A 60,948-nucleotide genomic window follows, 5' to 3' on the forward strand; every position below is an offset into this window, starting at 1 on the left:
GTCGCTAATTTATTAATTTTCTTGTCCAATATGATATCGACAAATTTCATTTACGTTTAGAAGTATCATTTCACAGATTCATTCATTTTATCATATTTTACACTGTAATAAGAGAAACATGTCCCCTATTTAACAGCGTGCAACGGTTTGCTTTTTATTTATCTCACAATTTCATTGTGCACTCTTTCATAGTATTTCCAATGTCTTATTTACTGGAAGACTCCGAATATAAACCGAAATTCATATCTGGAGTTATCTCGACTATTTATAATGACGAAGACATTTTACTATTTCTAAATGTATTTACAAAATTGACAAAAATCTTGCTATAACTGAATTTTAAATATCTAGTACCCGCATATGCTTGGAAAGTCCTCAGAAATGTACATCTATTATCTCTCCTGTGGGTATTTCCAGACATGTGTTGGAATCTCACTCTGTCCAAGGTCTTTGATGAGGATGTTCCAAACTATGTATTTCAATAATAATGATTGACTTACAGTCTCCAAATTTTGCATGTCATTCGGTTTTCAGAATAAAAATAATAAAATTAAAGTCTTGCACCTGTTTGTCTTTTCGCCTCATATTGTTAACATTACATATTAAATAATAATTTAGGGATATATCATTAAATCTGCATTTTTACATGTTATTTTCATAGTGCACATTAATATTATCGATAAAATTCAATAGAAATGTATTCCCAGTGCAAGGGGTTAAAATTGATGGTTTTGATATATTGTGCCGTAAAAAGTGATATAAACTGATATTGAAACTAGACACTTATTAGTATGTGGGTACATATACTGCTGCAAGATAAATATTTTTAATCGGGGGAGGGGGTTTGGGTTATCGGGACACGAAAATTGTGTATCTGAAAAAAAAGTACTTTTGTGTTCGGTAATATGGAAATTCCAATAAATTAAAAATCTTAACATAAACAAGTTTCAAGCAATGCGATGAATTTATTTTGTTAAGTATTTCTACATTTTATTATGTTACACGAATCCAGGATGTTAATTCTTGACTCGATTGATTATCGTAATGCACATTTGTATTGATTTTATATGTATAAACCACCCATCCTGAAACCCTGATCTTCAGCGAGCAAATTTGTGATTTAGGATTATGAAGTCATGAGCTGCAGCTATCATGATTATTATACTCATATTAAATATTAAGAGAGAATTGACTTCGATCTAGTCATATGACTAAACAAAGTGTTCACAATTTTTTTTTATGTATCTGTTTCGCAATGCAATGCCCTAAAACTGATTCATTTAACTTCAAATGCAAGTTATTGTTTTATTTTCTGACCATGTACATACTATATTAATTCGGCGCATATAAATTTAATCAGCCTTCTATTCAGAAAACTGTCGTACTACCTATTTTAATAGACAGGTGTGTCATGAGCGATGTCTTTATTCGTACTACACTTACAATGTAAATATTTTAATTAGTGGTCAACTAAATATATCTTATTAGTTAGGGTGCCAAAGAAACCCCTTTGCTTAAATTATCCGAATGTAACGTATAACACGCACTTCAAAATGTTTAATTTTTTTCTTTTTGTCCGCAAATAATATATCGTGGGTATTCTGCGAATAAGCATTAAGTCAAAAATACTAGTTTTGAGATAATCGAGTTTGAAAGTTTGGACGGTCTTAACTTTTTTTATATATATAAAAGGCAAATTCCTTTCTGTGATATTGCTTTGGGTATGACTTAGTGCAGTTCACGCAGAATTTTGTGAATATAGCCTGAGAATGAGAGAAGCAAATGCACTAAGTCCATTTAGTGCTTTTTCTCTGAATAGATGTATGTCTTTTTGACTTATAACATAAATTATCTTCGCCAGTTTTATAGATATGACTGTGTGTGTTTTTGTAGACTATAGAGCGTACTCTTAATAAGACTACCTCATCATTAAGTCAAAACAGCAAAATTTTGACTTAGTGCTTTTTCGCAGAATACCCACGAATTGTAATCTTACAATTCTTGGGAATTGAATGTATGACTGTACAGATAATTTCCGGTAAGATATTGTGGTTTTAGAACAACGGTATGCCTTTGTGTATCGACTGAGGCATAATATTATATTTGTGATTTATCGGTCTGTCCAGTTGTAAGGTGTTTCACGCTATGATGATTGACATAACCTATTTTCCATCTCGAGAATGACTATTTTTAATCGGTGGCGTTACATACTTTACAACTGAGCGTCCGGATCGTGCAAATTGATAAATAAAATTATAGACAGGGGTATACAGGGTCAAAAGGAACTGATAAAAGCGTCGAAACTCTTATAGATATATAATTTCAATAGATGCAGAGAAGACTACAAAACGCCCTAAATGTAACATAATTAAACCTCATGCTTTTTGCATTCCAACATAGGCATGACGATATTTAGAGTAGAAAATTGAAATCACACTTTACGCATAAGCATGATGAAATAGTATAAAATTACCTAAAATTTGATATTGTATCAATATTTTATTGTTTAACTAGAACTAATTACAGATTGTTGAATTCTATGTACACATTCAGACAATCAAGAATTTCCAACAATCTAAAAAAAATGATAAATTTTCAATAATAATTCACATTGAAAATTTAAAATAAATATTGAAAATGCAAAACCATGCTGTATTACTTTTGTCATAAAACAGTTTTTAAGTATTTGTATTGTTTATGAGAATATAATGCTTTCTTATTACAAAATTACAAGGGAAACTTGTCAATGATAACATCTCATGAAGCTCAAATTTCAGTAATTAGATTATTCAAATATTTTTCTATAAAAATGCTTATGAGGCATGTGAAGTAAATAGTAAAATTACTCGGTAGGCGACGTGACAAAATTCGATTCGTGACTCTGATGAAATAACATATTTTGCTGTTTCGTACTGCTTGCAATAAGTGAATAGACACAATTTGATGAATAGACTAACTACAAATATTTGATTGCCAATAATTCTAATAAGCCTGTTATAATATTATGTAACATAAAACTATTTTAGCAACTGCCGAATACTATTCATTTCAATAAAAATATCCAAAATAATATTAATTGCATTAAAATTCAACTATGACATTCCCATTTCTGGAATGGAATGTACTATTAAATTTTTTTACAACACAATCTATGTAATAAAAGTATATTCCGTAAAATAGTATTAATCTTGCGTTTTTATATGTAAAATAGTAATAACCCCAACGTTTAAAACAGCCTCTTCTGTTTTGTTTTATATTGAATAATGCAGTATTTTTCCAAAATAATATCATGTACGTAATATGTTTGCAGAAATCGCTATTTTGTACCATGTCTTCCATTCTACTTTGTTTTATTTACCTTTGCAGGATATTAAGTCCTATTACAAAAAAAACTAAAATACAATTTCGTCCAAATATTGAAAGTGTTTTTTTTTTTATTTAATAAATTCAATATTTCTTCATCCTATGAAGACTGGCATATGAGGGTGGTTTTATCTGACTTGTTTTTCAAGCGGAAACAAATGAAGCACAAAGGGTCACCTCCATTGGGAAGGTGGAGGGTACCTTTATGCACAAAATATATGATTTTTTTGCTTGCAGTAGAATGTCAGTCGCCGGCTGTCAGCCTGTGGGTGAGGGCGTATTCTCAGCGCTGGTTGGATTGTAAAGGTTTGGCCAGGGTGTTGAAATTTATGCCGAAGCAAGATTCAGACAAGCTTAGCCAAACACAACACTACCGTGGTTTATCAAATTCTCTATTCTCTCAACATGGCTGGTAGCGATTTTTGGCTGACTCGAGACTCAATTTGAGTCACGAGAACGTCAGGAATTCGACAACCCAGGTGTAATCCATTCTAATGAGTCATTCCAGAAAAGTCTGCAATTCCAAGGAGACTATTTCGAAGAGGATTAGGGTGCGGGACCTCGTTGTGACTAGGAGCCTCAACACACACAGCCACCAAACACGGCCACAGCTCGGCCACTAGTGGACGCGTTCAGCTGTGGTCTAATTTTTCTGAGTTTCAATGAACGCTTCACAAACTAGGCGCTTGAGTGGACGCGTTCGGTCCACTAGCTGTGGCAGCCATCGGTGCTCGCTGTTAGTGGTTGAGCATCTGCACACACTAGGCAGAAACTCCAGCGATTCTCAGTCTATCTCCGAGAGTTGAAAGGCAAGTGCATGTGTTGTGAGTGTATATTTAATAAAAAAAAACACAACAGCCACTACATGAGTAGTAGGTCGTAGCTGAATAATAAATAAGAACGATAATATAAGAGAAACATACTTTTAATGACATAAATACATCAGAAATAAATATGAGTTCGAAGGAACGCTGATTTACTATATAAATATTACCCACGCAATGTTAGTTTATTTTATTTTTATAAGTTCACTTAAATCAATAATATGAGATTTAAAAAACTAAACATACTGCTGTGCACTATTAACAAAGTGACCCAGCGTACGTCATCCGTTTTACGACGTTCATATTTGGCTGACGCATCCATTGTTCGAGCGTAAAGCTATAAACCGTGACATTTATTTTTCTTTATTGATATTAAATCATTCTAATTGTTTAAAAACTTTTTTAAGAAATAGAATAAATAATAAACAGACATTTAATTTACCTTCTGAGAAGTCCAACATGCGTCCATTTAATGTTCTGTTTATTGTTCTATTAGTAACAATAATAATATATTCATTGACACGTTTTCTTTTTCAAGTAAATGGGTAACGTTTTTAGTCATCTTTACACGATTTAAGAATTGATACCCCCGTCGCCATCACAAAACAAATTGACTTATTCACACCTCGACGTTCGCTCTCCGAATGCCAGCGAGTCCAAAATTTCGTCGCGCCTATAGTTGAAAATTATTTGCCGTTTCACTGATGTATCGTTTTAAAAATATATATCTGTACCTCAGAGGCAGACGGATGCAAATGCCAAATACCCAATTGTTCAGGAGAGCCAAAAAACAATTTTTATTTTAAACGAATATTCATAACTTCCAAGAAAATATACATATAATGATCATTATTTTTTTTATTCTAATTCAATTAAAGTACATCTGGAATATGTAAGAAAGGAATAAATATAATACAATTTTATATCTAAAAAAAATAAAATAAAAAACGTAGTGTGGATTTGCATCCTTCTGCCTCAAAGATATTTTGTTAAATATGGATTTGTATCTTATTTACCTAGCCAAAATAAAACAAATTATAAGTTTAAAAAATTTATAGGTATAAATATAACAAAGCAAAACACATTTTTTTTTTAAATTTTAATATGTATTCATCATCATCACCAGCCTGAATCTATTCACTGCTGGATGAAGGCCTCGCTAATCTCCAAGTTGATTCCACTTCTCTCGTCCATGTGTGTTGCGTTTTTTTTCAAGTTTTTCTGCAGAACTTTATCATTTCATCGATCCAGCGGCCTTTAGATCCACCTTGCGGATGTTTTGTACCTCTTGGATACCACTGGATGAATAAATTTCTCCAACGATTGCTCTTTCTTCAACCTATATGTCCAGCCCATTTCCATTTGAGGTTTTTAGCAAACTCTATCACATCATTAATCCTTGTATGTTCCCTTATCCACTCATTCTTCTTTTTGTCCGTTTGCGTTATGCCCAGCATGCACCTTTCCATGCCACGTTGTGCTACTCTAAGTTTCTGGAACTCTCTTTTACTTAGGGTCCATGTTTCACACGCATGTGATTATGGAAAGTACACACTGGTTGAACACTTTGCACTTTAGGCACAGTGGGAGGTCATTTTTGAAGAAATTATTCAGGCGGCCAAAAGCACTCCAGCCTGGCTTTACTCTGCGAACAATTTCATCAAATATATATCCATCTATAGACACTTGTTGTGCCAGATAGATGTAGTTTTTCACCTGTTCGAGCTGAATGCCATTGATGAGGATCTCTTTTTGGCCCGCAAAGCAGTTGAACATGACTTTCTTCTTTGACACATTTATTTTCAAGCCTACTTTGTTGCTTACTCCAGCGAGTTCCTGCATTCTGCTTTGGAAGTCTTCTGAGTCTTGCAAACTACTATTTATTGTCATCGGGAAAGCGCAGATGACTCACGTATTCTCCATTTATGGGGGCCCGCGTCATTCCAGTCAAGTTCTCTAAATAAGTCTTCAAGTGTAGCTGTAAATAGTTTAGGTGAGATTGTATCACCTTGTCGGACTCCTTTGCTGATAGGAAATGCGCGATGGTTTATGGAGATGTTGTTGCGCTACTATATATATTATTGAAAATATTTATATAGCGCCCGGGGATTCCTTGATTTCTGAGTGCATCGAGTATTGAAAATTTCTTTATGGAATCGAACACTTTCTCATAGTCTATAAAACCCATGGATAGCGGCAGCTTGTATTCCTGTTACCGCTCTGATTTCTCTGATGACTTGGATATAGTCCATAGTGCTGTATCCTCCTCTAAAGCTCGTTCTCCTGGCTGGTTCTCGTCTAGTACATATTGCAGATGGTTTGAGAGAATTTTATCTTAGTGGATTATTGGATTTGCATCCTTCTGCCTCTAAGGTAGGTATGGCACTCTTTATTCTATGCATATCTTGGACTAGGACTTTTATCTCTCTCCCTCTAATAAATAAAGCCTTTGGCATGACGATTCTTAAAAAAAAATCATTTTCCCCAAAAATGGAGTTGCATCCGTCTGCCTCTGAGGTACAGATATTAACATGGCAAGAAAAAAAAAAATCAGATTTTTAGGAACAGAGTGGATGATTTGACGAAAACCAATCAGTCTGTGCATAATAAGCATAAAAATGAAGATATACCTATAGCATCAGACTAAAAATTATCTACGTCTTAATGTATTGGTTTGAATTGTTTCCTTATCTCTCTTGATCTTGTTGATATCTTTTATTGCCTGATGTGCTACTTTCATATTCTCCCCTTCGGCTTCTGCCACCCACCCTATTGCACGCATCGATTACCGGAAGCTTCGGTCCACCATTATTTTTCTGCTTTTGGAAGAAATCACATAGTTTTATCTGGTAGGTAACATAATATTAAAAATTAACAAACAACCAAGTTACTAAACTACTAAATTGTAATATATTTTAATTATTTCTCAACCTTGTCACTCCTACAAAACTAGGTAATCGTGCGATAAGTCCAACATAATACTCGAACTATCAACACGATTTTGTAACAAGAAAGTAACAAATTATAATTTTAATTATAAAATATAATATAAAGTAGAGAATTACAATTGACATTAAAAATTTAATTTAGCTATCAATAAATTACACCTATGTTTATGTAAGTGGTACATTGACTCCTTAATATTTTTTATTAAATAAATGATAACGTACTTATCAATTAATGATTTTTTGTAAACACCCTTGTTCTACATTGTTAACTAAAATATTTTGATTTATAATTGATATAACTTTCAGAATTTAAAATCTGAAGAAATTTTCAAAATGTTCTATAAAGAATTGTAGGAATCCACTCGGCGGTGGATAGGTGTTGCAAATGAAAGACGGTAGTTGTCCGTGATGATGGAGGAGCGAGTCTATTTACATGGGTACAATCGGTATGCATAATATAATAAATACATTGACAATGCGGTGCGATCTGTTTTTACCTGGAGGTTATGATCGAGTGGCATTTCCAATCCACTATTTATTGACGTACTCACAATGAAAATAATATGTTGAATTAAATATTTAGGAAATAACTATTATATTTAAGTCAGCGATTTTATATTGAGTTTGCGACAATTGGATATGGCTGACTATATGGAAAAACGGATATTACGGAATTTATAATTACAGACAGCTTATTTACTGAGTTTGCAATAATTGGACACTACGGGAATTGGATATTAAGGTGAAGCCTTTACTCAGCCTTTCTAAAAGAGGCACCTGGCTAATGTTCCCTATAAGGTGTGCGTGTCCGCACACATGTTTTCATCCGCCGCTCAGTCCTCACGCAAAAATATTGAACGAAAGAATAGGATGAAGATCGCTGAGCACAAAAAATTTACTTGCGATCTAGTCAAAGTGTTAATTGATAATTTACTACACATTGGCTATAAAAATAAATGCTTCTATGCTTTCATAATCATGTATATACATATACACAGATATTCCCGAAAGCTGATAAAGTAAAAATTATGCAATCGAATTTGTCGAATGCATTAATGCAGTCATTAAAAAATATTTTTTTGACGAATTACGGTATTCTCGGTTTCATACATTAATTTTGTGGTTTCCAAACTTTGTTACTACGCCTCCCTTTAAAAAAAAATCTAATCTTGGCGCCTCCCCCCCCCCTTTATTTCATTAAATAATACTGACACCTTTTTATAATGTACTAGGCAATGAGATTATTAATGGACAACGCACTCAATACAGTAACTAGCAAGTAAATTCGCACATGTATAGGTAGACGTCACGCAATTTCCATTATGCGATATCACGCATCGGGAATTTATAGCAATATGACCTTTATTATAATGGCGTTAGAACTGTGTTTCTAGTGTCAATGTTCATTTGAGCGAACCCGTTCGGCAGACCCGACAAGAAGTATCGAAAATTTATAGCAATATCAGCTTTATTGTAATGGCGTTAGAACAGATTGTGCCATTCGGCAGACCCGACAAAAAAGTGAGTGCCATTTTTTTTTCCAGATGCTTCGTCCATATTAATGTCATTGGTACTAGGTACTGTCATATCCCTCCATTTTCGAAAGTGAGAAGCACGCTGTCACTTTTATTGTTGTATGGTTTTTCGTCTGGATTCGGGATGTGGAGGTGGACAATTAACACACCGGAATTGTGATGGAAGCGGCGAGGTTTATTTAAGTTAATATTATATAATAGTTACATTTTTAATAATTTATTTTACGGAGGACGAAATGTGCGTGTTTACTGTTTGGCCGTTGGCAGCGTATTACCCGCCATCTTGTGTTTCGCTTTCAACGAGAGCGTTGTCGAAAAACGGCGACGTTGCAAATATTTTTCAACGGTCGTAATCTACGGCATTGCCAGCTCTATTATTATTTATTTTCGTAATCAGCCCTTACTATTTGTTGGATTTAATTTAACATTGTGTCCATTTTGACGCCTAGATAGGTGACGATCTTCGACACTTTCACTCTCTTGTCGCCTAGTCGTACTGTGGGTGGTCTCGAACAACTAAGTCGTCTCGGTCCTTTGAGGAAAATGGCTTCTGTCTTGGAAGGTGCGAATGATAGTCTAGTTAATCTATCCCAAGCCTCAATTGATGCTAAGGCTTCGCCAATGGTGCTCTCAATCTTCGCCCTGGACCAGCAGCAGCGCATCGTCTGCGTAGGCGATGACAGTACAGTCGGTTGGAAGCGGAATTCTAAGGAGATCGTCGAAGAGTACGTTCCAGAGAAGGGGCCCGAGGACTGAGCCCTGGGGACATCCCATGCTGGTGTTCCTCTCTATTATGGTTGATCCAACTCGAAACTCGATCGATCTATTGGTGAAATAACTTTGAATTGACGCGAACAAATTTCCTGGTAGTCTCTTCAGCCAGAGCTTTTGAAGTATAAGAGGCCAGGATGCACTATCAAACGCACCTGTAATGTCCAGGAAAACTTCTAGGACGTATTTACGGCGGGAATTTTCAGCAATGGCAATCACATTCCTTATGGCGTCGACTGTTGACTTGCCTCTTCTGAATCCAAATTGCTTATCGGAAAGCGCCGAGTGTGTCTCCCGGTGGGCTTCAATACTGCGGCACAGTAGCTTCTCCAGCACTTTGCCCAGAGCGGGCAGAAGTGTTAGAGGGCGGTAGGCTTTGGGGCTTGACGGTTCCCGGCTGCCAGCTTTGGGGATTACCTTAAGTAAGCCCCTCTTCCAGCAGTCGGGGAACGTGCCGCTCCTGATGCAGTCACTGAAGAGGACTGTAATCTCTGGTGCGGCTATGGCCCATGTGCGTTTGACAAGTAAATTGTCAATGCAGTCCGGGCCTGGAGCTTTGCCAGCAATCAACGTGCGTACGATGTGGTTGATCTCCTGCTCAGAAGGCAACGATGAGTGCTCCGTGTCTATGGGAAGAGAAGCCTCGAAGCGGGCCATCCTCATGGCGTCATCATCCAGGGGGATGAGAGCCTCGAGTAAGACCGCAGCTATTTCAGACTCAGTACTGGTGATAATGATAATGTGTATTCTCTGTTGTAACCTACAATGTAACCTGTAATGTAACGCTACCAATGGTTGTATAATTTAGTGTAAATAAATCCAGCCTGCGCAGGGCGGTTAAATCAAAATAATATGTGTTATCTATAATTATACCCCATGATGTCCGCACCTCCCAATCGAAGTGACGCTGACGAAGAATCCTGCCAGTCCACATGTGAGTCCCCATCCATTCTTCCTGGTATCAGTAGGTACATGTGTAAATAATGACAAGTAGAAGATATATTAATAAAGGGAATTTCAGAATAACTATCATTGTTGGAAAAGTAGCATCGTCAGATCATCTGATCTATTTCTGCTTCTGAGAGCTTAACTACGAGTCCTTCGACCCAAACTTTATCAAAAGCTTCGGCAATATCTTATAATAAGCCAACAGTGTAAGTGTGGTGATTAAAACCGTATGTTATGTATTCTGTGACACGGAGCAACTGGTGATTAGTGGCGTGACCGGCCCTAAATCCATGTTGCTCGTCCGGAATGAGTTTTTTCTCAAAGATAGTGATTTGAAGTCTGGAGTTTATGATTCTTTCTCTTTCTATGAGTCTATGATTCTTTCTTTCAAGAATTTTGCTCATCGTAGGGAGGAGACTTATCGGTCTGTGGTTCTCGGGTAAGGTATGGTCTTTTCCTGGTTTTGGAAAGAGTATGATGTCCGCTAATTTCCAGTCATCTGGAAAGTATTGTGACTCTAAACAGGCATTGATAATCCTTGTGAAGGCTAATATGCCTTTCTCTGGTAGTTTCTTTAGGGTGAGGTTACTCACCCATCATTGCCGGGCGCTTTGCGATTTTTAAGTCGCTTAATTAGATATTCAACCTCTTGAGTAGTGGTTGGTAAAATCGGTGTGGGTGGAGGATCTATCCATAATTGATTTTACGTGACGAGTGATTGGTCTGTTTGTGTAATCTATATCGTTAGGTGTGAATTGACCTTGGAGGCTGTCCGCAAATACCTCGAGTTTCTCCTCTGTGGTGTATACTGTCTTAGTATGTCCTTTCAGGGGGTTGATAGGCCATTTTGGCCTTCTCAGGGCCTTAGAGACCTTCCAGTAGGGGTCGCTACCCTTAGTTAATTCTTATTTTTTTTTCTGATTTTTACTCTAGTGGCTTTAGGTAAATCTAGTCTATGTAAATCAGCCGGGCTGATTGGTGTTGAGGCGGCTTTGACGGCCTCTTGTATTGAGGTCGTCAAGTCCCTCACTGCGGTATCTATTTTAGTAGTGGATGTAAGATCTGATGCTAGGGTGTGGTGTACCTCCAAATGAATTCCGAAGTCTTCTCAAGATACTTTATATCTTGAGTTGTTCTGTTCGGTGGCATAACTAGCGGGTCTAATGGGTCCCCGAGGAACATTAGTACCGGTTTATGATCTGAATTTAATTCGTCTACCGTACGAATAATGGGGAAGAAGTTGGTATTACGGAGAATGGCGAAGTCTATGATGCTTGGCCTCCCTTTAACGGGGAACATAGTTGGTGTGAGAGGTGCTGCTATGACTGATTGAATTGAGTGTCCTGAGTGAACTGTAATAATAACTCTCCACGGGGTGTCGATTTGTAGTTATTCCAAGCAGGGTGCTTGGCGTTGAAATCGCCCGCTATTATTGTGGGAGTATCGTTAATGGTGTCCAGAAGATTATCGTACTCTGACCTGGTGGGAGCCTGCCTAGGTGAGATGTAAATAGCTGTGAATTTAACTAAGCCGTAATTCTTAGTGGTTACTTATATCGAGGTTGATTCTATAGCCTGACGAGTGACGCGCGCGGGTGGCTGCAAGTGTATTGAACAGTGCTCGATATTTGATTTTACGAGGATGGCTGTTCCGCCACCTTTGGTTGGTCTATCGTTCCTGTGGATAGTGTAGTTAGGTATGTTAAATCGAAGGGATGGTTTGAGCCACGTTTCATTGATAAGCAGTATATCAATGTCGTGCTCCTCGAGGGAGTGTCGGATTTCGTGTTTATCTGTGAGGAGTGAAGCTCGTGCGTTCCAGAAGAGTCAAAATTCAATCTCGTATTTTCTTTTATAGTCCGTACCTTTCGCATCATTTTTACTCCGTCAAGGAGTAGGTACGACTCAGATTTATACAAATACACATATGGGGCACTATAAGCTCAAGATAAAGTTTTAGATCTAAATAATATTCCCACGACAAGTATGGGTTTGCAAGGTTCGAAATTTACCTGTTTAGAGTAACTTTTTACAATTTGAAAATGATCTGTAGGGCTTAGTTGACGGATCTAAGAAATAATTTTTATTTGTAAATTAACAGAATAATAATGCCCTCAGGCTTACATTATTAGATTTTCAATTCTTGTAATTTTCTTATCTACTTTTTACATAAGCAGGTAGTAAATTCGTGCGTACTTTATTACAATATTAATTTATTATTTAAATTTGGTGTGCGCAGCCGATACTTACCTACAATATCCAATCATTAGATTTTAATTACGACGTTATTTGATATCATATTTTATTTATTCAAGGTATTTTACAATGCTCTGCGTCAAATACATCGCGAGTGGAATTTCAAATTCTTTCATGAAAACAAAATTTGATTTTATATAATACAAAAATTGATTAGTTATGAATTAACATTTGTTTACAACATTTAGCTAACGATATCAAGTAAATCGTTTACATCTAGACCATTTAATTACTTACATTTTTCTTATAAGACCATTTGGTCTGCCTGAAAGAAATCATCCATAGTTCACTCAGAGTGGCTGTAAGTCGCTCAGACTGTACTACGGGACTTATCACATGTTTCTTTTAGCTTCGTGTCGAGGTAGGCAGCACAAAATCGACATTCACGATCGGACTGATATAGTTCTGACGTCACAAAATCGTCGCAAGAAATGCCGGCTGAAGGCATGCATTTCGTGGTCATGTCACCAGCTTAACTTTGCGAACAATTTCATCAAATATACATCCACCTACAGACACTTGTTGTCCCAGAAAATATCAATTGAGTTACTGCATATGGCTCTTGCAGACGAATCATAAAATAAATTGCATCTCTCATAATTATTACGAAAAAGTGTTTCAGCAGTGGCTTAATAGAAAATTAACCATGTGCATGTAGTCAGGTTGATGATGATTCGTGAAAAGCATGACCACTTCTACGACTGGAAACATGACTTTCCTGGTCTCATATTGCTTCGGGTAGATATATAGCTAATGAAACAACTGCGTCTCATGTTAGAAGAGTCACGTGAGCTTTGTTAGTAGAAGCCCATATTGAATTCGTAGTTAATTCGAACACGAAGTTGGGTATACAGAGGGGTGGAGCCCATACGAGTCACGACCTTCGGCCATGAGGTTCCTACTATGAAGAAGAAGAATGATGTAATGAACACCAAAGTAACCAATACACTACCTCGCACCATGCCTATTCTTAAAGACAATGGCCAGCGTTAAATAGTATACAGTCATACTGCGTCCAAGTTAAATAGTGAGGAGTTGCATTCACGACTACTTCCGGTGCTGCTACCGTGACTTTTCGTGTATTACTTGCTATCGTCTTAGGTAGACGAATTACAAAATAGACCGTGTAGGTATATCATATTGTGCAGGTGAATCAGAGGCGCGCTTGCGGTGCCCATCGAGGATGTGAGGAGTGAGAGCCACGTCGACTCCTTGGCATGGTGCTATATCTTTTCGTGTATACTATCGTCTCAGGTAGACGAATTACTAAACAAACTTTTAAATAAAAGGACTGTATTAAAAGCAATATTTATAATTGCTAATCAGGCTCTGTCAATCTCTCAGATCATATTGTTTGAGAGACTATAGACCAGTGATACTCAACCTGCAGCCCTTTAAGCTTTTATGTGCGGCCCGAACAATGACATATTAAATGGACGACTCACTTCATACCCGGCGCGCACGAGAAATTGTGCATGAAAGTCATTCACAGATGTATAGGTAGATGTCACGTGACCATTGACGTATCCGTTTCCATTATGCGATACAAGCTTCGAGAATTTATAGTAATATAACCTTTATTGTAATGGCGTATTAGTGTCATGACTCATTGCGTTAGAAACAGATTCTCGGTTACTTACGACTTCTCGGAGATTAGACGCAAGTGAGCCCAGCGAATCACAGGCGACTGACTGTCTAATGGTTCCTGTCATTCAATTGCATTGAATAAACATTTATCAATATCTTAAAATGGCATTTTATAAATAATACTAACACATGCAAAGTGATATCCCATCTTTCTTGGAGTGTTTAGTAGATTTTTTTACAATTTTTAACTAGGCACATTGGCATTTTGTAACATAATAATAACGGTGGAGTCAAAACCTGAGTCATAAATTTTGTATGGGCAGACCCAGCGGTGTCGCCAGACCGCTTGCAAGCAGAATGTTCATTTGAGCGTAGGATACCGATATTAAAATATGAATTTCGCCATCCGGCAGACCCGACACAAAGTGAGTGTCATTTTATTTTCTAGATGCTTCGTCCATATTAATGTCATTAACACATTTATTATCAGGAATTTCGTATATCATTCGTTTCGACTTTGACGCACAGATAGTGACACCTGAAGAGGATCGTCATTATGGTCCACATCAGATCTGGTATAAGAGTGTTGCTATTGCACACGATTAATTTAAAAAACACGCATAATTTTTAAAATCTCAAAAATGATTTGTAAAAAAAGGGGGTTTCATGATTTTTTTCGTCACACCAGTAGTGATGCGGCCCGTGTTACTTTACAAATATATGTATTTGGCCCGAAGAAAAAGAAGGTTGAGTATCATTGCTATAGACACTAAGTCGCTAGCCAGTATAAGGTGAAAAGCAAAAATGGTTCTGGCAGAAAACACTAACTCAATTAGTTATTTCCAGGCAACATTTCGTAATTTTTCATTTAGTGCGTTTGAACAAAACAGTTTTTAAGCAAATATATATTTTATAAAAATTAGTGTGTTTTTCCAGACGATAAAGTTTGAAATAAAGAACGTTTTTGTATAACTCAATGTCATTTTTTCGAATTAGTGTCTTCTGCCAGAACAGTGATGATGTATAAAATAAAGAATTACCTTCTGCCTGTCACTTTGCCCCTGCCGCATCCCCAATGAAATTCCTATTTTAATAATAAGCTGTTACTTTTTGCTTTATAGGACAGATTCTAAATACCTAATCATAATATAAAAGTGAAGCTAAAAAAAGACTACCTTATCGTTCGATAAACTACAATGTCATAACCAGGGAAGTCAGAAATAATGGGAACTGAAATACACAACGGGTAAGGCGATAGCAGGTAATGACTCGAGTAAGGAAGAATCCGGGTTAAACTTACACACGTGTTAAGAATACGTTTTACATCGAATACTAAAAACTGCTCTCGGTTTATGCATTTACGCTCATTTAATGTTGGTGTATTACACAGACTATTGCACGTGCATAATGCGTGCTTCATTTTCGTAGGACACTCACACATTCAAAAGCCTGCTTCACCATGCGGCGTATTGAATATTGCCTATCGGTATTCTATTTATTATCTGTTCTGTGGTCATTACCCATAAATTTTACAGGAGGCACAAACAATTATTGTATGCAATGCATGAAGCTGTGAATAGTTTATTCTGTACACTTTTGTGGCATTCGTAAAAATAATTGCAATAATGTCACCATATAGCAACTTTTTTATTTTATTTAAAAGAATACCATTCATCAAAATTGATATTTTACAGATGTGTATTCTATAACTCCTTGCTGGATCAAATAAACAAAAATGTCAATTTATCCAAATTGGTGGGTTACAACATATTGTTGTTCGTCGAACATTATGATTAAATTAGTTGCATGTCATTTTACATTGCAGATTCATTCTTAGCAAACATTACACTGAGACTGTGTGCATCAAACACTGCAGAGACATTCATTTTAGGGCTGTTGCACAAGGATAAAAATGCCTCACATTAATCAACTATTTTCTTATATTGACACACCAGACATATTTTAAATTTACCAACTGAAAGCCTCCAGTAATTCCTGTTATCCCTTATCCTTGGTGTTTAGCTACCACATGTTTTCCATGATCATAATCAGTTTGATGTTAGTTAGGGTTCCCAACTTTATTTTTATCATTTAATATGAAACTATTTTTTTTATTCAATGAATAATTCACAAGATTTGAGAATGTAACATTCTTTATTGAACATACATAATTTGACAAGACATCAGATATATATGTACGCGATAAAAAAAAATGACACCTGGCGGGACTCAAACCCACATGCACTGCATTCACAGAAATATCCTTGAGCCACGTGCATCTTACCCAATCACGCTGAAATTAGTTGGTATTCATACATCTGAAGCGCTTACCAAAATGACAAAAAAGTTTGTGATAAAAAGTTGCATGTTTATACCACATTGCCGCGGCTTTTAGGTGATGCCCTTTTCTTAATCCAATAAAACATGATCTAATAAAACTTCTCCCGTGCCTCCTGCAAAGATCCTATTAGGACAAAATAACAATGGGTACCTGAGAGTCAGGAAATATATTCTGATATTTATGTAATAAAAGGCAGGAATTGTGTACAATATATTTATTTTTTTCGAATTCGTCAACACAAGACATAATTGGACATGCACATAGGCACTTATGCAGGCACTTCAGAATTTCTTTTTGAATTGCAAAAAAACATATCAACGAATGATTTGTTTCGTAAATTGTAATAAGTTTTAACACATTATTATATACAGTATATTTTATAAAACTATAATAAACATTTTCTATTTTCAAACATTGCGGTCCCACATATAAAAATAGACCTTTCTCCATCTTTCTAACTTTTTTTTACTGAAATTATCAATTTTTTTAGGCTAACTTTATAATTAATTTGGTTTACACTGACGTGCAAGTGTTTGCAGAACAATATCAATATGTATAAAGGTCATTGGTGACAAAGTCCAAACAACTATCATATTTCAAAATGTTATCCCCCAGGACTTGCAGTTTGGATATGAATGACTTATGTTCCTTCGTATTAATCTTTTCGTATCGCAGAGCTTTGATCATCTTATCCACAGCGTAATGGAGCCACAGCAAATTTGTGTACGGTTCAAAATGCTGCCATAGATTCCTAGAAAAGAATTGAACTCTTGGTTAATAAACCTGTTTGTACGTACTATTGATTACATACATACAATTGACATTTGCTAACTGCTTAGGTACCTTTCCTTCGAGGGTATGATATAAAATAAAATGATTTGATTATTAAATGTCAGGTTGCGTAGTGCATACAAAAGAAAAGTGATATTCAACATTTTGGGTAGCATGTTCTTTGACATACATAAGCATCATGGACAAAGTTCATTGTGGATGAAAAAAGACGTAATAAATTGCTAGGTATCAATAAACATTCGCTGGCATATAGGTACATAGCTATGCCTCATTCCGGAGCGCAGATAAAAATTATATATAATATACAACACCAAAACAATAAACTAATTAATCAAACATGAGAATGTATACATAATTATTATTTGTTTTCATCGCTTGGACTAAATTAGTTAGCCTCAATTTAACTGGACAGAGAAATTTGTATTTCGAACCAAAGTGTAAAAAGTGGTGGTCAGTAGAGCTTGTCATTTTTCAATTCTCAAGATTATTCTTTTTACCCTTTGTCTGCCAAAAAATTCATCAGGAAATTTAAGAAATTCTTCTGCCCAGAATTGCTCAGCTTTTATTTTACCCTTTCTGGCAGCTTTTTTTGTTTCAACTTTCGTTATTATTGCCTAGTAACATTCTCTCAAATTCTTGAGAATCTCATTGATGATTTCTCTCCCGAGAAACAGGGCATGGCTTTACTTTTGTTGCCATACATAATATAATGTCGCATCGGACAGGCTAACCCTTGTAAAGGTTAGTAATTAACTCTTTTACTCCCAGCTGATTTAGCCTAGCATATGCGAAAACTCCCAAGCGTTTTTTGACAACAAATCGTCGATTTAGTTTTTTTTAAATAACTAATTCTACACATGTTTTAAAAATTTGAAACTTTTTTTGTGTGTTCTCAATGGTGTATAAAGCAATAATAAGTAATAATATTGATAGTTTACATCAATAAAACAAAAGAAAAAAATAATGTATCAATATTTATTTAGAAATGAACGGATAAAACTATGTTTGAACAACAAAACAAGTGTGACAACATTTTTTTATTTATAATTGATATATCAAATTTTATAATATAATCTATCCTTATGTAGTAACAGAAAAAAAAATAAACATATTATTATTTCTCTATGAAATAGAATTTTTATAAAGTAATCAAAAAAAATCGTATAGTGTCAAGGTATTCAAGAATATTATTCAATTCACGAAATCGCAAGAGAATTCTATACAGTATCGACGACTAACTGATATGGAATGAAGTAATTTCAAAAAATAAGTCTCAAAGCACTAAATCATTTATAATAATATTTATATTCATGTATTTTTTCACCATCTTACCAAAAATACAGTGGCATCCATTGTTAGTTCAAAAATTACAAATTTCATTTTGTAATGTGATATATGAATCATAAAACAACTAAAAGAAATATAAGAATTTAAAATGTGTCATAAAAATAATGTTTTATTATTTTTATGACCCTCTTTGGTCTCAAGTTCGACAGCAGAGCAATTATGACTTGTGAGTTATTAGGGTATGGCATAATTATAAACAATGCTGACACTAAAATAAATGTTAGTCACCACCCAACACACAGTGAATATAATGCTTCGTCTACATGAACGAAATATGACGGGAAAAAATTTGGAATAAATCGTAAATTTGGTTCCAAACTTTCGGCCGATGGATCAGCCCAGATGGAGTTTTCGCATAGGTATGGTCGGCCGAAATATCGGCCCCGTGGGAGTAAAAGGGTTAAGCTATAAATGAAAAAGAGTAATATATACCCATTCTTCTCCCTCATGAGCCGGTAGATATCAAATTGGTAGTCACCGACAGCATTGAAGAGATCTTCGTCTGTGGCCAAATTGTTGAAAAGAGTGAGTGCCGCCCTCGGCAGCGTGATACGAGACAGAGTGAAATCGATGATGTTGGCTTTGACACCGAATGTCTCCACATCGTAATGAACGCCGTTTAAAGTGAAATCCACTACCTGATATCAAACAGAAAACACAACTCAGTCAGTATATTTCACAAACTTTTAAATTATAATGTTTTTAAATTTATATGTATAACAGTGGCGAAGGCTCCATACTAAGCAATTATTTAAAGCTTATCTTCTATTTTCAAGTATTTAATTTAAATAAATAAATATCTATATTGTCTAGGACTAGGTAATATAATAAAAATATTGATTGTCATCTATCGTCAGGATTTAGAAGTAGTAGAACGTTTAATTTAGTCAAGTTTCGAATCAAAAATAAATGACGAAAGGTCACAGACGTGAGTGCTATTTTTAGGATTATGTCGAACGTAATCCTCGCTGAATTCTCTACCGCGATTCCGTTGCCAACTTCATACATGTCTGCATATTTGTACCAGACTAGTAAGCGCTATAGGACAAGCTTACACTCTATGTTGATTTGTTTATTGTCGATGACTATCTTTTTAAACAAATAATAAATAATAAGGATGATTAAAAAAAAAAAACTATTGTGTTCGATCACATATAATTTATAAATTGTTATTAAAAATAAATATTTTATTTATTTATTATTTTTTAGGTTACTTTAGTCATAGACAAACATAACATGCTATTCACAGTTCATGTCATATTGACATTTCAAAGACGGTGATAAAGTTTTATTTTGTAATACAAAATTCAGTGTATTACTGTGTTTTGAATGTGGATAAATTATCTCATATTGTACCGAAATCATTCGTCAGTGCTTTAAATATATAAGTATTTATTAAATTGTCTAGTGTTTTCGTAGATTGCATTTAAAAAAAATCATTCCCGAGTTTGACGTTTCTTCAAAAATTAAAAATTATCAAAGCTTGACCTTCCAAGGGTTTCATTTAGATTTAAATACAGCAAAAAAACTTATAATAGACATTTTCACAACAATTTATATAATAAATATTCGTTTTTAACTGGCAGTCATTGAACAAACTTTTTTGTTGGCCATGCGTATTGTTTGCTAAAGAAAAGTGGAATTCTACTGCCATAAGTGATTTAAATAATTTGACAAATTCAGCGGTGAAACCTATGACCAGTGTGTCGTTGTCATTAGTGTGCACCTATTCATCAGTAGTAATATCGTAAGTATTATCTTCTTATTTCTCGTAAGTTACCTGACAAGTGTGCTCTTTTTCTCTGACCTCCACAGCTTACCTCTTTCCAAAAGTCACCCTTCACCACTGATGTATAATGACATATTATCTGAGAACATAGGCGCAAAAAAATACCTTCTCATTTAAAATTAAGATAACATATTAAATATGAGACTGGGAGTCATATAACCCCTAACGCAAGCCAACCAAGGTTTTGGCTAATTTATTTTGGGACAATCGCAACTAGATAGCTTTCAGTTTGTTATGAGGTCCCCCACATAACGGGTATAGAAATATTAAAATGAATTGAGTGAGATACCCGTCACCATATTTTAAAAATACCATATGGTGGTTAAAACATTATTTTTCCAAACACAGCATAGAAAGGATATAATTGTACCCTTTTGTCACAACGCATGAGCGATGCAATGAAAAAATTAAGAATTCATCATAATTTTCAAACCTAAATACTCAACTCAATCAATCGAGTCAATTTAATTTGTGCAATAGACTTGCTATAATGATAAACCATATAATTAAGGATATAAAAAGCCAGATATAGTAAAAAAAATACAATATTGCTAGGGTTAAGAAAATATAGGGAACATTACCTTATCATCAGTAGGCGTAATGAGAACATTTCCCCAATGCAAGTCCCTGTGTTCGAATTGGAATGCAGCCTCCGCCACGGCAAGTGAAATAGCCACCTATTGAAAGACACAATACCATATTAATTTTCATTTCATGTTAACATGCACTATGTAACCGGATACTAGAGCCAGCCATTCCCTAAAAACAATCTTTTACTGCATCAAAATTCAGAAACCTGCTTATTAATTAATTGTATCAGTTGGAATTTGAACCAACGGTATCTAGTATCAAGTGGAATACCAATTTCTTTATCAGAGCAATAATAAATTATTACAGCACAAATGTGTATTATGCAATGCGTGAGTCATACATGTTCTTCTGGGTAAAGTCACAAAATTGATTATCAGCTTAATCACATGGAGATTTACCTGAATAATAAAATAAATGATTCCAAATAACTGTAAACCTGATAGCACTGCGTAATTTGATTCGATCACAAAGTTCTAAGAAAATTACAGTCAACTGTAATAATGGTCTGATTTAATAAGACAGTATCTAATGAAGTGTTTTTATAACAAATTATTGAAATGATAGAATATGCAAAGTCGGTAATAACTATTACAATACATATTCATGAGCCAATATCGACATGACAGTGCACATGCAGTCCACTATATAATATTACTCGGGAGTACTGTTTTTTTTTAAGTCAAAAAAAAAAAGCAAAAAAAAATAATTAAAAACAAAACAAAAAAAAAACCTGTAAGACGATGATGATGATGATAGTGTAATCTCCTTTGTGGATGAGTGAGAATCTAGTCATGTAACAAAAAACACATGCACTGGACGCCCACCCATCCACAAAAAAAATATTAATCAAAATGAAGACAGCATCTATCTACTCACACACAAAAAAAAATATACAAATATTGAAAAACTAAACATGGGTGATACAGTCCTGTAATAATATGTATCATGTAATTTGTTTTTATACTGATCCTTTACTTAGTAGGTAATTAGGTAATAAGGTATATACCTAAATACCTTGTATAAATCGGTTGACAGTATTAATTTTTAAAACATTAAGTTGTGTGCATACGTTTTTGGTATGTGAAGGGATGAAAGTCATGTATTTATAAATCTGATAATAGTGAGCTAGACTATTTTTGGGTTTAGGAAGGCCAAACTTACATGGTCGTATTACACATATGGTATATCATTCAAAACCTTCTGTTCTGCCAGTCCACTGCATAGGTGAACTGTATAAAATCTGTAATCTATATTATAGATCGTATGCGACAGCTTCAATAATTCCTCGCTGCAAAACCGGTGAGTGAGAGGGATTCTCATGTATTAATGCGCACAGAAAATATCTAAAAGAATTTAGAAATGACTAACACGAAATACCAGCGATGATTGCTGCTTCTACTAATTTCATTAATAACCATTCATTGAGATCAAATTAACGAGATGTTACATATAAATACAAACACATAAAACAAAGCGTAACTTATAATATGCAAAATCAATCAATCTAGAATTGGACAATGACCTGATTGAGAACGCTGTAGGCTTGCGCCGCAGTGGTGAAGCGATAAGCCTCTAGATCCGTCCCGGCGTTGGCCAGCTCCAAAATGATGTAGAGCTGATCGTCCTCGAAGACGGTCGGGCAGTCGTTCTCTGACCCTTTCAGTTCGTCATACAACTCCCACAGTTCGATGAGTCGCTCGGGATAGCGACCCTCCACGCATCGCACGCCCTGCACTTTGTTGAAACCGCTAGTTTTGTTTACTTCATTGCTTCGTAGGTCACTCAATTCCCTGCAACAATTCACATAATAATATAACTATGCCATAATACATCTGTCAGAGACACGAAACGGATATTCGTTCAGTACGCCTGAGATATACAAAATTATTTCATGAGCATAAGCTGCTTCGATCGTGAGGGCGAAATATTTTATTTCAGATATTTTTTTTTATTAAAGTGAACGATATTTCACCCGGTCAAGCGTTTGTTCCACACATTTTACTAAATGTAACAAGACTCATCGATCCATGCATTAAAATGAGTTTTTTTAGTTATTGCCTTGAAATTAACACCAGCAATATCATGATACATTCAAAAGTACGGATGGGCAATGTTCCAATTATGCGAAACCGACCCAGGCTTACGTCTCTCTGTATCAAGAAGACAAATATGACACAAAATGGTGATTGGATAAGTGAAGAACTCACATAGCAGTTACAATCTCAGAGAGGATCTCTTCGAACTTCTTCTGCTGATCTCCATTCACCAATTGTTTTCCTTCGATGGGAATAATTTTCATAACAATCGGATTGGTAGGATCAGCTGCATTCTTGAACAGAAACACTTCCCCATAAACTCCTTCGCCAATTTTGCAACAATTGCGAAGTTTCCTGAAAGAAAGAAAATCAAAAATACAACATTTATGAAGATTTAAACATAAAAAAGGACTCTGTAACAATACTTGATTGTGAAGACAACAAGACTCTGAATCAACTGTAAAGATGAATGTTTTGATTCTTATCTCATACAACAGGACATAATATAAATACAAATCGACCCAATTCTTTTGACTTTACATATACATAATTAACGCATATAATATCTACTTGATAATGTAAAGTAAAATCAATAAATGTGTACTAAGGTACTAAGTATTCTAAAATATATTGGGTTGTGACTAGGTATGTCGGTTTGGGAAACTTATGAGACGTGTGACACAAAAAACGATAGAAGAAACAAATAACTCATAAATATTTTCACATAAACATCAATTAATAATGTATTCTATGACAAATTACATGCCACAATAAAAACAATAGATAATTATTACATTATGATTACGGCAACATTGTTATGTTGACTGGGTGAAAGTTATGTGTATTATTGATGCAGGATAGTTTCATAACAATACTAAATTAAGGGAAATAACCAGAGGCGTTAAATAAAACCTTATCAAGTCCAAAATAAGTATTTATGAAAGTAAAACTTTCACAGCAGATTGATTTGTAGTATCTTTCACAATGTGATCGCCTGCTTCTATCAAAAACCACAAGCATTTCAACAGTGTAACATTTACCCAACGAGTAGGTATAGGTATTTCATAATTTACAGTTACGGTTCAAACTATTTAAAAATAACGGATTGGTGGGTGGTATTATTAGAATTTTATAAGGTTCACACTCATGTTAAGGTTGTCCACTAGTCGTGAAGTGATCCATAATATGCCGCTGATGGAAATACAAGGATGTTATAATTTAGCAATCACGTCTCAAATAATAATTTTCGGCATACTACTTAAATATAAATTAAACATTTTGTACCGGCACAACTAATAAATGATGTTGTTTTTAAGTGCAAATATAGAATTACTAAATTTTAGCACAAAACCTTAATCAAACCAATGAAAAAAAATGGCTCATGGGTTGCTACTTTGGTGGTTTTGCTTTGTGCTTTGGCTGAGTAATTATGCAATATTTTAGTAAAAAGAAAAAATATAATTATATAGCAATCACATTTAAATTATAAATAGTTACTTAAATATTAGTATATTTAAGTAACTATTAATAAAATTAATATCAGTATACTGCGCCCACGCAACTTAAGCGTTGGACTATAACACCGTGGGTCCCAGGTTCGAATCCTGGGTCTGGCAAGTACACATATTGTTTTTCAATTTGTGTGAGTCAGAGTATGGACCTAACAGGTTGAGCAAGTGGCTGACATCCATTTCTCGTAAAAAAACCAAATTCTGTTAATACAAACCTCTACTCTGTGGAGGCCCGTATGATCCTATTAGGATCGGACATGGTCGGAAAAAATATTAGTATTAAGTACGATAAAGTGAATATAAAAAAACACAATCACCGCTTCTATTTCATTAATATTTGAATGCAAACTTTTGATATTTCATTTGTCGTGACTCATCTGAAGAATTGATAACGAACATCCAAAATAGTTTTTTGCTTTTATTCACAAAAATATACCTATACATAGGTATTTTGAAAGATTTATATTTTGTTGTACCTATTCATCAGATAGGTACCTATTTGCTTTGCGAAAAAATCTCTGGAAACCCTGTTATTTTATGGCTTTTCGCTGATGTTACCACTTAATGCCACATACAAGTCAAAATAATCAATTGGTAATTGTGCCGCAGAGGGAGCCCACTTAATGCCACATACAAGTCAAAATAATCAATTGGTAATTGTGCCGCAGAGGTAGCCCACTTAACACCACATACAAGTCAAAATAATCAATTGGTAATTGTGCCGCAGAGGTAGCCATGAGCTTTTTTCGATCCAAAAATCGTTAATTGAAAATTTGAAATTTTCATACATTTTGATACACCATTATCACAAACTAAGATTATATGAGGTAATATTAGGTTGGGGTAGGTTAGATTATGTTAGGTTTGGTCTAAAAAGAAAGTTGTAAAATCTCAGGGCCACCTCTGCGGCACATTTACCGATAAATTTAATGTTGTTATCTTATCAAAAGCATACCATCTTTCGATATTATATTGTTGCTCAATATTATATTAGTTTATTTTGATGGTGTCATAGGTACTCACCTTTAGTACATTGTACTACTATAAATACGTAGGCGTATGGCGTCACAGCTGACAAATACGTCATAACAGGAAGTAAAAATTGCAATAATTCTTATTAATATGAGGAAAACCAGCTTTTCTGAGAATCATGTCAGGCGTTATGCATCAATAAGAAAAAAACAACGATGAACGACATTTCGACAAACAGAAACAATCAGCCGCCATCTTCTTTTGATGAGGACGCGACAAAATAAAGGTGAAAAAATTTACCTACAGATGTATGAGTACCTAATGATTAAAGAGGTCAGGGATTAACTTACTGCTTCGGATAACATTCATCAAAGGGTAGAGGATAGGTTTGGTTGCACCTTCTCAAAACAACATCACGGGCGTCCAGTCCACTCCAGGCAGATTCAGCTACAGTTGAAAGACATGCTCCGACTACACCGCTGTTTCTATTGACTTCGGAGATAGAAAGTTTCGAAAGATTGACAGCCGTATCATTACACGTATCTGACAAGATTCCTAGAGAAAACATACAAAAAATATTTATAGCCAGAAGACAAAAAAAGTCGCGATCCAGTAAACCAGTTATTATTAAATTTCAGGGTCGCTTTTGTCGCAGACTGCGTATGTTCGAAATTGTGTTAGCCTTGATGAAAATATTCTACAATTACACTGTTTCGTAAGATTTACTCACCCGCGCAAAACAAAGGCAGATACATGCACTTGGCTTCCTTTTCTTGTATAGGAAAAACAACGGTAAATGAAGCAATTATCCCGTTATAATGGGTGTACTTCAACAACGACCACCGCCACTAGTTTCACAAACAATTGGTTAAAAAATGTTTCTCACAAAGACTATATGCACAAGACGATTACGGTCGATCAATGTGCTGATTATCTGATTCACTGATATTCGATAAGCAATAAATGAAAGTAAGAAATGAATCACACGTTTCGACGAAATCGCAACGCGTCACAGCTTACTTCCTTTCCTTTGTCTATTCAAATCAGTGTTGCCATCTTTTCACGATTCATAGTACATTATTTTTACAGAAAATCATAGTATTTGTACAAAAGTTATAGTACCCGCCGATTTTTTTTATCATCTATTTTAAATGTTCGGAAACAATATTGATATAACTTTAGAGTGGTTTGTATACAACGGTCGATGTTCCCCAAATCAATTTGGTCTGAACTGGACATGATAAAAACTTATTTTCGGATCACTATTTTTTTAGTGAGATAGTCCTGTATTTTTTATTTAAATTTTTCGGTACAGTTCGGTTATGAGGAATACAGCGGCAAACACAATTTGAAAATACCCGATATACTAGATTATTTGTTACGTTAACCTAACCAAACCTAACCTAACCCAAGCTAACCTAACCTAAACTAACAAATAATCCAGTATATCGGGTATTTTCAAAATGTGTTTTCCGCTGTATTCCTTATAACCGAACTGTACCATTTTTTCTTCTATTTATATAGTAATTCTTTTACTAGGATATGAACTCTCAACTGAGGACTATTTAGATGTACATTAAATAGGCTGTTGTTACAATCTATTTATAGAATATTAATGATTATATTATATAAAATATATATATTATTCAGGGAACTCAGAAATAATGGGAAATGAAATACATAACGGGTAAGGCGATAGCAGGTAACCGACTCGAGTAAGGAAGAATTCGGGTTAAACTTACACACGTGTCAAGAATACGTTTTACGTCGAATACTGAAAACTGCTCTCGGTTTATGCATTTACGCTCATTTAATTTTGGTGTATTTCACACACTATTTCACGTGCATAATGCGTGCTTCATTTTCGTAGGACACTCACACATTTAAAACTCTGCATCAAGATGCGGCGTATTGAATATAGCCTATCGGTTTTCTATTTATTATCTGTTCTGTGATATTATTCATAATAGGTACGTAAATAATATTAAATTATACCATGTGGTATTATAATACTTTAGATTTTCGGGATGCATTCTTTCAGAAACATTTGGATACACAAAACGCTTCCATGTTTAGTTGAGCTAAAACATTTCAAAATTAAGTGGGCCAGTATTCCCAAGGAATATATTAATAATATACTTAGTATGGTAAGGCAAAATTAGAATACTTCTGATGTCCTTACTATATTTTTCACATCGTACATTATATTATTATTCAAGTACTGTGACAGACTTGTAGTACAAAATACTATAACTATAGTACGGTTGGCAACATAATAACGCAACTGATGTGACCAGTTGAAAAATAGGAATATAATTTTAACCTCCATAAAAAAAATAGTTTATAATTTAATTATCTATAGGCAAGTTTGCTTTTGAATTATGTAGGAGACACCAGAACAGTAGGTAACGTGAAAACATTTTTATAATAATATGACCATTTAATGATTTTCATTTCAATTTAATCATTTATGTCAGGCGATATACTTTTCAAAAAATTGATTGTAATTGTTGTAAAAATTGGTGTAACTATCTGGAGCATCCAATGTTTTCTTTAATATTCCGATGCGGCATTTCTAAAACGACAGGCAAGGACGACACAAACGTACACTAATGATCCTTATAATTATGACCGTTAAGTCACGCGCATTCAATAACCGCTTGTGGATGCGACAGGTCATAATAACTCACAGGTGAACACACTTCCTGTGAGCCAGGTGTTTACTGCTAGACACAAAGTGTGGAGTGTCTGGGCATGAGGCACGTATCTGTTAAAGTGTGGTAATCTGCAGTTGAAGCAAAGAAAAGCTATAAATAGTTGGCGGAGTAAAAGTCAGTGGTATTTGCTAGTTTTTAACCCCACTCCCTCCCGCCGCATTAAAAATTATTAAATATGTTAAATAGATCTCATATTCGAAAATCATAAGGACAATGCAAAAATTCTACATAACTTTCTAATAGCTTACCACTAATTGACTGCCTTATAATTGTTGCTTCACAAGAATCTAAATCCAGCCGACTGTGATCTTGATCCTCCTGTAAAAAAACATTTTATTATTGCAAAGCTAATTAGATAAATCAAATTTTAAATCTTTTGAGGTGACAGCAGGACTAAAACAAGGCGACTCCTTATCACCCATGCTGTTCAACTTAGCTTTAGAGAAAGCCGTTAGAGAAGCTCTGAAAGCAGAAGGTGGAGTTACCCTGAATGGGTCCCATAAAATATTGGGCTACGCAGATGATTTGGTGGTGCTCGGAGAATCTGAAGAAGAATTCAGAGATATTTTCACTCCTCTGGAGGACACAGCGAAAAGGTTGAACCTACGAGTAAATGTGGGAAAGACCAAGTATTTGAAAATGACAAGAGGCATTGAACCCTCTGGAAACATTGGAATAAGAAACTCCTCGTTCGAGAGAACCTCTCTCTTCAAGTACTTGGGCTCCAACATTACCTCTAAAAATGAAATGTCCCTAGAGCTCTCTGACCGACTGAGAAGTGGAAATGCAGCGTACTTCGCGCTGAGTCGTCTGTTCAGGTCCAAAATGCTGTCCATCAAAACGAAATTCCGGGTGTATAACGTGGTCATCAAGCCAATCGTCATGTATGGATGTGAAACGTGGGGTTTAACAGAAAAACAAGAAAAGGCGCTCCAAGTGTTTGAAAACCGAATCCTCCGGAGAATACTTGGACCCGTCAATGAGAACCACCGGTGGCGCATCCGCACAAACGCTGAGCTCTTCGACCGATTCCAACCTAGAATCACTAATATTCTGAGGTCAAGAAGGCTCAGATGGGCGGGCCACGTTGTACGATCTGAAAGATCTAGAACTCTCTATAGGATTTACAAAGGCACACCAGCTGGCACTCGACCTCTTGGCCGCCCTCGACGGAGATGGGCGGACAACATTCAAAGGGATGCGGAAAGGCTGGGGATAGTCAACTGGGAAGAGAGAGCGCTGGACAGAGATTCCTGGAGAAACGTTGTGCAGTCGGCCATGGACCTGAACGGCCCCTAGCGCCAGTTTAATAATAATAAATTTTAAATAAAGTATTTTTAAAACACCCTGTTGATCTCGTTTTCCCTGCAACACAGCTGTCAAATGGACCAGAGCAGTGTATGAAATCCTTATGACTATCGATCCGTCTTGTGGACAAATTAAAAATTCCAGTGCGTGGATTACAAAGGAAAAAAAAATATATTTCCAATATTTTCATGGCTTGTGAATAGGTATATTGTTTGTTATTCCTAAATTGTATTATTCTAAATAATATTTTTTTTCGACCATGCCTGATCTAATAAGATCATATGGGCCTCCACAGGGTGGAGGTTTGTATTAACAGATTTTGTTTTTACAAGAAATGGATGTCAGCCACTTGCTCAACAAGTCCATACTCTGACTCGTACACAAATTGGAAAACAATATGTACTTGCCAGACTAAGGATTCGAACCTGGGACCCACGACTTTACAGGTCAACGCTTAAGCCACACCATGACTCATCGTGACCAATGTAATGATGTCTCGTGGATCTAGGCAAACCATACACTGCTTATGGGCGGCGAACAAACGAAGAAAGAAAAGAGAATTATACAATTTTTCACAGTACCTATATCGTTGAAATAAGATTTTTTTCGTCTGCGGTGGTGTCAAAATCTACCTGTCCAATATTCAGGAAATATGCATGACAGAAGTATAAAGGTTATTATTAATTGCATTTTCCCGGTCATAGCACGTAAAAATAAAAAAAATGTACACTCTTTAATAATTTCAGAAAAATATCTAGCGCTCCAGTTCGTAAAATTTTCCATTTCAAGCTTTCAGAGCAAATTTAAAAAATGAAATCCATTCATAAATGTAACACTATTGTATCTACAATGAACATATAGAAAGATTGAGTCTACGGAGTTGACTTGAACTCAAAGTGGAGAAAACAAACTTATTAAAAAAACTTAAGAGGGTAATAGGCAAACAGCCCATCTGCAAACATGTTGAAGCAGAAGGTCATTTCATTTTGAAAAACATATAAAGTGAATCTGTATACTGTTTTATAATGCAAGATTTCAGAACGTCATCAATGAATTATACCATTAATTAATATTTTAAAGAATTTTATGTTTATCGAGAGAACTTTTTTAAATAAGAACTTTCCCCGTTAGGTCACACAGGATCACGAATCCCAGTACATTAGCTGTTATAAAGACAAAAGCAAATGGTTTTAAAAATGCTGACATGGGAGCATTGTTGCTATTGCATTCCAGCGCATCTATTCTATACACAAGACTGCTTTTGGTCCGCTACGGCAGCTAGATAGGGTAGGAAAGTATCGAATTATTAACATTTATCGTAACAATTACAATAATTTAGTTATAATTGTTACAATAAGTACTATGTTTTAACAGCACCTCTCTTGGCTGTGATAAATTTTAGACAGAGATAGACAGTTTTGATAGTTCAGACAGCTAACTTATTGTAATTGTTACAATAAGTGTTAATATTTCGATACTTTCCTACCCTATTTAGCTGCTGTAAAGGCCGGAAGCAGTCTTGTGTATAGAATAGATGCGCTGGGCGGGATTTTTAACTTTTTAACATAGGGTAAAATATACCAACAAGATGACAATAATAATTATTGCTTAGCAAACTAAATTTTAGGGGCAAGACTTATGCATTATTATTCCAAAAATATTAAAGTAATATAAGTAAAATAATAGCAGTTTACTTACTTCAACTATTGTTATTGAGCATAATCTGTGGGTTTGATGGCCATCTGGATAATTACCCATGAAGCTCATATGGGAATACGACATATCTAGAAAAATATCAGCAAATTATTTTTCTTCCCCCAAACAAGTAAAATAAAACAATGATTCAATTGGTCGATGGTGTGCGTGCGGATGTTTAGCCCTACTAGTGCTACTAATTACCTGGCAGTCGGTGTGCCCGTAGCGCTGACAGCGGTATACGTATTAGTACGCATACATTCCATGAACCGAATCATTGTTTTGTTTTTACTGTAAGTATCTTAATATGTGCCTAATAATAAATTAATTATAAACATGTTTGTATCTTACAAAAATATGTTAAGTACTAAGATCCAATTAACTGCAAATCATTTTGCATTGCAGATTTATTTAAATTTATTAAAAAAACTTACATTCATGTTACAATCCTAAAATAAGTTTCCTCGTACAATGAATCAACATTATTGTACATAAAATCGCATAAATTAGTATATTGTACTGAAAAAAACAAGTCCATTTTTTTTCAAAAATGCTTTCAATGCTGCCAACGCAAAGAATACAATTCCTATAAAAATATATAGCGGTAGCTGAAAAAGTATTTAATGCACTTACCCATATTCATTTGGCGGTCATGCAATATTGCAAGACTCTCCCTATATTTGCGTCCTTTCAAAACATTCTCATTACAAGCTTTTTGGGTATCATCGAAAGTATGATTCGCAGCATTTAATTCTCGGTGCATGCTCAGTGAGCGTGCATATTTTTTTCCTGGCAGAAGGTATAAAGATCTTTGTGTTGATACAGATTTTTGCAAATCATATGATTCTATTGTTGTACTCATATCCTGATTTCTAAAATTTTTTTCAGGAGAATGGTTTAGTTCACTAATACTCAATCTCGACATATCAATATTTCCTAATTCATCTGTGTCACCGACACATTTACTTTCTGAAACATCATGTTTATTGTAAAAGCTTTCGTCGTCTGAATCTATTGTGAAGTTTGTTGTTTTTCTTCTAGTAACATAGATATCCTCATTATCGATTGTGTTTCTTACGGTAGCATTCGAATCAATATTACTAGTTGATTCATTTTCTTCAGTGACTGTCTGTGAACTGTACGTTTCTTCAAAGGGTAGATGTACATCATTAATCTGACTACAGTTTTTTAAGGACCGGAAGCTCTGAGTTGATTTTCTTTTTGGGTTTGAATTACTTTCAATATACCCATTGCTTCTGTACTTTTTAGTTACATTAAAGTTGGGACTATTTTTATATGATTTCTTGTTTCTTAAAACTATCGGAGATCCAGTTTTAGGTGTGCTTGAATTAAAATTTTCATTATCGTTTGATGCAAATACTGAAGTGTCCGAATTATTTGCTAGCGAGTTATTATCAATAGAAATTGATTTAAAAGGGTTTTTCTTATTTTTATTACTATTTATGGATTCATTTGACTTAGGGAATAAAGCAAGTTTGCAAAGGATGTTTTCTTTTTTACTATTCATGCTCGAAAATGAAGTAAAACTTTCATTCGATTCAAACATATCGGGACTGGTTATGCCAATTTCATCACCGCCACTTTGTTGTGGAAAACCCAGAAAATCTGATTCTTCATCAGAAGGCAACCAATGCTTGCTAATCTCTTCTTCACTACAAACTTCTCCTACACAATCCTCTCTTTCTATGATGACCTGCGGCAATAATGTAGATAATTTGGGGTCTACACATGATTTCTCCGAAGAATCATTTTTACTCCTCGTCAATATCTCGTGGAAGTGATCCGACTCTTCTTCAGAAGGCAGCCAATACTTGCTACTTTCTCCTTCACTACAAACTTCTCTTCGACAATCGACTCTTTCTATGATGACCTGCGGCAATAATGTAGATAATTTGGGGTCTACACATGATTTCTCCGAAGAATCATTTTTACTCTTCGTCAATATCTTGTGGAAGTGATCCGACTCTTCATCAGAAGGCAGCCAATACTTGCTACTTTCTCCTTCACTACAAACTTCTCTTCGACAACCGACTCTTTCTATGATGACCTGCGGCAATAATGTAGACAATTTGGGGTCTACACATGATTTCTCCGAAGAATCATTTTTACTCCTCGTCAATATCTCGTGGAAGTGATCCGACTCTTCATCAGAAGGTAGCAAATTTTTGCAACTTTCTTTTTCACTACTAACTTCTCTTCGACAATCGACTCTTTCTATGATAACCTGCGGGAATAATGTAGATAATTTGGGGTCTACACATGATTTCTCCGAAGAATCATTTTTACTCATCGTCAATATCTCGTGGAAGTGATCCGACTCTTCATCAGAAGGTAGCAAATTTTTGCAACTTTCTTTTTCACTACTAACTTCTCTTCGACAATCGACTCTTTCTATGATAACCAGCGGTAATAATGTAGATAATTTGGGGTCTACGCATGATTTCTCAGAAGTATCATTTTTACTATTGGTCAATATCTGGTGCAAATGATCTGATTCATCTCTAGGCAGATTGATCGAAGGACACTCGGTTTCAATTTGACTCGTATCCATACAACACAGAGATAACATGGGAGAATTCGGAATGTCAAATCTTTTAAGATAAATTTCATCGTCAGATATGATGATAGCTGATAAGTCTTGCGGCAGAACATTAGATTGCGTGTCAGTCTTTTCATTGGGCGTACTACAAGGTAATATTTTTTTAATTCTCGGAGTAAAGCACGCAGACAATTTTGACAAATCAAATCTTTTGGAAGACAAAGCCAATTTATTCTTCAAATCGTTTGATTGGAAACATTCAGAATATTTAGTTTTTTCATTGATTTCGGTCTCTGCTAACGATTTATCCATACAATTTAATACTTCTTGTTTGTTCAACAATCCAATAATATTATGAGATCCGTCTCGTGTTTGAGATACGTGAATAAACTGATTAGATATATGAAAATCATGGTGGAAATCACCGGTTTCCTTGTTCAGTTTTTGTGATGAAAATATTTTATTCTTCTTTTTCTTTCTCTTTTTGGGCCGTATGGTTTGGGTTGACGGCTTAGCAGTAGCTGTAACTGAACAAAAATAATAATTATAAAACTTCCATCACCGGCAATGATGTTGAAATATTCCATAGGATATCCAAAACTTTTGTCTTCAAGAGTAATAATTGATATCGATAATGACTGATTTATTTAAGTAGAATTAACAACGATAATTTTTTTTCAAAACCATTAACTTATTCATGGCTTAAGAACCTCTGTGATCAATATGAGTGTAGCTCCACTGAACTATATTCCGGGTAGCAGATGATAAGGCTAAGATCACCTTGATGGTGGCCAACCTCTGCTAGGGGATGGCACAATAAGAACAATTAACCTATAACTGGATGTGTCTAATGTGTCTAACAAACACAAGATTGATTAACTAGCAACGGTTAAATAATTTTAGGGTTGCAATTAAATGCACATAAAATTTGACTAAAATCACACAAGTAAAAATAGTTTTCATGTCTATATAAAATTATCTCTTAGTTAAAGTAATCAATCCAAGGAAAGTGTTTGAACGAAGTTCAAACATTTGCACATCACAATTAATAGAATGCATAATATATTGTGTTGATAGCATAAATAATAAAATAATGCTACAAATTTTCGAAAGTGAATCTTTGGCGATTTGATCCTAGCAAATTTTTATTCATGGAAAAATTTCTTTCCACTCGGTTATACAGATGTTATTATTGCGTATGTAAATAAAACTATTTCTGAAATAGAAAAAATTGAAACATCTGATGGATTTCCTAAAACAGCTTTAATATTCTGCAGCGCTTCAAGTCCAGTATTTTTATTTAAAATACTATTTAATTTCATACTTATTCTAGCACCTGTATTGTTTAAAATATTAATTTGCTCCACTACTAGTGACTTTGTAGATGATTCTAACATTTCAATTGTGTTGAAGTGTTATTGTGTAATTAATTTTGTATTTATGTGAAAATATGTGCTTAAACCTAAAATATGTAAAAATTTGTGGAGGGCCATATGATCCTATTAGGATCGGACATGGTCGAAAAAAAAAATAATTAAAATAGGGCTTAAATGTTTCAAGATTATAATATAATTTAATTTGATTTTTGTGGGGCCACTCAAAAAAAATATTTAAATACCTAAGAATCCTAAGCCTATTTATGACCTTAATGTCATAAAGTAATAAAACAAATACAAAACCTTGGTCCATGGTGATTTTGTATTTCCATCTTATTAATCCGTTTTGTGAATTGACAGACATATTGCTAAAGGTACTATATCGATACAAAATATTATTCAAATTGAAGCGAAACCTGTTGATGAAAACAAGTCAGAGTTGCCAGATGGAGTAGATTTCTAAAATTTTGTGGATCTTAGATAAATTAAGTAAAAAAAAACTAAGTACTAACTTTTGCATACAAAATTCAAACTTTGCCCACATGTTACATAAAAATACCTATACATAAATTAAATAAAAAATATTTTTCTTTTTAATATACTTAAATATATTTAAAAATAATAAATGTCTCAAATTGCAAGCTTTGTCATTTTCCGCTTGGTGACTCTAATGTACAAAATAGTGAATTGTAAAGTATATATTGTTGTCTATAGATCAACTTTTTTTTTATTGTATTATTGTTAAAAATACTAGTGGCTAACACATATCTGAGCTAGACAGTTTTGCAGATAATTATTATGGTATGATGGTAAAAATTTATATTACCGATTCTAGAACCATCAAGGTTGGGTTAGGTTAGGTTAGGCTATAATTTTATAGTGTTACATACAATTCTAAGGACTTTGGCGGGGGTCGGGGGCATATAAATATACCTGAAAGTGCAGGACAATCCATAGTTCTGCAGATTGTCGCAAAGACATCCGCAGTCATATATTCTTATGCAGCACCGTGAAGTTAATTACAGTTAGTAGATAATATTAAAACAGTAACATTAAAATTAAAGCAAATAATGAGAATGCACTTACAACATGGCTTGAGTGATTCATCTTTACTCGTCTCTTTTGAAAGTGAATTTTCGGAAGTATCAGGAGTCAAGTTTATTTTCGGATCAAAGGATAGAAGTTTCCGATAAGGAGCATCAGATCCTTGTCTAAAAATATAAATCAATTTATAATATTCGGTAAACTTTCTCACCCTACAACGGTGCTACATGACTGATCAATGCTTTGCAGAATTATCAATTAATTAGTGCATATTAGAGTAAAGATACAGAACAGAGTATTGGTTTTGTGGTTGTGGTGTTTTACGGTTTTCTAAGCCAAATCAAAATCTAACATAACCTACTAAAAAATAAGCCAAAACTTAACAAAACCTGTTTACAGTTACAGTAGGTTATGTTAGAGTTACAGTAGGTTATGTTAAGACAGTACAGTCGTCAAGAACCGATCCAGCATTAAAAACATAAGACAATAAAAATACATGATATAAGATTTCAATATTATCAAAGTTTTCTGTTACTATATTCATGCTGGGATATGATGATTTATTTTCAAATGCAAGAATAGAGTTTTTAAGTCATAGTTGAGTAATTTTATATCCAAAATTATTATCTCGCGCGTTAAAGTGTAGAGAAACGCGGAACAACATGGCCTAAGTGAGGCGTCACACGAGTGATGAAAAAAAATCCTGGAAATAGGAAAAATAAAGAACACTTGTAATTTTTATATAAATATATCTATTTTTCAAAAGAATCATAATACTTAATATTATATTGTTTTATTCATAAGATGTTTGTTACATAAAACGTATGAATTCTTGCATTTCACTTGTCTCTTACGTTTTGGATTACTTTTATATCTTAAAAGATCACGACTACAATAATAATATGGAGTACAATAATAAGTTAACTTATTTTTCAAAAATCCAGTTAGAATAAGATTTGAGAGCTTTTTAAAGGTCTTCTGGCCAAAAAAAATCCGGGATATTTAAGAGATTAAATACATCCAGATTGAATGTTAAATGTTAAGAGATAGTGTATAGTCCAAGGCTAGAGTGTAATCGGGAAGTAAAGCATTTGGTAATCGTGCCACAAATGCCGTCATGAGCTTTTATGATTATTTTTTTACGAAAACAGTTTTTTCCATATATTCAACTATAAATATTAAATAACTTTTTCTGTCTGCGCATAGGCTTTTCGATCCAATAATTATTTAAAATTTTCATACATTTTGATGCATCATTATCACAAACTACGATTATATTAGGTAATATTAGGTTGGGGTAGGTTAGATTAGGTTTGGTTTGGTCTAAAAAGAAAGTTGTAAAATCTCACGACCACTTCTGCGGCACTCAGGTATGATTGTGCATTGCTACTTACATCGATTCAAAAAGTAGTTTGTCGAAGGGATCTGAGTTGTTTCGTTTTACATGTAGAGAGCGATCTGTACTACTATCTGATACACTTAACTGCAAAACGCGACTCGAATGCCGATCGTCTCTCTCCTTTTTTGAGAGGGGTCTCTTCGGTTTTGATGCAGAAGGTTTGGGTAAATCGCATTGATTTTTCTTTGCGTACAGTTTTATATTATTCAAGTTGAACGCGTCAAACATACTAGTATCTGGAACATTGCGCCAAATATCACGCAGTTTAATTATTCCAGACTGATTTTTCTTGCAACTATAGGTTTTTCTTCCTTTTCTTGACATGTTGACTGGCGACTTCATACACTTTATTGGTTAATTTCTATTTCTTATAGATTATTAGATTATTCTGAAAAAGTTTGTCTTAAAACTGTCAAACATTCAAAAACGAAGAAAAAGAAATAGAATTCTATCTGGCAAACATACCCAGTGTTGCCATCTTTTCAAATTGGAATTATAGTATAGAGCGAGAGCCTCTAAAATCATAGTTTTGTGGGGAAAATATACTACGCGTTGTCATCACTGTTGAAAATGTATAGTAGGTTTTTGTTTCTCAGAAAAAATAACCTAGAATATGAGAAACTCGAGATCCCTTATAATTTCATTTTAAACCAAAGTCAAGGGATTTTTTTACGTTTTTCGACCAATTTTTTTTTCAAATTCTCCAAATCTTCTTATTATTCGAATTTGACTTTGAAGTCCTCGAGATAGGGTTTGCTCTTTCTTCTTTGCGTGAGGTTATATTCTACTAATTTATTTTTCTTTTTCTTGTCGTTGGTCATTCCTCCCTTTTTATTTACTGGTCATACCCGCGCGTCTATTTTTTTGTAGGGAGTTTGGGACCCCTTTGTCTTCACATTCTGGATTTGACTTTCTTATTGTTTACATGTTGCGTCTGACAGTTCATTCTAACTATCAAAAAAAAAATATCTTGGACGAACGTTAAGTGAGAGTTAAGTGAACGTTAAGTGGTCAGTGATTATGGCGCAACATCTGAATGACCGTGAGGAGGGTATTCTAAAAGCAACACCAGACGGCGAGCAGAACTGCTACAGGAGGAAAAGTTCAACGTACAAGCGTCGATTAAGATGGTGATGTTTGAGGTATCTTCGTTACGTACCATATTTCAGCAGAGGGGCCCGGCAAGGAGTAGCACAACGCCCAAAAAACAATTCTTGGTGGCCCCTACGGTCGTAGAGTTAGGTCTAAATGACAAGTTGCGTCGGTGCGACCACTCGTCATCAGCTAACTATCTGATGGAGAGGACCATCGCGGCCCTCAAGAATGCGATGTTTTCCCAACGGGACAGCTTCTGGAAGGGTATGCAATGGGTAGTGGATTGGGCAACCAATCCTCAAAACATCATAACAGCGATGGGCCTGTACCAAAAAATCGAAGAGTGTATTGGGGACAACGCATAATAAAATTAGCGAGAACATGACTCAGATCCTTACCGGAAGGATACCTTCACTCGGGAGGCACTATCAAGGATTCCTCCAAGCTCAGAGTCCCGGAAGGCTCTCGAACTCACATTATGGCCGGGGTACTCCCAAAGGGCGACGTCCTGTAGGAAGGAAGTTCTCCATCGGAGGTACGAGCTCCACCAGGGATCCGTACTCTAAGCGGAGGTGACCGCATCTGGATGACCAACAACATTGGGGGCCGCCTAAGAGACTTTCGGGGAGTCTGGATGGCGTAGTGTACCACCCACAAACATTGGTAAAAATAATAGCCGTAGCCCGCATACCTTTTGTGCGGACACCACCATTGCTAAGTCCTTCTTTACTTTTACGGAATGAATTTCAAACGCAACAATCAGCAGAGGTTACTCTCGAGATCGAGGACTTAAAGAACTCAGGGGTTCTAGAAGAAGCGGGTCCAACCCACAGTTTTCTCTCAACCCTGTTTCTGATCAAGAAACAAGACGGGACCCTACGCACTGTTTTCAACCGAAAGTGTTTGAATGCGTTCCTACAGCCAAAGTCATTCAAACTAATTCACCATTACGAGGTTCCAGCCGTTTTATAAACAGAAGACTGGCTAGTAATCATAGATCTAAGCCATGCGTACCTCCAGGTACCCATGGCTTCTCAACATCGCCAATTAGTTCGACTAACCTACCAAGGGGAGCTCCTACAATTCACGTGTCTCCCGTTCGTGATGTCAGCCACTCCGATTATGTTTGCATCCCTGACCAATTGGGTCGCCGAACGTCTACGAAAGAATGGCTGAGAATATTCACTTACCAGACGACTTCTTAGTAGTCACCCAATCCGAGAAACAATCTCGGTTCAGGTGGAATACAGGATAACCTTCCTACAGTCTTTAGGGTGGTTAATAAATATTAAAAGATCCTGTCTGAACTCAAGCCAACAATGAGGGTTCCTGGACATCATGTGGGGCACACACAACAAGCGGGGGTTTCTGTCGCCGGAGAAGTGTGTAGCACTCCGTCACCATCTGCTAATGAAGGTACAAAAAGGCAGTTGGTCTCTCAGACAGGCACATACCAATTCCTTCTGGGGCGACTCAACTTCACATCCTGCCTCCATGAGGAAGGTTGCATTGCCGACGGCTACAACGCTCCAGTTATCAATATGGCCGAGGTCCCATCCTCGCCAATTGATGACAATCCTACCACAGGCCCAACAGGACATCATGTGGTGGCCCTAGGCGATAGGATCCTCAGATTTGACACAACGCAGGTACAAAAAGGCAATTGGTCCCTCAGGCAGGCACATGTTCAATCCCTTCTGGGGCGACTTAACTTCGCATCTTACCTCCACGAGGAAGGTTGAATTGCCGACGGTCAATCAACATCGACAATCGACATCAATATTGTCGAGGTCCCATACTCGCCAATAGGCGACAATCCCACCACAGGCCTAACAGGACACCATGTGGTGGCTCCAGGTGATAGGTTTCTCAGAGTTCAATCACTTCCTGACGACAGACGCAGCCGACACAGGCTAGGGAGCCCAACTGAATGAACACCACCTATCAGGTACGTGGGAACGAGAGCAGTTAGCATGGCATGGCATTCCAACTGGAAGGAAATGTTTTCAATTCAATCTCGGGTACAATCAATCATAGGATCAGATCTGCTTCTGCAGACAGACAACAGTGGTGGCATACATCAACAACGAGGGTGGCACAAAATCTGTCACCCTCTTAAACCTATGCCGACAGCTGATACTAGTATTTATCAGTCGAGCCAACATCACGTTTACTGCACAATACTTCCGCACAAATTACAACTGCGTGGCAGATCATCTCTCCCGCAGATAACTCATTCCCGAATGGCACCTCATCAACACCGCAACCACCCCCCTGTTTCAAAGATGGGGTGTTCCCGAGGTGGATTTATTCGCAAGCGAAACAGCACATGTCGTTACAACTAAAAGTATATTAGTCTATGGTTGCAACGTATGTGTCACGAGACGTTACAGATAGTGGCGCGCTGTTTCATGACGCCTTCAGCCGAGTGTAGAACTTCAGACTGGCGTGGATATTTCCCCCACCAAACTTACTTTCACGAGTCCTAGCGCACCTGAACTCAGCAAAAGGGAAGTACTTACTAGTGGCACCGAGCTGGAAACAATGCTTTTGGGGAGTGGACTTACGAAAAAGGGCGATAGTACCTCCTTATACAATGCCTCACCTACATACGACACAAGTAGGTATGGAACCAACCGTCCACCTCCAAGGACCCATGACCTGTCCCTTTAACTATGGATAATTTCGGGTGGAGTGAAAATAACATCAAATTGAATGGTGGAAGAAAGAGCACTCCTTACTTCCAGATAGCGGCTTTCGACTCTAAAAACTTACAAACCAGCTTGGAACAAATGGAAGACAATGACATGGTGTAACATGAACCTAATGGATCATAATAGCTTTCAACCAATGGAATTGGCCAAATACCTAGGCTACTTTCACTACACGGAGGGTTTGTCGTACAACACCATCCTGGTGCATAGGTCAGCCATGGCCACATTTTTCAAACCGATTATCATTGTAGATATCAGCATCAACGTGGTAGTACAACACAATATGTTACAGGCAATTTCGGTACATAAAACGAAACCTGTCAAACCACCGGTTTGGGATCCAGGACGAGTGGTAGATCATCTTAGGAAAACATCACCGGTGGAGTACAACCTATTCGAAACGTCTCGCAGGACAGCTACCTACTCGGCTGCTTCTCGCATCGGGACGAAGGGTTCATGACCTCACACTACTCAGTAATAGTAGACAATGGATTAGTGGATAAAGGTGACCACATAATTGCATGGCCAATGTTTGGCGCAAAGACAGATACCGCCAAGCATCGTCAATCGGAATGGAAGCTAAGCGCTTCCACGTGTCAAAACATCGACCCAGTATTCTGGTTACGGAAACTCGTCTGCATGTCAAACCCAAGGAGAGGGGAAGGTGGGGATATTTCGGAATTATTTATTTCAAGAGGACCACCAAAACCAGCCACTAGGACAGTTATAGGGAATTGGATAAGGTCAGTACTGTTGGAAGCAGGGGTACAAGAACCACCAGGCAGTGTCCGCTCAGTGGTGGCTTCCTTAAACTGTAAATATACCCAATAGATGATATATTAAAGAGAGGTAACTGGCGTAGTGAGTCGACATTTCACGACAACTACCAGAGAACGATGGACACACCATCATCAGAAGGGGAAAAGAACCCATTAACTTCTCTATTCAACCATATACATTGAAAGTCGCGATGGTCTATACCTCGTCAATGAATCATTGTCACATACAGAAATTTGGCATACCCAACACCAGGTGATAACAAAAAGATATCTCAAGGACTTCAAAGTCAAATTCGAATAATGAAAGGAGTTTTACCTACCAATAAAACTCTTATTATTCATGTTGACTTTGAAGTCCAGGTAACTTCTACCTGGTTCCTTGAGTCATATCATAATGAAGACAAAGAGGTCCCAAACTCCCTACATAAAAAAATAGACGCGCGGGTATGACCAGTAAATAAAAAGGGAGTAATGACCAACGACAAGAAAAAGGAAAATAAATTAGTAGAATATAACCTCACGCGAAGAAGAAAGAGCATACACTATCTCGAGGACTTCAAAGTCAACATGAATAATAAGGGTTTTATTGGTAGGTAAAACTCCTTTCATATTGCGAAATTAAAGTACTTTGCACCAATTTGTCGAACGGAAATATTGAAATTTTTGTACTTTTTACATATTTTTCCCGATATTCAAAATTATAGTATTTTGGTATGTGGCGTACTATACCTGTTTTATTACGTACATAGTACGCGGACCAAAATTATAGTACAAATAGTACTTTAATTATGGTTGGCAGCAGTGTTGCCAACCGTACTATAATTATAGTATGTGTACTATAATTTTCGTCTGCGTACTATGTACGATATAAAACAGGTATAGTACGCCCAAAATACTATAATTTTGAGAAATCGGAAAAAAGTTGCCAATATGAGAAAACAACGTCAAAATAATCCGTGAGAAGCAAAAAAAAATAATCTTCATGTCTAAAAAAAAGTGACGTTAGCCACAGGTTTGCAGTTTGCAAATGCACAATAATTCATAAAACGGCCACTAGTTATAAACTACACAAACAGTCATACAAAAGGTTGTTTGCAAACCTTTCTGCAAATATGGAGTCTAATTTTATAATCCCTCACTTCTATACTATTGTGAAGCGCAATGGCTATCTCGTAAAAAAATGAAATAAAAGGGTTAAATTAATCATAATGTTGATTTCAAAGATTTGAAGACAACTTTGTTTAGGAACGATAATTTTGTTGTTAAACTTGTCTATTTGGTTGAAATTTTAAAAAAAATTGAGTGAATAAATCAATCCAAGGACCATTAATGCATTCACTGGTTTAAAACGACTAACTGAAGGCAAATTGGAGCTTAGGAAATCAAAATGACAACAAAAAAAAGTTCGCCATGTCTCCACTTTTAAATGATTTCTACGCCAGATATATTGAAGCAAACAAAAATCTATTTACTGAGTTCTTGGTTAGGTTGCTAATGCATTTTTCACATTATTTTAGCAAAAAAAGTCGCCTGTGGCGCTGCTTTACTTCGGAGCTATTAAATATGTGGTTGAAAATTCCTGACCCGGGGGATCCGCTTCAGGATGTGGGGTCCATGATAGAATCCATTTGTCAATGAACGAAGATGAATTTGGATCGACTACTATTGAAATTGATTGTGCTAATAAACAAGCACATTCGTCAAAACCTTGTTTATTTTTTTTTTCATTTTTGTATTCGTAAATAGGTACATTGTTGACTATTTAAAAAGGTGTCTGTATTATTAAACAAAATAAGGAGGGAGGCACCAAGATTAGATTTTTTAAAAGGGAGGCGTAGTAACATAAAGTTTGGAATCCACTGACTTCACATTTGAATTTTGTCTAAAAAACAAGACGTTAATTACTTACCCTTCCTGGATATTTTGTCTAAAAAAACAAGACATTAATTACCCCACGTTTAATTTTTTGAAAATGCAGAAAATTATTGGTCATTCAACGCGTACTATATTTTTTGCCGAAATACTATAATTTTGAAGTCACTGTACTATAATTCCACTTTCAAAATATGGCAACACTGGTTGGCAGCACTAGGTCTGGTCTCTACCATTACCAGATGAAAAAAATGGAACGCAATGTTTCTACTTGTCTTTATAATTTATTTTTGTTTGTGCATGTCTAAAAAGTGTTTTATAAACATGATACCTAATAAGTTTTCCACTGTTGACTTAGTTATAAATTTATATACATTCAAAATAAATAACATTATAATGTAATATTACAAGAAGACTGTTGAGGCGACAGTAGACAATCGAATATTTAGCAATAAAAATGATACAAAAATATGATGTAGATGAATAGTCTGTTGAGTGTTGGCAAAACTGAATTTTGTCGATTATATTTTTACTTGTCAGCTTGTCAGTCAGTTTTCTACGTCAAAAATTGTTTTATGTATTTATTTTTGATTTGCAATCTAATAATGACAACGCTACGTTAAGGAATCCGAACAACAAATATTTAACCGACCTTAACTTTGGCATTTATCAATCAAAAGTCATTTGACAGATTAATTTTATTACCGAAATCTTGATCGCATGAAAAAAAAAACAATCGGCGTAGTATAAGAGAATATAATGGATAAATGAACGCTTTTGGATTATTTTCGACAATTTTGTATTGAAAAATATAGAGATGGATGATACAATATCTGGTGAGGACGACTGACTAAATTATTTGAACAATTTGTGCGAGGTTTTCAAGAGAATCAGTGTTTTGCTCGAGAATATTTATTGCAAATTTAATACTTCGATCTTTGCAAATATTTATACGCTTAAATCCTGTTTTTGCACGTAGTTGTAACAGTGTTTATCTTGATATACTCTTCACATGTAAACTCATATTTCTAGTTTCACGGCCGGCTGGGTTATCAGGGGTCGGTGGAAGCGCGGCCAGTGCATCCCTTTTGACCCTTACACCGGGTAGAACTAGGAATATCGCCCAGGATATGGAAGCTCTCAGATTGTCTAGGCAGGACAATCCTTTCTTACAGGTCTGTATTAAAATATTGAGTACTTAGCTATTGTCACCATAATTTATGAAATATTAATCAGCTGGACCTAAATAATTCAAGTTTTACTTGTTCTTTCATTGTACCTAATAATTATTATTTATTTCGAGAATCTTGCTAGCATCTAATGTGCCTCAAGTTGTGCCCATCATCTGGCTTGTAATTAACTTGTTTGCTTGAGATCATTTGGGATCTTTCTTTACTATGGCGTGGACGTGTTTGCTGGCCATAATACTATCTGAATAACATCCATGATAACAATAAATTGTTTACTACATTTTGTCACCTTACTATTAAAACCTTGTAAGTCCATTTGAGAAGAATGCTGAGTGGAATGAAAAAATGTAATAAAAACAATATTTTAAACACCTCTCTAATCGATGAATCTACTAACACTGGTTGTGAAATACGAGGTTTTTATTCCATGTTTGAAACAACGAGACTTACCAGTTTTTAAAATATGTCGATAGATGGACAGCATACTAGTCTAGAGAACCGAGGTTTTGATATGATTTAAAATGTTTTTTTGTTTAAATTTTGTCGAACTAACTTCACTTTTCCATAATATCGGACTTACGAGGTCTTAATAGTAAAATGGCGATTTATAACTTTCAATAATTAATATGTGAAAGTCAACATTTGTAGTGCACTCACCTAACATCGTGTAGGTATCTGTGTTTTTTCTGCAATAATAAATTGTGTAACAATCTCTCACGTCTCTTCTTCCTGCACAGAGAGGTATTGTCTTGTCTCTCCTTACTTCTCAAAGAGAGCCTGGGGGGGAGAGGTTACGTTACACAATTTATATCTATTTTATTAGTCTACCATCTACATGTCTTACCAGTTGTTTTTTCGAGTCGAAAAAACGCATAAGTCGAAGAAAACTTAAAAACATGCAATTTTTATTATAATTGAGTTTATTTCAAAAGATAGGTGAAAATAAAACGAATGTACATACATGCATTTAAGAAAACATTAATATTTATAGAAATTATTGTTTATTCAGATACAAATCGTCAGTGTTTTGTAGAAAGGGAGAATCACCCATTTTGTCAAACAATATGTACCTTATTAGCTTTGTTGTGTAAAAACGGCGAATTTGTATCTCCACAGGGAAGTACTTAAAAACGATAATCGTACAGGCGAATATCCACTTAGTGTTACGGGTAAAAAGCGAATGTGACATATTAGGCTTTTTAAAATATTACAAAGACAGTATTCTTTCTAAGCTTTATCAGGTAATTAATAAATAAATGTCAAAAGTTAAAAATCCTCCTGTAAAATAGCATTTTGGTCAATTCGCCCTTTTTACAAAACACCTTTTCTGCGTAAACTACTTAATAAAGTGCATACAGGTCCAGTGTTGTTTGAATTGTAACCATTTTCTTTTCTTCATAAATAGTATAGCATGTAATAGCATCATTCACTATTTTTGAATCTTTCGCAAATCGTTCTGGATCAGGGTCTTTGAGCCTCAATCCATTCTCAACCATATTTAAATATTCAGCCGTCTTCTTGGTTTAAAATTGCTTCGGTTGTTCATAGTGTTCATTTTTCTAGTTGGTATATATATATGACTGCTCTGGCTTTTTTTCCCAATATAGCCCAGTTTCATCCACATTAAAAATTTGTTGTGGCAGGTAATCCTCATTTTTGTCTGATTTCTGCTAGACTCTTCATAAAATTCGTAGCGCCTTCTGTGTTTGCACTGGCTGCCTCGCCTGTTACTTTGATATTGTGTTATTTATTACGGCCTTTAAATTGTTCAAACCATCGGTGCCTTGCAGTGAGTGTATGACTATCAACACTCACCATTTTTACACTTTAGGACTTGAAAGAGACTCTAGGCTTATCATTAATTCGTGAATCACATCATGTTTGACATGATTAGGGCCTATATTTTTTAATAAACACGATGAAAAAATCGCGAGCACGATATCCTTGGAATAAATCTGAATCTAAGACTCATATTTTGTATTATGTGCGGAGGGAAAGCGGGTGTGGGGTGTGCAAGGCCCTGTGCCAATGCTATTTCACTCTCACAGGAACATAATATTTTACCTAAACACAAGCGCAGAGAAACAAAGTTCCGTCAAAAAAAAAAAAAATTTAAATCGCTTAAGTACGAATTCACGTAAGTCGAATTCGTGTAAGTCGAGGACTTACTGTATTTAAATTTTTTTTCAATTATGTATGTTTTTGAGGTATACCAAATCAATATTGTGTCATGGTACTATGCTAAATTCTAATGTAGCATCATCATAAGCCTTGATGAATCCACTGATCTCTCAAAGCTGATTTTAATCCTTTATACTATTATATAAGTATCCAATAAAACGAAACAAAAATTCGTTTTATATCAATGATTATTATAATATACGGTTTCTACCTAGTAGAAAGTTTAAGTTGATGTGGGGCCTCAAAAAAAAAAAAAACTTCCATTTTCATGAAAAAATAGGTTTATTTCGAAAAGTACAGTACATATAAAAAATAACAAGAATGACAAATTAAAGGTTTTCTTTCCGACACTTCTCCGTTGCTGTTTTTCCTAATTCGGAGAAAATCTTATTTGCAATTGTAGGTAATTCTGGATCTGACAAGACTGTTTTCCTTTCATAAGTGAAATGAATTTTACACTGTTGTGGTTCATTATTAATAGAGACCGGATTATATGTATTTGCATATTTAGCCCATTCTCACCGTTTATTGCATATTTTAACTAAATAATCTAATGATGATGCATATTTTAACTAAATAATCTAGTGATGATGCATATTTTAACTAAATAATCTAGTGATGATGCATATTTTCGCTATATTTACAATATTGTGTAGTATACGTGTCGCCGGCCAAACCTATTAGCTGCACGGCTACATATTTCCCACATACCTGCGAGTATTAAAAAACTTGAAACTTAAGGTTTTGCGTTGACTGAATCTATTCAGTTAATGAATAAAATCCGCCAAATGAACTCATTGCCAGAGGTATTCCCGCGTAAACTTAGAAAAGTTTGAAAACATTTTCAACAATAACCCAGGTTTTCAACCTTTGTGTCAAATTGATAGTTTTATTAATGGGACAGATAAACTTTTGCCAGAAATAATAAGTGCTAACATAGCACCCAAATTCAAATACTGCCCAGTTACCTCAGTGGATGTGGAAGGGTCCTTTTTCACTTATAAAAATATTTTGAGTGATCGAAGACACAATCTTACTACCTAACATTTGGAACAGTACCTGTTAACGTTTACAAGAGTAAGAAAATGTTAAATAATTGTTAATTAATAATTAATAATTATCATCGATACTTCCTAATTGTATGCTGATTTTGAAATAAAAAAACTAAAAATTACTATTTTTTTATTATTTAATGTTGCATAGTTTGACACTTTTCATGCATATTTCAAGCTTTTTATGTTGCATATAATCCGGTCTCTAGTTATTAATAATTAAGTACTTATGTATAAATAAAAATTGTAAAAATTAGTTACTTATAAATTTTTTTGGATCGCAAAGATATTCATTTTGAGCCACGAGTTTGGTATACTTGATGTAGGTAAATAATCTGCCAAATCGATATAAGGAATATACAGTAGATGAGGGTGATAACTTGTAAAGATATACCACCATAGATCGTCCCTTGTTCGAATTTAGAACTAAGCTCATCACAGTATAAAAAGTATTTAATGATTATGTCAAATGTTAGCATGTGGCACCCTCACTCAGCGGACAACTTATACTGGTGGATCTATAACACATTTTTTAAATTTCAAATTTCAGCAAGTCATGTCCAGCCGAGAGAGTTTGATTGAAAGTTCGTTAGATGAATGTGAATCGGACGATGCCGTTTTAATGGCGCAGGTAATATAAATTAGTTATAATACATAACAGGCTGCAAAATAATTATAAATATATTAGTAAATATTTCATTGTATGTGTGTTTTTAAAGGAGTTCTGTCACGGTTCGATTGATTTATTGTCTGAAGACCCCTTGACGTTGAAAGAAGTCCACGATCATATGATTAGATCCCCGCCGCCAATATCTTGTTGGCCTCAAGGTAAATACCATTAAACCACTCCTATCCTATTTTATATATTATTATCTTAACAAAAAACTATTGTTCAGGCACATACATAATAATTATTATATTCTGACTTTGTAATTGTCAATTTGTATGTAGCTAATATTATATTAAGTAAAAAAAAAAAAAAAATGTTTTATAATAACTGATTCTAGCCATATAATTAATATTCACAAAGCCTCTGGTACCAAACTAATCCAATAGTGCAGGTCACTATTGATCCAATTACAGAATACCTTCAAATTAGATGTTTGCGGTTATGACAATGAAAATGACTTGGTACAATGATATGATACACTATTACGTATGTACTTACATAACATCTTCTAAAATATCCAATTACAGAATACCTTCAAATTAGATGTTTGCGGTTATGACAATGAAAATGACTTGGTACAATGATATGATACACTATTACGCAGTGGCGCACCCAGGGGGTGGGCCAAGGGGCCCTGGCACCCCCCAAACATGAAAATTATCAGAATGATTTTAAACATTGAAATTTAAAGCCAATAAACTATACCTTGGGGCCTAAAAACACGGCAAAAAATGATTTGTAATTCTCCAGCACCCCTTTTAGAAAAAATTCTTAGTTTTTAATTTCTAACACAACACTAATCTCAGGTTTTTTAAAACCCAATCCTTAATGGAACTGTCAAAAAATTCTCGGTGTTTACCCGAATTCCGGAGTGGTGTAGGTCATGGCTGGGGAGGGCTGACAGGCCTCTAGCCTGGGGGCCGGGGCTGTGGGGGGCTCGGCGTGTCGGGTTGACCAGATAAGTGAGATAAACACACACCATAAATTAGCCTTAATAGTAAAAAGTCGCCTGCGGCGCCATTATACTTCACGGTCATGAACATTTTCAATTACTTATATAATTGTGCAATATATTTTTTGACTATTATGTGTCGATACTCGACAGCTTCATTATTAAAGTAGATGTATTAAAAATCGCCAATAATTCACTGTATAAGTACCCTTAATTTGAACTAAAACACAATTTGAAAAACGTTAATTTAGTGTTTCACACTGCCTTTAATCTTAGCGGTAGGTAGGGGGGCCGCCAATCCTAGTCTGAGGGCCCGTTTCAGGTTGTGGGGACCATGGTGTAGGTAATAGACAAAAGACCGATAAACGAGAAGAAGAAAAAGAGCCTATGAGACTAATTTACATTCTCTTCCTTGGGCCCCCCCCAATATTAAATCCTGGGTGCGCCACTGCTATTACGTATGTACTTACATAACATCTTCTAAAATATTCAAACAAAGTTAAATATTCAAAAAACACTTCTCTTTATTCAACGAATAATTCACAAGATTTATTAAGAATCCAATACTCTTTGTTGAACATGTATAATTCAGGAACACCTCAAAAATATCTTATTAGAAAACATCTTGAAATAAATATGTTGCCGGATGGGACTCATCGACCGGAATCCGATGGATAGATGATAGAGCGATAGATGCGATAGAACATTGATTTGTTTCTGAGGTATTTCCGAATTTTTATGTAAACTGTTCGATTACATTTGAAAAAAAAAACATTATTTTCAAGCCATTTTCAATGTGCTCTGTAAAGTTTACCATTAAAAATATTTTACACCTTTCGAATACAGAACAAACAAGCAATTAACGTTTTAAATAATATTTGGTTTAGGCATAGACAATCTATCTCCAAGAGCGTCCAGTGCGTTTGACTTCACTGGGTCTTCCCCGCATTCTATTTCCTACAGTGCCCTCTCTATTAACAATCCTGAACATTCGAAGGTTACTAACAAAATTCTTCTAATCTGCTTCTATGTGTGTTTAAGCATGTGTGTTCTGTCCAAACTGAGCTAACAATGTCTTTATCATAGATGTCAAGAATGAAAATGATAGTTTTTTAATCATTGTGGCCATTATTCTTAACACTTTACCTACCACTCCAGTCGATGTGGCGTCTTGTATTAGTAGCTAGATATTACGAACCGCATATCCTACAGTGGCGTCTGTAGAGACGTGCAACTTTGCCATACAAAACAATGCGATTTAAAGATTTATCAACTGATAGTTAAACACGCACTCGAAATATGAATTCACTTTTATCCAGTGCTGGAAATTAATTAGTTCAATCATAAATCACACTTCAAAATGGCACCGAAGTGTAATTTCTCGATGAATGGATCTTTTGAAAAGTCTGAAATTTTGTTTTATATTGTTACAAAAGTAACTGTGTGGTAGATTTGTGATACTAGATATACTGATTTAAATCACAAATTCATGATAAAGAAATATCATAATTTGTTGCATTTATGTATTTTAAATATTTTTTGAAAATATGTATTTATATGAATAGGGTCAAAAGTTATAATATTATAAATAATTGTTAATTTAGCGATCGAAATTTTCTGATCTTTATCGAACATTGCCGGCATTTGGTTTACCTACCTACTTTGAATAATTTGCGCGGTAGGTAAAGTGTTAAAACAAATTGTTACCGACTGTGTACTTTAAAAATTCATGTAATAGGTTAAATTTAATTTATATTACACAAATTCAAATTATATTCATAAATATTTGTACATTATAACAATAACCTATATTCTGTGTATTGATTAGCTTTTCTTCATTTAATAACCTAGATACTATCGATTGTGAACATTTTTTATTTATTGAATTCATGTTTCTCAATGTTTTTGTGGAAAAAAAATGTTTCATGTGTAGTGTTCGAGCTGAACTGAAGCTTTTTTCTTGATCTAAGTTTTGTATGCACAATATATGTTTTTATTTATCTATTATGTCATGTCCGAAACGTATATTTGCACGTCTACCAACTTTGTGTGAAAATGTTTTTATTAATGTATCTTTCGTACATAATAGGGGAGGGGGTACCCATAAGGGCTTGCGCAGACAGAGAGCGGTCAGGCGGTCTGCGTTCCGCGTTCGGAGTTCTGCGTTCTTTGTACTGTATGGACTTCATACTGTATGGGTACACAGCCGGCGGTCAGACCGCGCCGGTCAATTGGAACGCTAGCGTTCTAGAGTTCTATTCCCGGAATTACAAAGAACGCCATACCTCCCGTCCAGTCCCGTCATAGGAATTTGAGCAGTCACACAACATAGAGCGAAACCACACGGGGGAGTGAGTACGCAACAGCAGTGCTTTCTCACTTCCACTCGCAGTCGGAATATAGCGGTCTCGCATTATGCAGCGCCTGTGTCACTACAACGTTTGTAAACAAATGGAACGCTTATTGTTGACCGCCACCTGTCTGCTGTCCCTGAACGCTAGCGGTCAACGGTCGGTTGAACGCAGAACTCCGACCGCTCTCTGTCTGCGCAAGCCCTAAGCTATCAATTATTCCAAAGTTAAACACGTGTCAATTAAAAATTTATGTTATTTCTTATAATAATTTTTTCCCACGTCTTCTGTAAATTATCAAATTCATTCTTATAAAAATGTGCTGGCCAAGATTAAAAATATGATTCGAGGTGATCTTTAATGTCACTGAAAATTATAATATTTTTGGGAGAATGTTCGACACATATATCTAAACAAATGAATCTAATGGTACAATATTGAGTGAACATTGTGGATTAGATTTAGGTAAGATGTACGTCTTCCGAGTCGAGCTACATTGTTTAGTTCTTGTTTCTGCTGCACGGGTCTTGCTGTATCATGCGTTTTTTGCAAATTTGTCAAGATATCTTTCTGATTTCATAAAGGAGTCTTTGCACCTTCAACCGAGTGGCCCTGAGTGTGTTGGTTATTTTTCTTGCATGTTTAATTTTGAATCCTGATTTATCAGATTAGTCAAAATCACCACTGGCAAATTTTCTAAACCGGCATTGGCATTAATTATTGACCTTCATAAATAGATGTCGCAACTTTTTATTGTTATGGTTGTTGCGTTAACTCACAATTAAAAATGAAACAACATGTAAACACATGTATTCTTCAAAAGTTTGGCAGTTCACTCATTTTATTTTGGGGTAAAAGAAACTTTTCTTTTGGCTCAAAACATAAAATCCATAATCATGTTAACACTATACGACAACGAAACGTATCTTCACAACACTAATGTTAGAGACTTAATTTTTAAATATGGCTAATTTATTTATTAAAAAAGATTGATGACTTTTGGGTACTCCTGATAATATTTGACAGTTTTAAAGGACAGCACTTTTTATTATGGTATTGGTACTTTTCTCTCTCACTGCCTTGAAAGGTATACACATGCCTACACATCATATTATGTACTCAGCATTATTTTCATACGTAGTAGTTTTATTTAAAAAAAAAATCACTTCCATAAAACTCACTACTGTAGCTGTTGATTAATATATTTCGTAACCCATCTTTGGTAATATTTATTTGCAACACTGTTTTATCAAAGGTCTAATAATCATCATTGATCATTTTGTGCTTTTGTGACGCATTATGATGTATTGATTTTATTTTGCAATTGCTTGTTCTTCATCATTCAAGAAATTCACTCTGCATAACTGATGGTTTTGTTTTAAATACTGATTTTTTGAATCAATATTTACAGGATTTCATGGGCTCTTCGTCGATTCTCCGTAAATCACCACTCAGAGTGACTGCAAAACTTCATAACACAAGCGAAGACTCCTATTTGCATGGTAAGACTTTTATTTTAAACAGATAGATCTTCACGTGTGTAAGTCGTAAGAGTGTCGGCATAGTTTTTAATCTCACTGTTATTACTGAAACACCAATTCAAACAGAGAATTTTTTGGAAGTGTTAATTTGTTATTATATGTTCACGAGGCTTTTTAAAAGGCACGTCAAACAAAATATCAAATGTGTTTTCGTCCAAATATTAAAGGACTAAAATCAGTAATGGTTTGTGATTTATAAACCAACTGTGCAAGGATTTACTTGCACCGATAGTGAGTATTTTAAACTCGCGATAATAACTGTTTACATGTAAAAGTGCTGACTGTCTCTCCAATCTCATTCTTCAATAGTAAGCGAGACGCGATGTTACGAGGGTGGGTCAATAATTCCTTAGAAAAAAGCATTAAAACAGTTTTTATTTTTGTATTTTTTTTTTATTTCTCAACATAATCTCATTGGAGCTCAATACACTTGGTTAGACGTTTCTCAATTTTTTTTAAACCGTCAGAAAAATAAGTTTTCAGAAGGTCCTCAAAATAAGCATTTGTCCGATCGATGACTTCTTCATTTGAAAAAAAACGTTGTCCACTTAGCCATTTTTTTAAGTTTGGGAAAAGGAAAAAGTCACTGGGGGCTAAATCTGGCGAATACGGTGGGTGGTCGACCAATTCAAACTTCAATTCTTCAATTTTAGCCATTGATCGTAAACATGTGTGAACACGGACATTGTCCTGATGAAAGAGGATTTTTTTCCTGTTTAAATGAGGCCGTTTTTCTTCAATTTTGTTTTTTAGCTGGTCCAGTAAAGATGCATAATAATCCCCTGTTATTGTTTTTCCTTTTTCCAAATAGTCAACGAAAATAAGTTCACGTGCATCCCAAAATACAGTAGCCATAACCTTACCAGCTGATTTTACGGTTTTCGCCTTCTTTGGACATGGTTTGCCTTCGCAATCCACTGCTTTGACTGTTCTTTCGTCTCGGGAGTATAGTGGTGTATCCATGTTTTATCTACAGTCACAAAGCGACGAAAAAATTCATCCGGATTGCGTTGCATGAGCGATAACAGGGCTTTAGAGGCCACCACCCTATTGCGTTTATTGCCGACTGTGAGCAAACGCGGCACCCATCTTGCAGAAATATTTTTCATGCCCAATTTGTCATGTAAAATAGAAATGACGCTACCTTTTGAGATCCCTGTAACCTCAATTATCTCACTCAACTTTAATCTTCGGTCACTTAACACCATATCGTGGATTTTATTGATCATTTCTGGTGTAGTCACCTCTACAGGACGTCCTGAGCGTGGTTCATCCTTTGTTGATGTACGACCACGTTTAAATTCATTTAACCAGTTATAAATAGTTAAGTGAAGGAGCAGATATGCCGTGAACTAAATCCAACTCATTTTTTATTTCCTTTGCTGTTAACCCTTTTATATTAAAATGTTTAATAACAGCTCTAAACTCAATTTTCTCCATTTTCCATTTTTCCATTTTCCACAAGCAAATTTTTTTTTTAAATGTACGAGAAACACACAACAACCCGACCAATCTGATTGAAACTTCGCAGCATACTGAATCGGTAGTGCCGCTGCATGAAAACAAACCGCTTACAGTACTAGTCGCGCCACCTGTCGGCTTTTCTAAGGACTTATTGACCCACCCTCGTATCATTGTTTGGTACTATTTCGTGAAGATCAGTTAACCTCAACATGAGTCTGCGTGGTGTAGTTCGTTTTTTACCAGGAGGTTCACTACTATTGTTCTACTGCGCAGGCGCATATATTGAGCAGGCGCATATATTGCGCAGTCCAATTGTCGCATGAAAATTCATAGGCTATTCAACTTTTTTGATTCATGCATGCAATCTTGCAATTTGCACGATAACATGTGCAATGGCCGCGGTAATTCGTACTGTCAGCAGTAAATCCATGCATGTGTAAATGGCGTATTAGGTATATAACTATTTCTTTTTTTATTAATTTAGAAATTATATCACTGGTGCATAAATTTTTGCAATTTGCCGAGACTATTTACAAGAATCCATTCATTCGTGTGAACTTTGTCAAATGCATCGGTCATGCTATGTCTAGCTCAGAGGCGGGATGTTAACTACTAGGTATTGCAATACCGAATGAATATATCAAAACCGGTATTTCATTATTATTGAATATCGGTATTCATCAAAACATATAGAAAAAAGAAGTACCTACATATCTATTTAACACTATTTTTTAGCAACCTGCCTGCATTTTTATTATGTTGACCTTTGTAAATATGTATAGATCATAATATTTTTAAACTGATAATTTTTACAAATACTATAAGTCCGGGTACAGAAAAATCTCTCAAATTCAATGTTTGTTGGATGTACTATCAACGTTGGATCAATAGTTATAAAGTAATTGGAAATATTTGCAACTAATGTTTTTTTTTTCGAAATATGTTAATTCATCGCGACAATTCTATAAGTATGTTTGAGGGATTTTGTTCTAATTTTATTTAACTTTTGTTGATTTCACTTCATATATTTGCGTTTTGGCAGCATTAAACTTACACAATATAGTAGTAATGAAAAAATAAGATTAAATTCATTTTTGAAATACATATGCTTTCTTAATACTGAAAATACCAGTATTTTGGAGTTTTGAAACCGGTATTTCAGTATCGATAAATAATTGAATACCTGGTTTTAAATACCGGTATTGCAATCCCTATTCACTACATGTTACATTTTATTAAGAAATAATTCTCCAAATTAATTGATTTTATTACAAGTCAAGCTAAATATTGAATGTTAAATATGTAATTGTTTACTATCGAGCCTTTACCTCTGCCGTATTTCACCTATGTTACTAAAATAACCTAATGTCGCACAGGGCTAATCTATGTAATGGGTTGTTTTCAATATATTATAAAAGTTATAACTACATAGTATACACAGTGTATATAACCTGATTATTATCTTTTTCAATAGGTGATTTCAGAAGTAATGTTCGGAATAACAATGCCCTCCGAATAAGATCTACTTCCAGACCCATTTCTCCAAATACCAGAGATTCCAGTTCGCTGAGACCGCTCTCTCTACCTGGTGAATGTTTATCGATTTTTACAATGTTGTATCCCTATTTTCTTAAAATAAGGAATTGAGTAATTTCTCAGGTAGGATAGGAAAGGATAATTTAAAAGGAAATATTTTTTACAAAATATAAATTAAAACAGAGTTAAGCATCACAGCATATTTAGTATAATCGGGAATGCGCGTCCTCCGTCCATCCATGGCACGGCCATCTGAGGTGGCTCAATTTTGGACTATCATATAAACCGTAAAGCTTGTTGTTTTTCATTTTCTGCCATAACTGCGTGTCATTGATAATAGCAGCATGATAGGATGCAGTGTGCTCCGCTCAAATGACTCAAGCACTCAGTCATCACTATTTGTTAACCATTTAATTTCCATCATTACACATCGAGATTTTTTTAAAATTTCACTTAATTTTGTATAGTGTTTCTGCATTTAAATTTAATATGTTGTCCGATTTCAGGAGAATCGCACATGAAAACAGCCTTGGGCAAATCCAGACAGGCGTCTCAGCACACCGATAGGTTTTCATTATTGCATCATCCCGTGCCCATCAGAAGAGGCGGCGGAATGAAGAGCGCTCTCCCGGAAGACAGTGTCCACCTCGTCCAGGATTGCGACAAATAATACGCTTTGCAACGCAACGTTGAGAAAAATCCTTTTACCCCTGTGTACTTAAATTTTCTTGAATCGAATGTACGTACAGTTGGGTGTTAGATAACCTCCATTATTCGACGTGCCTGCAATGTCGCATCTATATTATCCTATATCGTATCGTCTGAAGTATAAAATACAGGTGACCAATGTTTGTATAGGTAATGTAAACTTACAACTTAAGTTTTTGTATTACGTCTTTAATAAATGACTAAGCAACAATGCGTGCTTGTATTATGCGTTTTACAACAATTTCTTTGCCACGCTGAGGGTGAATTGAATATTATATTCCATGCAATACTATGTTTGGCGATGCACGGTTGTCGAAGGGAATATCGGTATCCCCAGTGTGCTTCTCCAAATAGAGGGTTTTCATTAGCCATCATTATATTGCCTATAATAGGTATCTAAAACAATTTTAAAGATTCTATAATGCTCTGAAAACTTTACCTTAAAATGTATGTCTCAAATAATTTGACTTCATTTTTGCACTGAAGTAATTTTAATAGATTTCCGCAAGCCATTTGCTTTCTTTCTCATAATATTGAAATAGTTCCTAATTTTTTTAAATTAAAAAATACCCTACAGGTAGTCATATTGAATAGGTAATATTTTCCGTTATCAATTTTTATTTGCTTTTATCAATTGTTACTTTTCGGCAGTAACGTAATACATATCTATTTTGCAAAATTATTATGGAAGACAAAATTAATGGTAAGTTATATGCTGAAAAATATAGTATGTATCCACATAGGTATTTTGTGAATTATTATACATAGATTTTAGAAATTTTAGTAATGTTTGTGGAATTTATATGTAAATTTTAACATGATTTATCTATGAAATCTGTTTCTATCATATTTTCAGTAATCAAATTATCATTTTTAGTACCTATATAATGAGTAAAATATAGAAAAGGGATTAAGTATTTTAGACTATGGAAGAAAATGTTTAGCAAGAATTTTGGATTTAACTATGTTCTATGTTCTTAGATTAATTAAAACTTGAATTATCTTCAGATAATTCATTGCAAAACCAAAAACATATAGTAACATTCTACGATAAAACAAAAAGCTTTGCTGTAAAACCATTATAATGTTTTACAGTTCAATTGATAATAATAATGGCAGAATGTCTGAATCCCACCCCCTCCTGGAAAATAGTCATATTGGATCTTGGCCATGGACATAATAGGTTGAGCGAATGGCTAACAATCTGTTAAAAGATCCTCCTCAGGATGATGACCATGACGTATACCAGTCTGTTATCAATGAATTGTGTTACAAACTTACTATTTCCAATGTCTTTCAGTGACTGTTTCCTCGTCCAATTTTCATGCTTCACATTTTCGACCGATGCTGTTACTATTTAGTAGTGAAAGTAAATTTAAATTGTAGAGAAATAGATGTCGAACGAGAACACTATTCCATATTAGATAATGAATAAATTTATGTGTGTTGTTACTTCCTAGTCCAAATTGTTTATAAATGAAAATAGTATAGATATTTTAAAGTTATCAAAACTATAGCTGTATTACGATAGATTATTATTTATTTTAATTGCTTATAAAATGGTCAGATTTAAATTCCGTATTTGCGATTGATTTTTAAAACCAAAATAAACAATTAATGTTATTAATTTAACACGAAACAGATTGCATATTTTTTGCTATCAATTACACAATTTCGTAATAGCCTGACAAATGTATTTTAACTATGTATAGCCTCTCGCTGGTGTCCACTAGTCAATAGAATTACTCTGACATAGTATGTATATAAACATTTGCCTAATTTGGTAATTTTTCCTTTTAGCTTGTCTATGGTTTTAATTACATTGATATCTTGACCATAGAAGGCTGTTATTATTTTTCTAGGATAAGTTATTAAAAAGACAGTTATAGTAGACCATGAAACAATATTATGTCGTAGTCTTTATTAATTATAATGTTATAAGCATTTAGTCATTTAGTGTTAAATTGTATGTTATGTAGCTGAAAGCAAATGGGTAAATTCATAAGAAAAACATATTGAGAACATACCGTCTCTGTTCTGGCAGAACACACTAACTGGAGAATACTAGTTTTGAGTAATTTGACTTTGAAGTTGTTAAAATGTTTGAAATGGTCTATCATGTGAGTTTATTAAGTAATCGTAAAAGGGATGACTTTAAAATAAAGACTTTATTTATTAAGAAGGTTTCCAGACGGTAAAGTTTGAAATAAGGAACATTTTGGTATAACTAACTCAATATGTCATTTTTTCGAATTAGTGTCCTGCCAGAACAGTGACGATACTTAGTTTGGTTTTAATAGTAGAGGTATCTTTTTCGTGTATAAATAAGTTTCGATTAGATTCTCTTTATAATTCTGTGCGGTTTCGAGAGTTACGTATTTGGAATGCGTTTATAATAATTAGACTGATTTCTATAATTAGTTTGCACATCTCAAATCGGCTTTAATCTGTTAGAATCCATAAAAAGATATTAGACAACGTTCTCATACCAATACAGATGAGACTGTTTAAAAAATATAAAGAAAAATCAATGAATTTATCATTCAATTGAGATGCAGATAGCTAAGTTCATATCTATACATGAGTCGTGATTATATATATTTTTCTGCTATAATAGTTCAATTTTTAATGATGTTGTAGTGGTACCACAGTGAAAGTGAAGTATGATAATTAATTCCATTTCTTCCACTGCGCAAGAAGTAGGCAGGCTAATTTATATGTCTGTGGTTATCTAATACCGAGTTTAAATTGCTGCTGTCGTATCGACTCACTTGTGGAAAAAAATGTAATTTGTGCTATGTAAACCGATGAAAATGTATACACCCGCAATATATAGCACTAGTCTACATAATATAAGTATCTTAGTCATATTATATGATATCTGGTTATATTCTCATACATAATATATTATTGTACACTTAATTATTAACGATTTATTTATGTTTTGGTTGTACTCATTTAATGTAGGTACTGTGCTATGACCATTTTGAAAGATTTGAATGTGCATTCGATTTTTGCATCGGTTTTCCCAGATCAATTATTATATTTACAAAATAAAACTTGCTATTTTGTATGTAGACAGAGTCTATTTTTTATCTATTTCAATACCTATATTTAATTTTTTTGTTTATCAA

At 34.9% G+C, this 60,948-nt stretch overlaps 3 protein-coding genes across 4 annotated transcripts in view; 2 read left to right on the top strand and 1 right to left on the bottom strand.

The window, feature by feature from the left end:
- Nucleotides 1-2,641, top strand: part of LOC147075647 (uncharacterized) — a 4,780-nt gene extending 2,139 nt beyond the window's left edge. Inside the window, exon 3 of the mRNA XM_085941944.1 lies at nucleotides 1-2,641. This exon is cut by the window's left edge and continues 220 nt beyond it. The gene's annotated coding sequence lies outside the window, so the exon portion shown is untranslated.
- Nucleotides 2,642-16,771: 14,130 nt separating this feature from the next.
- On the bottom strand, nucleotides 16,772-38,182 carry Haspin (haspin). 2 transcript variants are annotated; one of them, XM_085941946.1, is made up of 11 exons: nucleotides 37,705-38,182; nucleotides 36,353-36,477; nucleotides 31,964-34,417; nucleotides 31,334-31,419; nucleotides 28,576-28,645; nucleotides 25,961-26,165; nucleotides 23,299-23,481; nucleotides 22,614-22,881; nucleotides 21,082-21,177; nucleotides 19,144-19,349; nucleotides 16,772-17,323 (listed from the first exon to the last, which is right to left on the bottom strand). In XM_085941946.1, exons 1-11 carry the CDS (start codon nucleotides 38,049-38,051, stop codon nucleotides 17,119-17,121), a joined length of 4,245 nt encoding a protein of 1,414 aa, XP_085798072.1. In that variant the 5' UTR covers nucleotides 38,052-38,182; the 3' UTR covers nucleotides 16,772-17,118. The 2 variants fall into 2 exon arrangements, with proteins under 2 accessions (XP_085798072.1, XP_085798073.1); XM_085941947.1 differs by lacking the exons at nucleotides 28,576-28,645; nucleotides 31,334-31,419; nucleotides 31,964-34,417; nucleotides 36,353-36,477; nucleotides 37,705-38,182 and adding an exon at nucleotides 26,341-26,650.
- A 6,518-nt stretch (nucleotides 38,183-44,700) lies between these two features.
- On the top strand, nucleotides 44,701-60,323 carry LOC147075649 (uncharacterized). Its single transcript, XM_085941948.1, has 8 exons — nucleotides 44,701-45,005; nucleotides 45,202-45,344; nucleotides 49,143-49,223; nucleotides 49,312-49,420; nucleotides 51,102-51,211; nucleotides 53,977-54,067; nucleotides 57,045-57,158; nucleotides 57,613-60,323. Exons 1-8 carry the CDS (start codon nucleotides 44,987-44,989, stop codon nucleotides 57,774-57,776), a joined length of 831 nt encoding a protein of 276 aa, XP_085798074.1. The 5' UTR covers nucleotides 44,701-44,986; the 3' UTR covers nucleotides 57,777-60,323.
- Nucleotides 60,324-60,948: the final 625 nt, after the last annotated feature.

This window comes from Rhyacophila brunnea, unplaced genomic scaffold, assembly GCF_057557595.1.
Source record: "Rhyacophila brunnea isolate RB1 unplaced genomic scaffold, BYU_Rbru_1.0 scaffold_14, whole genome shotgun sequence".
In the NCBI taxonomy this organism is placed as follows: domain Eukaryota; kingdom Metazoa; phylum Arthropoda; class Insecta; order Trichoptera; family Rhyacophilidae; genus Rhyacophila; species Rhyacophila brunnea.

Excerpts from the sequence above, each read along its gene's own strand:
- Haspin (XM_085941946.1), bottom strand. The coding sequence starts at position 38,051 with ATGAAGTCGCCAGTCAACATGTCAAGAAAAGGAAGAAAAACCTATAGT. Across the intron at positions 34,418-36,352 it reads TGAATCACTCAAGCCATGTT|TTACAGCTACTGCTAAGCCG; the intron begins GTAAGTGCATTC and ends ATTTTTGTTCAG. Across the intron at positions 19,350-21,081 it reads TTACGCCTACTGATGATAAG|GTAGTGGATTTCACTTTAAA; the intron begins GTAATGTTCCCT and ends GTTTGATATCAG.
- LOC147075649 (XM_085941948.1), top strand. Across the intron at positions 54,068-57,044 it reads CGAAGACTCCTATTTGCATG|GTGATTTCAGAAGTAATGTT; the intron begins GTAAGACTTTTA and ends CTTTTTCAATAG. Across the intron at positions 57,159-57,612 it reads GAGACCGCTCTCTCTACCTG|GAGAATCGCACATGAAAACA; the intron begins GTGAATGTTTAT and ends GTCCGATTTCAG.